Here is a 72,089-nt window from a genome sequence, read left to right on the forward strand (position 1 = left end):
TTGATTGCTTTTTTGTGCAACTGGGGTGGAAGAAAATTCTGCAAAAAATTCTTTTGAAAAGTCTCCCAAGTAGTAGGACAATCAATACTTTTGCAGACAACAATCCACCATAGGGATGCTTTGTCCAGTAAATGATTAGTAACATACTTAATTTTGTCTTTCTCAACATACTGTTCTTCATGGAAATAATCATCAAATTTACTGATAAAAGCAAGTACAGTCTTTCCATCGCGTGACCCATTGAAAGTACGAAATTTGAAATTTCTTTTACTTATCTTTGTTTCTTTCCGAATAGATTGCGCTTCAAGTGTTGCATCGATTGTACGTCATATAAGATCTTCGGATTGCGGTCCATCTTGATCGGCAGTAGATCATTGCAGATTGGCCAATTGAGCTGCAAAGTTTGACGTGCTCTTCGTTCCTCTTGAAGCTGCATCATAATTAGGTCCAGTTTTTGCTCCATCGTTGGTTCCGATAAATCACCTTCAGCCATAAAATCTTCCATGGTTTGATCGGACATCCTGCAAAATTCCAAAAGACCTCACATACTCGAAATCTTGTTAGCGGGATGAGTCAAAGTCGGGTTTATAAGGCTTATTTCTCTTTTTTTTTAAATGGCTTTTTGTAGTATTTCTTCTTTGTGGATGTTGAATTTGATATCACGGTCTTCTTCCAAGAGGATACTTCGTGTGTGTAGTCTACGTGTAGCAATTTGTTTGCTGGAATTGAACTCTGTCAGACCCCAGGTGTGAACAGGGGCTTGCAGAGAAGTACAAAACTGGTTTGGGAGTGTTGCAATGTGAACAACCTCTATAGTAAGTTTGGAATTGAATTTTTGAGCCTGTGTAAAGCTTAAAATCTTTAGGCTTTAAGTAATAAAACTTTTAACTTAAATCATTGATTTTTGAGGACATCGGCAGCTTCTGAACGGCGACGACGGCAATCAGTACATGCTGTCGCCGCCGATGGTGGAATTTTATGGCTAAAGCTTTTTAAAGCTTTCTCTTTAAGCTTTCACACTTAATCTTTATAAAATTACTTGTCTATTTCTCTGAGAAGTAGAAGAGTTAACAAAGGAACTTCCCGGGTGGTCCTCTGCCTGTAGAGGCTGGTCCTTCGCAATCCAAGTGCGTAGTAGGGGGTTCTTCACTGCCAAGAACACGCTGGTATTGACAGATTGCCACGAGACCGACTATAGAGCTCGATCGTTCTAGGAGCTCCACCTTTGGGCGAGATGGTAAGCGATTGGAAGCCCTCGATCTCAGCTTTGCTCTGATACCACTGGTGCACATATCGGATGTTGTATGCGTACGTAGCGAGTGCCGAAAGGTCCCCAAGAACAAAAGAACTCTACTTTTGCACAAAAAACAAGAGAGAAGAATTGCACGATATGAAGCAAAAGTCTAATTGGGTACAATCTTCCCCCATGCCTTGTGTGAGCACTCCACAAAGCATGTATTTGATATATTATTCATCTCCAAGCTCAAAAAATAGCCCAATTTACAATTAGCAAGCTTTGGCTTTTGTGTTGCCTTTTGTCCAACTAAAGAATAAAGCGGTTGGGCGTTGTCGAAGGGTTTGTGAAAGGAAAGTCGCGTCTTCAGAAGACCTTGATATATGTCAAGATGGAAGATCAATCAAATGAATAATCCAATGTTAGAGATGGTTCTAGCATTCAACTCTGAGTCATATATTTTTAATAGCCATACAATAATTCCAGAATTCAATCAATAAATTCTGTGGTTGTTTCTTTTGACATGTAAAGAAATGTCCCATCATCGATCTCAATGGTGGCGAGGACAATTCATTCTTTGTTGTCTGTTGTTTGCTTTTGAGTGGTAGGCATTGTGATCTATGAAAGTCTGAGGTATATTTAATAGCAGATGACTTTTTGTTTTAACAGTCTATATTTAATATCAATGGACTGATGTACTTTTAATGTACCCATCATGGCAAAGGCCTTTCACAGTACAGTTTTCCATCCATATGTATATTAGCAAGACCACTGTAACATCTCATTCAAACTGGTAAGGTTCGTTCAGGATTTCCTGTTCAGATGATGGATGGGAAAGGAGTTTGGTGGTTGTCAGTTCGTATAATATCCAAGCTGTAAGGTGGTTTCAGCAGCTGTTATGCTCGAATCATTCTGCTGCATAGATCCAGCAGTTGCTAGCCTTGTAGATGAAGCCTCAGCTGCTACAAGCTTTGAAGATTTCACACTTGATGTGTCCTGAATGTCCTGGGTTCTAATTACACTGTATGCTTGTATCACGGACAACTCAGAAAGCTGAGATTTCACTAATTCGTTCTCCTGAAGGAGATTCCCAAGCCAACACCAATACTTTGTCATAGAACACAGACGATAGCTCTGAATGTGCCAGGCTGAGTGCCCAAAGACGAAGGTTGGGTGCTGTTTCTAATTCGAATTTCTCATGATCAGAGTCTCCATGGTTAAGATCAACAGAATCAGAGTCGGATCCTCCAAGTATACCATATGTCCGCCCTTGTACTGCTCAGAGATCATAGGCTTCTCGCCAGGGCCAGCAAAGACCTTGAAAGGCCACAATTTGATGTCGCTCTAGACGGAAGCATCAGTGGTTATAATGATTGCTGCTCTTCTTGCTTTAAGCACGGGCCTCTGGTAATCCAGACTGAGGATATGCCGCGCGTCGTCTTCTTCTATGGTTGGCTTTGCCTCTGCGAAGATTCATTGTGAGTGGGACGGGGTGCTCCGACGATAGAGGAGCAGAATTCCAGGAAAAATGACCATGATGGCGCCCTTATCTTCTTCAACACTTTCTTCAGCGAGATCGGCGCTGGGAAACAGGGGCCCAGGGCTGTGTTCCTTGATCTGGAACCGACTGTTATCGATGAGGTTCGCACAGGCACATACCGTCAGCTCTTTCACCCTGAGCAGCTCATCAGTGGAAAGGAAGATGCAGCGAACAACTTCGCCCGTGGCCACTATACGATTGGAAAAGAGATAGTGGACCTGTGCCTGGACCGCATCAGGAAGCTTGCAGACAACTGCACTGGCTTGCAAGGCTTCCTCGTTTTGATGGCCAAATGCCGAGTGATAAGACCGAAGGAGAGGGTATTCACCTCTGTGGTATATACGCAGCAGGACCATAGACCATATTCAAAAGATGCTGCTTTTCGTTGTGGGTGTGGCTCCGAGACTTGAATTGGACTCGGATTGTATCATGCTCGAAATTTGAGTGCAAAGAAACAAACATCAGGAGGAACGGTGTAGACACAGGAAGGAAACAGGCACATTTGTGCGATCATGTCACAATAAGCTTATTTAGGAAACAGAGCACATTGGTGTGCCATTATAAGGCCTCCCGAGTAGTCTGGACTCTGTACCGAAGATAATCAGGCTGAGACAGAGATATGAGACATCTCCCTCCCAGAATTCTGCTCTCCCCCCCCCCAAGCTCCTTGAGAGTCCTCTCCCTTCGTCGTAAAAACCGTCTCCGTTGCTTTTTCCCTTTCTTTTTATCTTCCTCCTTTTCTTGGCTTAATGCCCCTTTGATTAGCTTTCTCATCTTCGTTTTTGAAGCTTGCCTCCCTTTTCGGATTTTCCTCCTTTTTATTTAACCGGTAGCATTTATTATTTTATGTACATCATGGTACTTGGATCCATACAGTAGCACAGTACTCCCACCTTTGCTGTGCCCAATTATAACTTTCACAATACGCCCCCGCTGCATCCAATAAGCTACCACAGAACGAAGGTCCTCCACTTCTTTAGAATAGTTGCCAAATTGAAATTCACCCTCACTTTCTCCGTTGCCTGGGAAGTCGAATCATGCTACCACTATGCGTATCCATCTTGGTGAAGTGGGCAAAACAAACACCAACAACAACAATATGCACCAAAAAGAACCCACCTCACACACACAATCTCACCAACTGTATGTACTGATGATGCCTTCCATTTGATTTCAATGGCAAATACTCCAAAAAGAGCACCTGAATTGTCGTCTCACTCGCATACCACAAAGGCCATTGACACCATACTCCCATGTAACATTAGAGCTTTGCAAAATAGTAGCTGCCCAAGTCCACTGTGATACAATGACACTCACAATCAAGCCTGACTTGATGCTCCTACTAGTTGTATTGCACCATTCTGAGGTGTGCTAAACATCAAGCATGCTCTCACATTTGGCAAACATATCTACCAATATACTTCGACTTGCATCTCTTGGAATTATTTTAGTACTTCCTCACAAAGCCCATATTCGGCATATCTTGAAATAAGTGTAGCCCATGAGATTGCATCTCGAGTTTCCAATCCATCAAAAACCTTATTCTTCTCCATCTTCGGCATAGAATGAAAGAGCAAACATAACATCTAAATATGTACAAAATATCAAATCACACACACAACTTTTGGGTGGTTTTCACACCTCGAATGCGCAGCAATACGACATCCACCCCCTCTAATCCTGCGCATCCTCCGGATGGGCCAACTTACCCATGATCATTATCATCAAGATCCACAAACAAATCAATCTCTTCGTTTTGCATTTCCGGTAGATCAACAAGATTTTCAGCCATATCATCTGTCCCTTCCATTGGAGTTTCTTGACGTTGCTCTTCTCTCGAAAATTCTTCCAATGCATAATCCTCATCATCTCTTTTCTTGAAAATCTTGATTCTTTTTCCAGCAATAGGCACTCTAAGCATTGTTCCATCCAATTCTGTCAGCTCATATGTTGCATTATCAAAGACATGTCTGACTATGTATGGCCCAAACCATCTTTTCACCATCTTCCGAAGTGCAGTATGCTGATTTTCAAGGCTGCTATCAAAGACCAATACCCAATCTCCCTCTTCTATTGCTCTAGGCCGCAAGCGATGCCTGCTATCAAACCTGTCCTTGTTCCTTAGTCTAGCAACTTTCAACCTGTCAATAGCTAGCTGAGTATCCTCAGGTCTCCTCTCCAACTGTCGAATCCGAAGAGCTAAGAGCTCCTCTCTCGTCAAATCCTCCTGCCAAGGTAAAACTGACCAAGTCAAAGCACAAGTCTCAATCGGCATAACAGGTTTCTGACCATACATCAACTCTGCAGGCATATATCCTGTGGTAACACTATGAGTCGTACGATCAGCCCATAAAGCAAATGGTAGAAGTCTCGGCCATTCTCCAATCCGTCCTCTGCATGCTTTGGCTAATGCTTTCACTATCGGCGGATGCCCTCTTTCACTCTTCCCATTTCCCTCTGGATTGTATGCTGTGGTTAGAGCCAATTTGATTCCTAGCTGAGAGAAAAACTCCCTAGCTTCATCTGCATCCAATTCACCACGATCCGCAGTGATCTTACCCACACAACCATACCTGCAGAAAATTTCCTCCAATAAGAACTTACACACTGCACTAGTGGTCTTCGTTCTCAAAGATCTGCCCTCAACATGATTGGTAAGATCCTCTCTAGCCAAAACAATGTACCTCATCTGCCATAGACCCATAGGCATGGTAACCAAATCAACTACCCACTTATAATGAATGCATAGCGGATAGGTCGGATGAAGCTCATCTCTATGACGCACTACTGAATGCATCTGGCAGTCTCTGCAAGTCTCAACAAAGTGAGAAACATCTCTGTACATGCCTTTCCACCAATATTTTTCCCTGATCTTCTCATAAGTAGCCCATACTTCTCTATGACCAGCCCAAGGACTCTCATGAAACTCTCTCATCACCTGTAACTGTGTTTCTCTATCGCAGACAACCCGCAAAGGTAATCCGCCTCTTTTCTTCGGATGCTTCCAAAGAAATCCGTCCTTGAGAAAATAACCATAAGCTTTCCTTCTGATCTTCTTGAACTCTTCATCTGTCCATTCATCTCTTTTGCTTAGTGTACTAAGGTACCTGCCAATCTGCAACCAATCTCCAACATAAAGTTCTTCTGTAAAAGCCACAATATCATAAACATGACAAACATGATCAACCATAGTGGCTGAAATTTCTGCATCATCCTCTTCTGCAAGTAGAGTCTCCTCATCATCATATCTGGCTCTAGACAACATATCTGCCACTGGATTATCCTTCCCTGCTATGTGTTTAAATTCCGGATTTAATGACTTGATGTATGCAATCCATCTCAACATAGCTATATCCGGAGTAGAACAACTCGTGATCATACCAATCAATGGCAAACAATCTGTCTCTACCACAACTGAAGCTCCAATAAAGTACTCCTTGTCACATTTGAGAGCCGTGACAATCCCCAATAACTCCCTCTTGATTTGTGGATATCTCCTCTGTCTCTCGTTTAGGACTTTCGCCCCAAACCGAATAGCATACCTATTTCCATCTGCATCATCTTGACCCACAGCCCAACCTATGCCAATTGGACTAGTATCAACTGTCAATACAATAGGCCTATCACAATTATAATCCGCTTTCCTGAGAGTAGGAGCATTCTGCAATAACTTCTTCAATTTCCGCATGGCTTTAGTGTGGCTCTCATCCCAATAGAATTTCTGCCCCTTTCGAAGCAGCTGATACAAACAATCTGCTATGTGTGCAAAATGAGGTATCCAAATCATATAAAACACACAAGCACCAATGAATCTCCGTACCTCTGAAGTGGTAGAACAATACTCTGCAATCTTGCCTATAGCATTCACCTTATCAGGTGAAGGTTTCCTGCCATAATATCCACACATATGCCCAACAATAACAACCTCATTCACTCCAAAAACAGATTTTTGCCCTGAAAGTGTCAAGTTCACTTCTTCTAACCTAGCCAAAATCTTCTCACATGCTGAAATATGATCAGCCACAAAGTACCTGCATCCCTGCTCATTTAGGCTCTCATTCTTCTCTTCTTCTGCACATCCCTTAATGGGCACATCATCCAAGAAAGGCATAGTAAGCTGAGGTATGTAATCACGAAGGACCTTATGCATGGCATTCATCATATGCGCAACAGAATTAGTGGCACCTTGAGGCAAGGTACACATCCTGACAAGCCCAATAGGAGTTCTCATGGTGGTTATGTCCCTGCTTTCCAAAGCCAGCTGAAACTGATCATAACCTGAATACAAATCACCCAAAGAATAGATGGCACGTCCAGCAAATGCCTCTGCAAACTCATCCACAACTGGACCAATACCAACATTCCTGATAGTAACTCTGTTCACTGGCTGCATATCCTGAATAAATCGAAGAGTACCATTCTTCTTTGGAACTGTAAACCACCTGTTTGAGTATGGTGCAGATGAAGGCTCAAGGATTCCCATCCTGATTTTCTCATTCAATAAATCAATCAGCTTTGGCAAGTGTGCTTTAGGCACTGGAATAGGTCGGAGATTCCATGGAATATGAGGAATAGTAAAGATGACCATAGGAGCAACAATATCAGGATTCACACATCCAATCTCATGTGGGACAAAAGCAAATCCCCTTCCATGACGCTCAAGCATCTCCTGAAAGCATTGCTTCTCCATGGGTAACAAGAAATCACCATTTCCAATTTTCAATTCAGCAAGTGTCTCTGCTGAAAATTTATGACCAATATGCTCCGGATTCCTCAAAATTTGCTGTTTAGCAGCCCTCTCTATTTGCTGATCACTGTCAGGTGGAAGCGGTACAGCAACCGGCTTCACCTTCTTATCCACAGTTTTGTACTTCGTGTCAACCCTGGCTTCATTATGCTCTTCTGCATTACATAAACCTTGCTGTAAATCAGCAATTCTGCACTCCAATGGTTGAATATTCTCAGCCCTCTGCTCTATGGACTGCATAGAAACAGCCCCAAACTCTGAATGCTGAAATATTTCAGCAGTAAACTCTGTTGGCTGAAAATTTTCAGCCCTCTGTCTCTCTGAAAGCTGATCATAACCAGCTGGAAACTCTGTTTGCTGAATTTCTTCAGCACTCAACACTCTTTGCTGAGTTACCTCAGCCTCTGACTCAATTTGTGACATAAAATCTGCAATTTCATGAAACATGTCCAGGGACTGCACTAATACATTACCATGACAATTCAGCATATCAGTTTTCAGCATATCTCCCATCTCTGACATCGTATCTGCACAAATCACATTGTCATACATACCATCTATGTGCTCATCATCCTCCAAAATTCCTGCATTTTTCAAATTTTTCTCCTTCCTGCATATATACTGCCTGGCAGCTCTAGACAATCTAGAAGTCCTCTGATAGCTCATTGAACTGTTTGCTGAAATCCCAACATAACCGGAGGAGAAAACACTGCTGCTGCCAGGAGGCGAGAACTCCAATCTCCTCTCCTCTGTACCACCGTCGTCTCGCGAAACGGCGGTACCTAGTGAAAACCCGAATCCCTCACAGTGGGTAAGGGTGCATCTCTGAGAGTATCTCTGTTTCTAACATGATTCACACATACAGTCATAAACTGAACTGCTCTCATTCCATCTTTACTACGAATCCGTGCATAAGCAGATCCATCATCCATGACCTTTGTCTCCATGCGCATCTCTGTAATGAATGGCTGTCCAAGAATTATGGGATAAGAGCATGAATCCTGCACAAAAAAATGAAAATCCTCCTCTACATCACCAATAGAAACCCTGACACTAGGGCAAGCAGCATATAAATCACCTGCAGTGTTATTGGCGGCTCTCATACGCCACCCATGCTCTACATCCATAGGCCATCTGTTACTCTCATAAACTCTACGAACAATGAGATTAATCTCTGAACCATGATCAACCAATGCAACATAAGGCACCTGTTTTTCTCCAACCTTTACCATCGTCTCTGTAGTTGCCCTAGCCCAATGGCTCCGCGAAAAGTGACTACGCGGTATCAAAACAGGCTCATCAATTTCAGCATAATGCATAGGTTGAACCCTCTTCTCTACCTGCGGCAAAATAGAAGCATTATCAACCATAACCTCATCATCATCCTCATCCAACTCTCCAATGAAAACTCCCTGTGTATCAGTGGTAGCCAATGCATGTCTTTTCCTCTTCAGGACCTCCTGAAACTGATCCTGAAACTCTCTTTTTGAGATGCCCAAAATCTCGGAAATAGTGAAAGTCACCTCACTGCCAAGTATCTTATCATTAAAGATTTTCTTCATGTCTGTAGATGTCTCAATGTCGGACATCAATCTGAATCCTGGCTGCTTTCTCTCTCTAGGCTCTTGCCTCTTTTCCCTCTTTTGAGCATCCTCCATCTGTCGATCTGGCCCTGATCGTGAAGACGGTCCTGCAGTAGGTGGAGTAACAAACTCACCCCCTCTAGTCTTCTTAGCTGCACTTGGATTTTCTTCATCCCTCTTACGCTTCTCCTCAACAAATACATCTGCACCATGAGATTTAGCCAAATAAGCATAAATAGAATACCTGTCAACAGGCGAGTCCCATCCTGTCTCTGATCTGATGCTAGAGCCTGCGCTAGTCAAAACAGTTTGCTGAATTTTCCCCTTGTTTGCAGTCTCCATAGCATAAGTCCATAGTGCGGACTGAGTCTCCGATCCCTTCTCAATCTGTACTCCATATGCTGAAGCATCACCTCTAGCCGTCACATAAGAAGTACGCGCAGCCATGTCCTCCACTAACTTCTTCATTCCACCTTTACCAAAGTTGGTAGCAAGTGGAGCTCCTGTCTCAGTCAACCAAATCTTACCATCTTGCCCCCAATATACCAAATTCTGCCTCCTTGCATCCTGGAAAGAGTCACAATCCCTGCAATGCTGATGCTCCGTACTATCACACCAAATACATCTCCGATCTCTCCTAGGAGCACTAGGAGCACTCCTAGGTGCAATAGGAGCACTAGAAGAAGTAGCAGGCGCAGTGGAAGCAAACTGCTCCTTCAACTTACCCACCAACTCCGCTTTGACTGACTCAAGTGTCAAATCTGTGATTCCTTTGATTATGTCATCAAGAGAAGTAGGCACCGATGGAGCGGATGGTTTTGGAGCAGAAGGTGTAGGCATCGGTCGTGGAACAGGAGGAATAGGTGGAGTAGAAACAGTAGGCACTGGCATAGGCCAAGAAACTGGCTGAGGAGGAGAAGAAATAACAGGAATAGAAGTAGGCATAGGAGCAGATGATGGTGTAAGTGTCATGGAACCATTCTGTAGGCGAGTCTTCCATATCCTTCTCTTGGTCAATGTCGAAACTGCATCCTGAGCATCCTGCCAATCAGTTTTAAGACCCATAGGCTTCGTGCGATCTTCAAGAAGCTCACCCAATTCTTCTTGAAGAGCAGGATCTGCAGCTTGCAAGAAAAGTTCAACTTTTTCAACATCCAATGCTCTTTGTTCAATAGCATCAAGCTGACTATACCTTTCCTCAAATTCTCGAATCAACTCCGAAGCAGCAAGACCTTTGTTTGGCATGTAGACCCACTCTCGGAATGACCGCCGAGTAGCCATACCAAAGTCCTCAAGGAAGTATTCTTCTTTTAGAGCCTTCTTAAAATCTTGCCAATGTGTATTTTGAATAAATAAATCAGTCACCTTTGTCCTCAAAGCAGGTGTGACAAGACGAAGGAAGTACTTACTCATAAGTCCAGTAGGAACTCCAAAGAACCCCATCTTGATCTCATATGTCTTCAAATATGCTGAAACATTACGCCCGTCAAATAGCTTCTTCTCACTCTCAACTGCTTCAATAGCCTTAGTCGCGCTGTTTGCATTCTCCTGATCCGAATAGAGTTGCCTTTGCTGAGACAACTGTTGTTGATGCAATTGTTGTTGTTGCTGCATATACATTTGTGTTTGCTGATTTTGGAGCTGCATATACATAGACATATTCTGCAAAATCTGTTTTAGATCCTCCGTTGAAGTACTTGACGCAGCAATCATAGATGGAGCTGAAGTAGACGCAGCTGGAGTTGAAGAAGAAGCTGAAATAGAGGCTGAAGTGTCTCCCATCCTGAAATTTCTGCGACGCTTTCACGTCGGGTTCACCAAAGATGTCGAAGGGTTTGTGAAAGGAAAGTCGCGTCTTCAGAAGACCTTGATATATGTCAAGATGGAAGATCAATCAAATGAATAATCCAATGTTAGAGATGGTTCTAGCATTCAACTCTGAGTCATATATTTTTAATAGCCATACAATAATTCCAGAATTCAATCAATAAATTCTGTGGTTGTTTCTTTTGACATGTAAAGAAATGTCCCATCATCGATCTCAATGGTGGCGAGGACAATTCATTCTTTGTTGTCTGCTGTTTGCTTTTGAGTGGTAGGCATTGTGATCTATGAAAGTCTGAGGTATATTTAATAGCAGATGACTTTTTGTTTTAACAGTCTATATTTAATATCAATGGACTGATGTACTTTTAATGTACCCATCATGGCAAAGGCCTTTCACAGTACAGTTTTCCATCCATATGTATATTAGCAAGACCACTGTAACATCTCATTCAAACTGGTAAGGTTCGTTCAGGATTTCCTGTTCAGATGATGGATGGGAAAGGAGTTTGGTGGTTGTCAGTTCGTATAATATCCAAGCTGTAAGGTGGTGTCAGCAGCTGTTATGCTCGAATCATTCTGCTGCATAGATCCAGCAGTTGCTAGCCTTGTAGATGAAGCCTCAGCTGCTACAAGCTTTGAAGATTTCACACTTGATGTGTCCTGAATGTCCTGGGTTCTAATTACACTGTATGCTTGTATCACGGACAACTCAGAAAGCTGAGATTTCACTAATTCGTTCTCCTGAAGGAGATTCCCAAGCCAACACCAATACTTTGTCATAGAACACAGACGATAGCTCTGAATGTGCCAGGCTGAGTGCCCAAAGACGAAGGTTGGGTGCTGTTTCTAATTCGAATTTCTCATGATCAGAGTCTCCATGGTTAAGATCAACAGAATCAGAGTCGGATCCTCCAAGTATACCATATGTCCGCCCTTGTACTGCTCAGAGATCATAGGCTTCTCGCCAGGGCCAGCAAAGACCTTGAAAGGCCACAATTTGATGTCGCTCTAGACGGAAGCATCAGTGGTTATAATGATTGCTGCTCTTCTTGCTTTAAGCACGGGCCTCTGGTAATCCAGACTGAGGATATGCCGCGCGTCGTCTTCTTCTATGGTTGGCTTTGCCTCTGCGAAGATTCATTGTGAGTGGGACGGGGTGCTCCGACGATAGAGGAGCAGAATTCCAGGAAAAATGACCATGATGGCGCCCTTATCTTCTTCAACACTTTCTTCAGCGAGATCGGCGCTGGGAAACAGGGGCCCAGGGCTGTGTTCCTTGATCTGGAACCGACTGTTATCGATGAGGTTCGCACAGGCACATACCGTCAGCTCTTTCACCCTGAGCAGCTCATCAGTGGAAAGGAAGATGCAGCGAACAACTTCGCCCGTGGCCACTATACGATTGGAAAAGAGATAGTGGACCTGTGCCTGGACCGCATCAGGAAGCTTGCAGACAACTGCACTGGCTTGCAAGGCTTCCTCGTTTTGATGGCCAAATGCCGAGTGATAAGACCGAAGGAGAGGGTATTCACCTCTGTGGTATATACGCAGCAGGACCATAGACCATATTCAAAAGATGCTGCTTTTCGTTGTGGGTGTGGCTCCGAGACTTGAATTGGACTCGGATTGTATCATGCTCGAAATTTGAGTACAAAGAAACAAACATCAGGAGGAACGGTGTAGACACAGGAAGGAAACAGGCACATTTGTGCGATCATGTCACAATAAGCTTATTTAGGAAACAGAGCACATTGGTGTGCCATTATAAGGCCTCCCGAGTAGTCTGGACTCTGTACCGAAGATAATCAGGCTGAGACAGAGATATGAGACATCTCCCTCCCAGAATTCTGCTCTCCCCCCCCCCAAGCTCCTTGAGAGTCCTCTCCCTTCGTCGTAAAAACCGTCTCCGTTGCTTTTTCCCTTTCTTTTTATCTTCCTCCTTTTCTTGGCTTAATGCCCCTTTGATTAGCTTTCTCATCTTCGTTTTTGAAGCTTGCCTCCCTTTTCGGATTTTCCTCCTTTTTATTTAACCGGTAGCATTTATTATTTTATGTACATCATGGTACTTGGATCCATACAGTAGCACAGTACTCCCACCTTTGCTGTGCCCAATTATAACTTTCACAATACGCCCCCGCTGCATCCAATAAGCTACCACAGAACGAAGGTCCTCCACTTCTTTAGAATAGTTGCCAAATTGAAATTCACCCTCACTTTCTCCGTTGCCTGGGAAGTCGAATCATGCTACCACTATGCGTATCCATCTTGGTGAAGTGGGCAAAACAAACACCAACAACAACAATATGCACCAAAAAGAACCCACCTCACACACACAATCTCACCAATTGTATGTACTGATGATGCCTTCCATTTGATTTCAATGGCAAATACTCCAAAAAGGAGCACCTGAATTGTCGTCTCACTCGCATACCACAAAGGCCATTGACACCATACTCCCATGTAACATTAGAGCTTTGCAAAATAGTAGCTGCCCAAGTCCACTGTGATACAATGACACTCACAATCAAGCCTGACTTGATGCTCCTACTAGTTGTATTGCACCATTCTGAGGTGTGCTAAACATCAAGCATGCTCTCACATTTGGCAAACATATCTACCAATATACTTCGACTTGCATCTCTTGGAATTATTTTAGTACTTCCTCACAAAGCCCATATTCGGCATATCTTGAAATAAGTGTAGCCCATGAGATTGCATCTCGAGTTTCCAATCCATCAAAAACCTTATTCTTCTCCATCTTCGGCATAGAATGAAAGAGCAAACATAACATCTAAATATGTACAAAATATCAAATCACACACACAACTTTTGGGTGGTTTTCACACCTCGAATGCGCAGCAATACGACATCCACCCCCTCTAATCCTGCGCATCCTCCGGATGGGCCAACTTACCCATGATCATTATCATCAAGATCCACAAACAAATCAATCTCTTCGTTTTGCATTTCCGGTAGATCAACAAGATTTTCAGCCATATCATCTGTCCCTTCCATTGGAGTTTCTTGATGTTGCTCTTCTCTCGAAAATTCTTCCAATGCATAATCCTCATCATCTCTTTTCTTGAAAATCTTGATTCTTTTTCCAGCAATAGGCACTCTAAGCATTGTTCCATCCAATTCTGTCAGCTCATATGTTGCATTATCAAAGACATGTCTGACTATGTATGGCCCAAACCATCTTTTCACCATCTTCCGAAGTGCAGTATGCTGATTTTCAAGGCTGCTATCAAAGACCAATACCCAATCTCCCTCTTCTATTGCTCTAGGCCGCAAGCGATGCCTGCTATCAAACCTGTCCTTGTTCCTTAGTCTAGCAACTTTCAACCTGTCAATAGCTAGCTGAATATCCTCAGGTCTCCTCTCCAACTGTCGAATCCGAAGAGCTAAGAGCTCCTCTCTCGTCAAATCCTCCTGCCAAGGTAAAACTGACCAAGTCAAAGCACAAGTCTCAATCGGCATAACAGGTTTCTGACCATACATCAACTCTGCAGGCATATATCCTGTGGTAACACTATGAGTCGTACGATCAGCCCATAAAGCAAATGGTAGAAGTCTCGGCCATTCTCCAATCCGTCCTCTGCATGCTTTGGCTAATGCTTTCACTATCGGCGGATGCCCTCTTTCACTCTTCCCATTTCCCTCTGGATTGTATGCTGTGGTTAGAGCCAATTTGATTCCTAGCTGAGAGAAAAACTCCCTAGCTTCATCTGCATCCAATTCACCACGATCCGCAGTGATCTTACCCACACAACCATACCTGCAGAAAATTTCCTCCAATAAGAACTTACACACTGCACTAGTGGTCTTCGTTCTCAAAGATCTGCCCTCAACATGATTGATAAGATCCTCTCTAGCCAAAACAATGTACCTCATCTGCCATAGACCCATAGGCATGGTAACCAAATCAACTACCCACTTATAATGAATGCATAGCGGATAGGTCGGATGAAGCTCATCTCTATGACGCACTACTGAATGCATCTGGCAGTCTCTGCAAGTCTCAACAAAGTGAGAAACATCTCTGTACATGCCTTTCCACCAATATTTTTCCCTGATCTTCTCATAAGTAGCCCATACTTCTCTATGACCAGCCCAAGGACTCTCATGAAACTCTCTCATCACCTGTAACTGTGTTTCTCTATCGCAGACAACCCGCAAAGGTAATCCGCCTCTTTTCTTCGGATGCTTCCAAAGAAATCCGTCCTTGAGAAAATAACCATAAGCTTTCCTTCTGATCTTCTTGAACTCTTCATCTGTCCATTCATCTCTTTTGCTTAGTGTACTAAGGTACCTGCCAATCTGCAACCAATCTCCAACATAAAGTTCTTCTGTAAAAGCCACAATATCATAAACATGACAAACATGATCAACCATAGTGGCTGAAATTTCTGCATCATCCTCTTCTGCAAGTAGAGTCTCCTCATCATCATATCTGGCTCTAGACAACATATCTGCCACTGGATTATCCTTCCCTGCTATGTGTTTAAATTCCGGATTTAATGACTTGATGTATGCAATCCATCTCAACATAGCTATATCCGGAGTAGAACAACTCGTGATCATACCAATCAATGGCAAACAATCTGTCTCTACCACAACTGAAGCTCCAATAAAGTACTCCTTGTCACATTTGAGAGCCGTGACAATCCCCAATAACTCCCTCTTGATTTGTGGATATCTCCTCTGTCTCTCGTTTAGGACTTTCGCCCCAAACCGAATAGCATACCTATTTCCATCTGCATCATCTTGACCCACAGCCCAACCTATGCCAATTGGACTAGTATCAACTGTCAATACAATAGGCCTATCACAATTATAATCCGCTTTCCTGAGAGTAGGAGCATTCTGCAATAACTTCTTCAATTTCCGCATGGCTTTAGTGTGGCTCTCATCCCAATAGAATTTCTGCCCCTTTCGAAGCAGCTGATACAAACAATCTGCTATGTGTGCAAAATGAGGTATCCAAATCATATAAAACACACAAGCACCAATGAATCTCCGTACCTCTGAAGTGGTAGAACAATACTCTGCAATCTTGCCTATAGCATTCACCTTATCAGGTGAAGGTTTCCTGCCATAATATCCACACATATGCCCAACAATAACAACCTCATTCACTCCAAAAACAGATTTTTGCCCTGAAAGTGTCAAGTTCACTTCTTCTAACCTAGCCAAAATCTTCTCACATGCTGAAATATGATCAGCCACAAAGTACCTGCATCCCTGCTCATTTAGGCTCTCATTCTTCTCTTCTTCTGCACATCCCTTAATGGGCACATCATCCAAGAAAGGCATAGTAAGCTGAGGTATGTAATCACGAAGGACCTTATGCATGGCATTCATCATATGCGCAACAGAATTAGTGGCACCTTGAGGCAAGGTACACATCCTGACAAGCCCAATAGGAGTTCTCATGGTGGTTATGTCCCTGCTTTCCAAAGCCAGCTGAAACTGATCATAACCTGAATACAAATCACCCAAAGAATAGATGGCACGTCCAGCAAATGCCTCTGCAAACTCATCCACAACTGGACCAATACCAACATTCCTGATAGTAACTCTGTTCACTGGCTGCATATCCTGAATAAATCGAAGAGTACCATTCTTCTTTGGAACTGTAAACCACCTGTTTGAGTATGGTGCAGATGAAGGCTCAAGGATTCCCATCCTGATTTTCTCATTCAATAAATCAATCAGCTTTGGCAAGTGTGCTTTAGGCACTGGAATAGGTCGGAGATTCCATGGAATATGAGGAATAGTAAAGATGACCATAGGAGCAACAATATCAGGATTCACACATCCAATCTCATGTGGGACAAAAGCAAATCCCCTTCCATGACGCTCAAGCATCTCCTGAAAGCATTGCTTCTCCATGGGTAACAAGAAATCACCATTTCCAATTTTCAATTCAGCAAGTGTCTCTGCTGAAAATTTATGACCAATATGCTCCGGATTCCTCAAAATTTGCTGTTTAGCAGCCCTCTCTATTTGCTGATCACTGTCAGGTGGAAGCGGTACAGCAACCGGCTTCACCTTCTTATCCACAGTTTTGTACTTCGTGTCAACCCTGGCTTCATTATGCTCTTCTGCATTACATAAACCTTGCTGTAAATCAGCAATTCTGCACTCCAATGGTTGAATATTCTCAGCCCTCTGCTCTATGGACTGCATAGAAACAGCCCCAAACTCTGAATGCTGAAATATTTCAGCAGTAAACTCTGTTGGCTGAAAATTTTCAGCCCTCTGTCTCTCTGAAAGCTGATCATAACCAGCTGGAAACTCTGTTTGCTGAATTTCTTCAGCACTCAACACTCTTTGCTGAGTTACCTCAGCCTCTGACTCAATTTGTGACATAAAATCTGCAATTTCATGAAACATGTCCAGGGACTGCACTAATACATTACCATGACAATTCAGCATATCAGTTTTCAGCATATCTCCCATCTCTGACATCGTATCTGCACAAATCACATTGTCATACATACCATCTATGTGCTCATCATCCTCCAAAATTCCTGCATTTTTCAAATTTTTCTCCTTCCTGCATATATACTGCCTGGCAGCTCTAGACAATCTAGAAGTCCTCTGATAGCTCATTGAACTGTTTGCTGAAATCCCAACATAACCGGAGGAGAAAACACTGCTGCTGCCAGGAGGCGAGAACTCCAATCTCCTCTCCTCTGTACCACCGTCGTCTCGCGAAACGGCGGTACCTAGTGAAAACCCGAATCCCTCACAGTGGGTAAGGGTGCATCTCTGAGAGTATCTCTGTTTCTAACATGATTCACACATACAGTCATAAACTGAACTGCTCTCATTCCATCTTTACTACGAATCCGTGCATAAGCAGATCCATCATCCATGACCTTTGTCTCCATGCGCATCTCTGTAATGAATGGCTGTCCAAGAATTATGGGATAAGAGCATGAATCCTGCACAAAAAAATGAAAATCCTCCTCTACATCACCAATAGAAACCCTGACACTAGGGCAAGCAGCATATAAATCACCTGCAGTGTTATTGGCGGCTCTCATACGCCACCCATGCTCTACATCCATAGGCCATCTGTTACTCTCATAAACTCTACGAACAATGAGATTAATCTCTGAACCATGATCAACCAATGCAACATAAGGCACCTGTTTTTCTCCAACCTTTACCATCGTCTCTGTAGTTGCCCTAGCCCAATGGCTCCGCGAAAAGTGACTACGCGGTATCAAAACAGGCTCATCAATTTCAGCATAATGCATAGGTTGAACCCTCTTCTCTACCTGCGGCAAAATAGAAGCATTATCAACCATAACCTCATCATCATCCTCATCCAACTCTCCAATGAAAACTCCCTGTGTATCAGTGGTAGCCAATGCATGTCTTTTCCTCTTCAGGACCTCCTGAAACTGATCCTGAAACTCTCTTTTTGAGATGCCCAAAATCTCGGAAATAGTGAAAGTCACCTCACTGCCAAGTATCTTATCATTAAAGATTTTCTTCATGTCTGTAGATGTCTCAATGTCGGACATCAATCTGAATCCTGGCTGCTTTCTCTCTCTAGGCTCTTGCCTCTTTTCCCTCTTTTGAGCATCCTCCATCTGTCGATCTGGCCCTGATCGTGAAGACGGTCCTGCAGTAGGTGGAGTAACAAACTCACCCCCTCTAGTCTTCTTAGCTGCACTTGGATTTTCTTCATCCCTCTTACGCTTCTCCTCAACAAATACATCTGCACCATGAGATTTAGCCAAATAAGCATAAATAGAATACCTGTCAACAGGCGAGTCCCATCCTGTCTCTGATCTGATGCTAGAGCCTGCGCTAGTCAAAACAGTTTGCTGAATTTTCCCCTTGTTTGCAGTCTCCATAGCATAAGTCCATAGTGCGGACTGAGTCTCCGATCCCTTCTCAATCTGTACTCCATATGCTGAAGCATCACCTCTAGCCGTCACATAAGAAGTACGCGCAGCCATGTCCTCCACTAACTTCTTCATTCCACCTTTACCAAAGTTGGTAGCAAGTGGAGCTCCTGTCTCAGTCAACCAAATCTTACCATCTTGCCCCCAATATACCAAATTCTGCCTCCTTGCATCCTGGAAAGAGTCACAATCCCTGCAATGCTGATGCTCCGTACTATCACACCAAATACATCTCCGATCTCTCCTAGGAGCACTAGGAGCACTCCTAGGTGCAATAGGAGCACTAGAAGAAGTAGCAGGCGCAGTGGAAGCAAACTGCTCCTTCAACTTACCCACCAACTCCGCTTTGACTGACTCAAGTGTCAAATCTGTGATTCCTTTGATTATGTCATCAAGAGAAGTAGGCACCGATGGAGCGGATGGTTTTGGAGCAGAAGGTGTAGGCATCGGTCGTGGAACAGGAGGAATAGGTGGAGTAGAAACAGTAGGCACTGGCATAGGCCAAGAAACTGGCTGAGGAGGAGAAGAAATAACAGGAATAGAAGTAGGCATAGGAGCAGATGATGGTGTAAGTGTCATGGAACCATTCTGTAGGCGAGTCTTCCATATCCTTCTCTTGGTCAATGTCGAAACTGCATCCTGAGCATCCTGCCAATCAGTTTTAAGACCCATAGGCTTCGTGCGATCTTCAAGAAGCTCACCCAATTCTTCTTGAAGAGCAGGATCTGCAGCTTGCAAGAAAAGTTCAACTTTTTCAACATCCAATGCTCTTTGTTCAATAGCATCAAGCTGACTATACCTTTCCTCAAATTCTCGAATCAACTCCGAAGCAGCAAGACCTTTGTTTGGCATGTAGACCCACTCTCGGAATGACCGCCGAGTAGCCATACCAAAGTCCTCAAGGAAGTATTCTTCTTTTAGAGCCTTCTTAAAATCTTGCCAATGTGTATTTTGAATAAATAAATCAGTCACCTTTGTCCTCAAAGCAGGTGTGACAAGACGAAGGAAGTACTTACTCATAAGTCCAGTAGGAACTCCAAAGAACCCCATCTTGATCTCATATGTCTTCAAATATGCTGAAACATTACGCCCGTCAAATAGCTTCTTCTCACTCTCAACTGCTTCAATAGCCTTAGTCGCGCTGTTTGCATTCTCCTGATCCGAATAGAGTTGCCTTTGCTGAGACAACTGTTGTTGATGCAATTGTTGTTGTTGCTGCATATACATTTGTGTTTGCTGATTTTGGAGCTGCATATACATAGACATATTCTGCAAAATCTGTTTTAGATCCTCCGTTGAAGTACTTGACGCAGCAATCATAGATGGAGCTGAAGTAGACGCAGCTGGAGTTGAAGAAGAAGCTGAAATAGAGGCTGAAGTGTCTCCCATCCTGAAATTTCTGCGACGCTTTCACGTCGGGTTCACCAAAGATGTCGAAGGGTTTGTGAAAGGAAAGTCGCGTCTTCAGAAGACCTTGATATATGTCAAGATGGAAGATCAATCAAATGAATAATCCAATGTTAGAGATGGTTCTAGCATTCAACTCTGAGTCATATATTTTTAATAGCCATACAATAATTCCAGAATTCAATCAATAAATTCTGTGGTTGTTTCTTTTGACATGTAAAGAAATGTCCCATCATCGATCTCAATGGTGGCGAGGACAATTCATTCTTTGTTGTCTGCTGTTTGCTTTTGAGTGGTAGGCATTGTGATCTATGAAAGTCTGAGGTATATTTAATAGCAGATGACTTTTTGTTTTAACAGTCTATATTTAATATCAATGGACTGATGTACTTTTAATGTACCCATCATGGCAAAGGCCTTTCACAGTACAGTTTTCCATCCATATGTATATTAGCAAGACCACTGTAACATCTCATTCAAACTGGTAAGGTTCGTTCAGGATTTCCTGTTCAGATGATGGATGGGAAAGGAGTTTGGTGGTTGTCAGTTCGTATAATATCCAAGCTGTAAGGTGGTGTCAGCAGCTGTTATGCTCGAATCATTCTGCTGCATAGATCCAGCAGTTGCTAGCCTTGTAGATGAAGCCTCAGCTGCTACAAGCTTTGAAGATTTCACACTTGATGTGTCCTGAATGTCCTGGGTTCTAATTACACTGTATGCTTGTATCACGGACAACTCAGAAAGCTGAGATTTCACTAATTCGTTCTCCTGAAGGAGATTCCCAAGCCAACACCAATACTTTGTCATAGAACACAGACGATAGCTCTGAATGTGCCAGGCTGAGTGCCCAAAGACGAAGGTTGGGTGCTGTTTCTAATTCGAATTTCTCATGATCAGAGTCTCCATGGTTAAGATCAACAGAATCAGAGTCGGATCCTCCAAGTATACCATATGTCCGCCCTTGTACTGCTCAGAGATCATAGGCTTCTCGCCAGGGCCAGCAAAGACCTTGAAAGGCCACAATTTGATGTCGCTCTAGACGGAAGCATCAGTGGTTATAATGATTGCTGCTCTTCTTGCTTTAAGCACGGGCCTCTGGTAATCCAGACTGAGGATATGCCGCGCGTCGTCTTCTTCTATGGTTGGCTTTGCCTCTGCGAAGATTCATTGTGAGTGGGACGGGGTGCTCCGACGATAGAGGAGCAGAATTCCAGGAAAAATGACCATGATGGCGCCCTTATCTTCTTCAACACTTTCTTCAGCGAGATCGGCGCTGGGAAACAGGGGCCCAGGGCTGTGTTCCTTGATCTGGAACCGACTGTTATCGATGAGGTTCGCACAGGCACATACCGTCAGCTCTTTCACCCTGAGCAGCTCATCAGTGGAAAGGAAGATGCAGCGAACAACTTCGCCCGTGGCCACTATACGATTGGAAAAGAGATAGTGGACCTGTGCCTGGACCGCATCAGGAAGCTTGCAGACAACTGCACTGGCTTGCAAGGCTTCCTCGTTTTGATGGCCAAATGCCGAGTGATAAGACCGAAGGAGAGGGTATTCACCTCTGTGGTATATACGCAGCAGGACCATAGACCATATTCAAAAGATGCTGCTTTTCGTTGTGGGTGTGGCTCCGAGACTTGAATTGGACTCGGATTGTATCATGCTCGAAATTTGAGTACAAAGAAACAAACATCAGGAGGAATGGTGTAGACACAGGAAGGAAACAGGCACATTTGTGCGATCATGTCACAATAAGCTTATTTAGGAAACAGAGCACATTGGTGTGCCATTATAAGGCCTCCCGAGTAGTCTGGACTCTGTACCGAAGATAATCAGGCTGAGACAGAGATATGAGACATCTCCCTCCCAGAATTCTGCTCTCCCCCCCCCCCCCAAGCTCCTTGAGAGTCCTCTCCCTTCGTCGTAAAAACCGTCTCCGTTGCTTTTTCCCTTTCTTTTTATCTTCCTCCTTTTCTTGGCTTAATGCCCCTTTGATTAGCTTTCTCATCTTCGTTTTTGAAGCTTGCCTCCCTTTTCGGATTTTCCTCCTTTTTATTTAACCGGTAGCATTTATTATTTTATGTACATCATGGTACTTGGATCCATACAGTAGCACAGTACTCCCACCTTTGCTGTGCCCAATTATAACTTTCACAATACGCCCCCGCTGCATCCAATAAGCTACCACAGAACGAAGGTCCTCCACTTCTTTAGAATAGTTGCCAAATTGAAATTCACCCTCACTTTCTCCGTTGCCTGGGAAGTCGAATCATGCTACCACTATGCGTATCCATCTTGGTGAAGTGGGCAAAACAAACACCAACAACAACAATATGCACCAAAAAGAACCCACCTCACACACACAATCTCACCAATTGTATGTACTGATGATGCCTTCCATTTGATTTCAATGGCAAATACTCCAAAAAGGAGCACCTGAATTGTCGTCTCACTCGCATACCACAAAGGCCATTGACACCATACTCCCATGTAACATTAGAGCTTTGCAAAATAGTAGCTGCCCAAGTCCACTGTGATACAATGACACTCACAATCAAGCCTGACTTGATGCTCCTACTAGTTGTATTGCACCATTCTGAGGTGTGCTAAACATCAAGCATGCTCTCACATTTGGCAAACATATCTACCAATATACTTCGACTTGCATCTCTTGGAATTATTTTAGTACTTCCTCACAAAGCCCATATTCGGCATATCTTGAAATAAGTGTAGCCCATGAGATTGCATCTCGAGTTTCCAATCCATCAAAAACCTTATTCTTCTCCATCTTCGGCGTAGAATGAAAGAGCAAACATAACATCTAAATATGTACAAAATATCAAATCACACACACAACTTTTGGGTGGTTTTCACACCTCGAATGCGCAGCAATACGACAGCGTCCAAAGAGTCGGGTTATGCCCAAATACAATGTCCAATAACAAATATTTAAATCGTGCGTCCATGCACATACAAAATAATAAATAAATGTCAAGTGTTTCAATAAATAAGTGCGTCAAAATAAATATTGGCGCCATGCCTAAGATGTGCGCCCATCAAAAATGATAATTTCTTCTAAATAACTTGAATACACGCTATCGCCCAGTGCTTCTCAACGACACCATTGCTTGCTCTACACATCAACTGAAGCATTCACAATTGATAGAAAATAATAAAATTAAAATGACAAAAGTAAATACCTAGGAGTCTTCAGCTACAAAATAAATCAATTGGTTAGAACTCAATCCTAACCTTAATTTATTATGAGTGCGCACTCTAAACTCATAAACGTCCATTAATTTAAATATGTATTTTGCGGAATCACCCACTTGCACATTAAATTAACGAGACGCTCGAAAAGGACAAGCATCCCCATCGACTTTTCACACAAGGAATCCACCTTGTGTATGAGCCCCGGCAACGAATATAATTTTACAGAATCCACTGCAAAACCTCACGAAATCCACCGTGGAATATGCCTCCTGGCATTACTCTCTCTCTCTCTCTCTCTCTCTCTCTCTCTCTCTCTCTCTCTCTCCAAGCCCTGCTAATGGATGTTCGTTTGTCTACATCCGTACACCGGTCTTGCCAAAGGCTCGAATGTGTTGAAGATCCAAAGGTGTTTGAGGCTCAAAGGTGAACGAATACCAAGGTGAAATATGAAAAAAAAAACTATTAAAATGGGTTCAAAAAAGTTTTATAATTTGAAAGAGATAGATGTTTTTCAAACTGGAGATTTTCATCAATTGAATCAAATACAACAAACTCATTTAAAAAGTCTTGCAAAGGTTATGTATATCAAGTAAAGTATGGATTCAAGGATGTGCTTATGCGGCAACTCATCCAAGTAAACATTGCCAAAAACCTATCTAGATAAACTTTGAAAGAAGCAAGTTGCACATCAAGGGCAATGTTCTCATGTGTAAGGGGATGACCCTAGACAGCGATTCATCTGGGTCAACATTGTCGAAAACCTATTCAGACAAACTTTCAAAGAAGTAAGCTACACATCAAGGGAAACATTCTCCAGTGTGACCAAGCTCTCTTTCTTGTGAGCAATTAACTCACATATGCCATCCTTTATACGACGTGCACTGTCAATAAGATCTTTCATCTTCTCGTCATGATCATCCAAGGATCCATTAAGTGGCTAATATTTTCAGACATGGTCATATATCTCCCCTATGCAACCCTTGATTTCTTCTAACTCATCATGTATCCTCACCCCATCACAAAGGTTCCCTTCATATTTCTCCTCCAAAATTCTCTCAATCCTCTGTAGACGGCTACCAATGCTCCTACCAAGAGAAATCAAAGCCCTTTGACATCAAAATAGTGCCTTCACTTGCTTCTCAAGCCCATCCAAATGATAAATGACTCTCATGAAACCAACAGAACTTTCACATCCTCCAGCATGCCTGAGTGCACGATGAACTGCCTTCTTCCTTGTAATCTCTTTCCCTTTGAGCATATTCATTTGCACACTAGGAGTGCATTGGACAATATTCGTTGCTGCAGACACATTTTTGTTTGGTACAAAAGCCTCTACGCTGTGCAAAACACATGCGTCAACATTGAGGTCCATATCAACTATTCTTATCTTATCTTAAAATTTAGAAGTATTGAAAAATCCTAGATGGCATTAAATTAACTTCCAATGCATTAAATTTAAAACACACGTGTATTAGACCATATGATTGATTACAATAGGACTTGCTATAGCAAGTAGCATCTGGAGTGAGGTTTCAATTTGTTTATCCCACACATAGGACTCAAGTGGGTCTTCAAGGTGCATTTGGATTATTTCAAGTAAATTCCCATGGCTCCCTAGGTGAGAGATTAGAGTTTTTGTCACAATGTATGTATCCATTTCAACATCCCTATGAATACATCCATCATGATGCAAAACCCCCCTCTCAGTCTTAAGTTAAGTAACTTGTCTTTGTTCACATCTCGTGAACAAATTCAAAGATCCTTATAGTTATACCCACTCATGAATTGCAATGAGCAAAGTTGAGGATGGATCTTTTGGTGAACCCAATGTCACAATGACCAGTGAGTTGGCTTTTTAATTCGTGTACCTAAGGTTGTATGGTACACATCATACAATATCCTTTCTTAGAAAATCGTGCCTTAGGACAATGCAACTCTCCCCACTCCTGCCAATAAAACTATAGCTCACACACTAAAAAACTTCCTAAGTTTAAAAACGTCAATAATAGGTTTCTAATAATGCCCCACGAATTGCAATGAGCGAGGCAAAGGATAGTTCTATCCCTCAATAATGAAAGCCATGAATAAATCAATAGTATTATAATTTAGCTCCACTCTGGTACCTTTAGGGGTTGGTAATATAATACATATCTTAAAGTTACTACAGAATCGTTCACTCTATGTTTTAAGATCAAGGTAAAAGATATCTTCCACTCCATGTCTTAAAACACATATCCTAAAATGTTTATTCCAATCCAATGTAGATCCTTATATTTTAAAGTGTGTGGGTGGGTATTCTCTATACAAATCCAACATTAATCAAAAACCCCACAATTTCAAAAGTCGAGAGAGAGAGAGAGAGAGAGAGAGAGAGAGAGAGAGAGAGAGAGAGAGAGAGAGAGAGAGAGAGAGAGAGAGAGAGAGAGAGAGAGAGAGAGAGAGAGAGACATACATACATACATAGAGTTTGCCTATAAAACCAAATTTAAACCCTAAACTCAAATCAAATACTCAGACTTCATGCCTACATGAGAGAGAGAGAGAGAGAGAGAGAGAGAGAGAGAGAGAGAGAGAGAGAGAGAGCAATTAGAGAGCAATTAGAGAGCACATCTGTCTCTCTTGCTCTCTAATCTCTCTCTCTCTCTCTCTCTCTCTCTCTCTCTCTCTCTCTCTCTCTCTCTCTCTCTCTCTCTCTCTCTCTCTCTCCAACTAACCAACCTACTAACAAAACTAACCCACTTCATAACTTATCAGCAACATAAACAAAACTAACCTACCACCCTACCAATAACTAATCTACCAAATTATAAGATAGATAGAGAAAGAGAGAGCATATGTGCCTCCATGATTAATCAATCAATCAACTTTTCTCTCACTCCCTCCCCTTCTTTCCCATATTTGATTGATTAATAATCTTCACCCATGTTGCCGTCAAAACCAATTACATCAACATCAACATTATATTAATTATTACTATTATATCAACACTAATTAATTAATATCTACCCCCACACCTATGTCAAAAGAAAGAGAGTCCACAACCAAGAAACAATCAACAAAACTAATAATTGATTAAATAATAATAAATTCAATTAATAATTAATAATTTATCATTATCTCTTTCTCTACGCAACGAAGCAACCCAATAACAAAACCAATTGACATCAACCAACCTATTAGCTCTCTCTCTCTCTCTTTTTTCGTAAATGCTCTCTCTCTCTCTCTCTCTCTCTCTCTCTCTCTCTCTCTCTCTCTCTCTCTCTCTCTCTCTCTCTCTCTCTCTCTCTCTCTCTCTCTCTCTCTCTCTCTCTCTCTCTCTCTCTCAATAACACAAACTAACTTTGAAGGAGAGAGACCACCAACTTTAGCACCAGCCACCACACAAAAAAGTCACCCCCAAAAGACACACAACCACAAAAAATACTCGCATGCTCATAAATATGTAACCAAAACACCAACATCAACTAAAGTCTTGATCAAAAGCACAAATATAACTAATTATAACTATATATACATATAAATTCAAAAAACAATTAAGAGTGGAGAAATTAAATTTTAAAAAATACAAATTAGTTAATAAATCAATTGATTTATTTAATTTAATAATATAATTATTTAATTATTTACCTAGTTATATTATATTGATAAAAATATAATCATAAAAATAAAAAATTAATTATTATATTATATATATTATATTGATTATTAATATTAATATAATTCATTTGTTTAGTTTAAGAAAGTAATAAAATATAAGATAAGATAAGAACATTTATTATTATACGTTCATTATTAATTAATTAGTGATTAAATTAATGTAATCACTAATATCTATGGTGTTTAATAACTAATATTAATCAATATTAATATTTATTATTAATTAATCAATTATCAATTAATAACTAATCATCAATTAACATCATCAACTTCAACTATCAACTATTAATTAATTAATTAAACAGCTAAATAATTATTAAATAAAATCATTAACTAATTACTAACTTTCAACATCATCATCATCAATAATCAAATCGACATGAGCATCGACATCGACAATGAACAGATAATAACTATCGTCTAAGTAGCTATCAATCAACTATCAAATAACTATTAATTAATTAAACAACTAATTGTAATTAATAAAACTAATAACTAACTATTAACTATCAATAAAATAATAATATAATACAACAATAAGAATAAAATATAATAACAAATCATTGATAAACAATTATTAACTAATTATTATAATATTAACTATTAAATAACAATAATAAGAACAACCAAAAATAAATATATATCTATCTATAATCTATAATAATTTATAAAAATAAATAAAAACACAAAAAATAAATAATAACAATAATAAAGTAATAATAACTAATAACTTATAACTAACTATAATAACTATGATAACTATAAATAATTATAACTATAACCATATAACTATTAATTACTTAGTTACATTGCTATTAATTATTAATATATTTATAAATATTATTCATTCATTTATTAATTATTAATTAATTGATTATTAATGTAATTAATACTATAAATAATATATATAATTATAACCATATAATTTAACTATCAACTATCAAATAACTAATTACTTTATTATTAACATATTAATACAATTATATTAAAACTATAACTATAATTATATTATATCAATAATAAGAACTAACTAATATAAATATAATTAACATTAACATAAATATAATATAATATGATATAACCATATACAACTCTATATATATATATATATATATATATATATATATATATATATATATATATATATATATATATATAAAACTAATTATTAATGTTAACAATATTATAATAATAAGCTATATCTAATCTAAATAAAATCAATCTATCTATATTTAATCTAGATCTAAATAAAATAATATGAATAATACCATAATAGAATAACAACAACAACAACAACAATAATAATAATATTATTAAGTTAATAATACATAAAAACATAATAACAAATCATCAACAATCAACAAATCAATAAACAACTATTAACCAATTATTATAATATTAACTACTAAATAATAATAATAATAACTAAATAACAACTAATTAAATATCTATTTATAATCTATAACAAAATAAATAATAACAAAAATAATAAATAACAACAAAACAAAACAAAACAATAACAATGACAAAGTTGTTAATCTATCTATATCTATATCTTCTAAATAAACTGAGTTGAATGAGCAACAACAACAATAATAAAATAACTATTCAATTAATATATATAATAACTATATCTATATCTATGTCTGTATTTAAATAAACTAAGTTGAATAATATCATAATAAAATAAAATAATAATACATACAACTAATAATAATAAATGAATATAATAATAATATTATTATTATTATCATTATTCAATTAATTAAAATAACAACTAACTAATTATTAATGTTAATAACAACAAATTAATAATCATATAACAACTAGTTAATTAACTTTTAACTAATCTTACTACTAATTAGTTAACTTAAAATTAACTAAATAATATATCTATCTCTCTCTCCTGACTAGGACGCCACGTAGTCGGGGGTAGAGAGACATTGGGGCTGCAGCCGCGAAGGAGGACTTGAGTCTTGGACGACGACAACGACGACGACCAAGGCGATGACGGTGAAGATGATGGTGAGACGACATCGGGGTGACGGCTGCCGTGGAGGAGGAGGACGACCGGTGCACAAAGAGAGAGAGAGAGAGAGAGAGAGAGAGAGAGAGAGAGAGAGAGAGAGAGAGAGAGAGAGAGAGAGAGAGAGAGAGAGAGAGAGAGAGAGAGAGAGAGAGAGAGAGAGCTGAAGTTGTTCCTTGGACCACCCACCTGCTTGCGAATGTCAAGCTTGCTCCTTGGACCCAAGAGAAAATAGGAAAGAAAGAGGCAAAGAGAGAAAAGACATTGTGCATGCATGCATTAATGACCTCAACGCCTCAACCATAGATGTTTGCAAATTCAAATTCAAATCTAGGCTTGGGGAGAGAATAGGTTCAGGGCCCAAAATGGAGGTTTGGGAATTCCCTGGGCCTACAACTAAAATAAAGTAGTATAAATAGCATCACGAGTTAACTATGGTGAAGGCAAGTTAACTCAAGTAAGAGATGAGTATCACACATGAGGGGCTCGTGGACTACTTTTCTTAAATTAGATCTTGAAGATTATAAAAGGGTTAATTTGACATTGGCATATGGTTTCGAGCCTTCTCTTCTCCTCGACTATGGATGTTGTTGCTATGCTTCTCAATCTGTCATCTACTATTGATTTTCTACTCTATGTATCTGAGACTTAGTTCTTGAGATCTTGAAGATTACAAAAGGGTTGATTTGACATCAACGTATGGTTTTGAGCCTTCTCTTCTCCTCGACTATGGATGTTGCTGCTATGCTTCTCAATCTGTCATCTACTATTGACCTTCTACTCTATGTATCTCTGATTTAGTTCTTGTATTGGAGTGGATGGAGCAAACCGAAGAAAGTAAGAAGGAGGTCTACCAAAAAGAGCACTCTGCTAGTCTTATTCTTCACCTTGATTCCTTTACGGCCACTAAAAGGGTACACACGTATAGCGACGCTAAGTAGCGACGTTTTTTTTTTGGCATCGCTATTTACGTCGCTAATCCTCGAAATATTTTAAGTCAAAAAATGTGTCGGTATTAGCGTCGCTATCTGCGTCGCTAAAAACATCGCTATTAGTGTCGCTATTTAGCGACACAAATAGCGACGTAAATAGCGACGACTTACTCTGGTAACATTTCGCGAAAACGCGAATGTTTCTTTCAAACGTGCGCACGAACTGCAGAAGCAAGGTGAAGGCGGAGAGAAAGAGAAAGGGAGGTGAGCAAGAGAGGGAGGTGAGCAAGGAAGCAAGCCGCGAGCCGCACGCGAGGAGAGGAGCGTCGCCCGCACGAAGAGGTCGTGGAAGAAGAAGAGAGCACGACGGTATGCCCTGTTTTGGTTTCTTTACACTTTGTTTTGCTTTGCAATGTAGGTTAGAAAGTATTGGTTTCTCTTCGATCTCTGTGTTGCTTTGTGTTACTTTGCAATGTAGGTTAGGAAGTGTTGAAAGAGAGAGAAATGGAAGCGAGTATTTTCAAATTTTTTCTTGTGTTGGTTTTTATTCTTTGCAATGTAGGTTAGAAAGTGTTGGTTTATCTTCAATCTTTGTGTTGTTTTAATTTGCAATGTAGGTTAGGAAGTGTTGAAAGAGAGAAATGGAAGAGAGTGTTTTTATATTTTTTCTTGTGTTGGTTCTCTTCAATCTTTGCAATGTATATAGGGTAGGAAGTGTTGAAATAAAGAGAAATGGAAAGGAGTGTGAAGGGGGATGCTTGTTTTGCTTGATTATAATTTTAGAGAGAGAGTGAGAGAGATAGAGATGTAGAGAAAGAGAAATGAGATGCTTGTTTTGTTTGGATTGTATCTTTTGCAAGATCTTTCTAAACTACATATTCATCCACAATGATATTTCTAGATGTAGAAATACTTCTTTTTCTAGGATCATAAAAGTAAAATGCTTTGGTGATGTTACTATTACTCATGAGAATACGTTTGAGAGATTTAGAGTCTAATTTCTTTCTATGAGCATAAGTAATGCTTCCAAAAACTTTCAAACAACTCACTACTAGCGTTTGACCAATAAAGGATTCAAAAGGAGTTGTGCCTTTCAAGGCATAGTGGAAGATCTATTAACTGTTATAAAAATGTATGTGTGTGAGCATAGTTTAGAGCCGACCTCAAAGATAGATAAGTTTAGAGACGAACTCAAAGAGATAGGTACGAAAATTAAAAAAAAAAGACCTGAAATATATATAGTGGAGTGGTCCCAATATACAATATAGAATCGTTATTAAATTATCATTCCATTACATCGCAGTCAAGATGTCTAGCACTCACGACCAACATGGTGGGGATCGTGAGGCTTGGCTCAATCAACGTGTCTCCTGTCCATGCACGCAATGCAAATTGGCCATTCTTTGGAAACGTCATTTGTCCATAGAGCATGTGCAATGGTATGGAGAGTTTCGAGTTGAGATAATCGACCAAGCAGTCTTGAATTACGAGATTGCGGTAAGTTCTCTCTCATTACTATATGACATGTAATTGATTTAAGTATAACAGTTTGGGGTTATCTTAGAAGTTAGCTCCTTAACGTCCTTTACAGGGTCAGGGCCATGTCGATACATTGCAGTCCACAGATCTCTTGCGTCCAGTAAGACGGGTTCGTCCAGGCTCTATAAAAATGCCGTCTGAGATAACTAACTATCTCATAGAAGGTGATAACTCTCAACCCCCTTCTATGGGTGAGAATGCTGGAGACATGGACGATCCTCCTGCTTTTTTGGAGCCCGAGTTAGAGGACATGATCGAATCATTGCTTCTGACGGACTCAGAATCCCAAGATCCTTTAATTGCGAAGGCTGCCATTCCATTGTATGATGCGAGTCGGGTATCCCGTTTAAAGACACTTCTTGCATTGTTGAGCATACAAACAAAGTATGGATGGAGCGATGCGAGTGTGACAGAGCTATTCAGGTGTATTATGATGTGTATGATTCTTTATTGAAAGCCATTAAAATGTGCTATGTAGTACTCTAATAAGTGCTTCATTGCAATTTGTAGAACATTGAAATCTTACATTTTGCCTACCCAAAACATGATGCCTGAGTCTCGTGATGATGCAAGACAAGTGCTACGAAAGCTAGGCATGGATTATAATTGCATTCATGCTTGCCCCAATGATTGTGTTCTCTTCCGGGGAGAGTTTGAATTGTTGGCCACATGTCCCAAGTGCGGTGCGGACAGGTATCAAAATGACTTGCAAGGACAGACTGTTCCACAGAAGGTTTTGAGGCACTTTTCGCTGATACCACGTGTTCGTCACATTTTTCGGACCAAGAGTTTTGCAAAGTTGACTACATGGCATTGCGGAAAATCGATCCACTGATGGTGTACAGTGTACACCAGCTGACTCAGAAGCATGGCATCACATTGACGAGACTTTCCCTGACTTTGCAAAGGAGGCGAGGAATCTACGATTCGGTCTTGCCATGGATGGGGTAAATCGTTTTGGTTTACGTTCCACCTCCTAAGGTGTATGGCCCGTGGTCCTTGTTAACTACAATATACCGCCATGGCTTTCCACCAAGAAAGGACACCTTTTGCTCAGCTTGCTTGTGCCTCGACGATACAAAGTCAAGAATATGGATGTCTACCTCTCTCCACTAATTGATGAGCTAAAGGAGTTGTGGGAGGGAATTGTAGTGGAGGACATGAGCAAACATATTGGTAGGTGATCCGCAACTATAAGGGCAATTCTTATGTGGACCATGCATGACTTTCCAGGTTATGGAGAATGCTCTGGTAAAGCGTGTTTTCTTATTTTGCTAGTTTTCTTTGAGCGATGTTGGTGTTATGACATGCCTCATTGTACATGTGTGTTCTGCAAGGCTAGTCACGTCAGGTTACCATGCATGTCCTCTGTGTGGACCAAGGTTGGATTCTCGTATGTCAAAATCTATGAAGAAGATGGTATTTGAGGGACATCGGGCTTTTTTGCCAGAGGGTCATGTCATGAGAGAAGGATTTCTTGGTCACCCTCCTGCGAGAATGAATGCACTGAGCTGGTTTGATCGCAGGATGGTGGACCAAGACTCGCTTCCCAGTGGAATGCGACACTTCTCAATTTTCTATGAGTTGACTTATTGGAAAAAACTGAAAATTAACCACTTTTTAGATCCCATGTACATTTTTAAGAATGTGGGTAGCTTGCTATGGGACTACCTCACTGGGCAGCGAGACACACTAGGAGCGAGGATGGATTTGAAAGCAGTGGGAAAGATGGAACCATGTTGGCCTGTAAGTGGCGTCGACGGTCGAGTGCAATTGCCGCACGCTCCTTGGGTTTTGTCTGGCAATGAAGTGCGACGAGTAAAGGAAAACATCAAGTCCTTTCGCACGCTAACTGGCCTAATGAGTTCTCTCAAGACAGCATTCACAAAGGATGACCAACTGACAGGACTCAAATCCCATGATTGGCATAAGATGTGTCAGGTATGTACGGTATGAGGCTGCGTATGGCATGATTCTGCATATTAGATTTCAGAATCTCTATTTGTTTATACACAATATTAATTACATGGTTTTCACAGTTCCTATTGCCGATCGCAATCGCAGGGTCTCTGACATCAGAGGTACGGACAACCATTTACAAATTGTCTGAGTTGGTTCAGTTTGTCTCCCAAAAAGAGATTCACACATCATCGATTGAATCCGCGAAATGCATGGCAGTAGAGACTGCTTGTCTTTTGGAGAAGTATCTTCCCACTAGCATGCTCACGATACAAACCCATCTTCTAGTGCATATTGTAGATGAATTGCAGGTTGCAGGTCCAGTCCATAGTCGATGGATGTTTTTCCTTGAACGGTTCATGAAGACCTTAAAGGGATTTGTGCAACAACGGGCTCGTCCTGAGGGTAGCATGGCTGAAGGTTGGTTAGTGTCGAAGGCCTTGGTGTACATTTCTGAGTGGTTGTCCACTGTGGACCGGGACAAAGGCTTGATATGGTCACTTAAGGAGGATGATCATCTGAATGGAGATGTCCTAGTGGAAAACGGAATAGAGAAGAAGATGGACACATCCATGGAGTCCAAGGTGAACCGATTTTGTATGCTGCATAGTGCTACGATGGAGAAGTGGCTGCAACGGTATGAGGATGCTCGAGCTGAGCGAGAGTCTGCAAGATCTGACTTTCGATGGAGTACGCAGCAACGGCCCATTCGATATCCGAAGGGCTTAGAGGAGATGCCTCTACTCATGTCCACTAGATGGCTACATGAGGCCCTAACCAAAGCATCTCAAGATGGAGAAACAGTTACTGAAGAAGAGTGGGACTTCTCACGTGGATGCAATCCCAAGGTATGGATGCAATCCCAAGGTATGCAATCCCAAGAAATTACAATCTATACTGCAAATCACAACTAATATACTTGTTCTTCTCCCAGTGAAGGTCCATAGTGCAGCATGGTCATGTGGACGACATTTCAGAGTAGAGCACATCGACAAGTTAAACTTGACAATGGACTGTGGAGTGATGGCAATGTTTGAGCAGGAAAGCCGATAATGTGCCATAGATCCAAACCGTGTAGTTGCAGAGATGGAGTATTTCGGATGTTTACAGAGTATCCTTGCAGTGGACTATCGAAGTTTCTTTGTGACCATATTTGATGTGCAATGGTTCAAGGTTACTCTCGAAGGAGCAGGTGCAACTGTTTGGCGAGGGCCAAGTGGCTTTGTTGAGATTGACTCAACGAAGAAGTGGACCGATTTGAGTGATACATTTGTTTTGCCAAATCACTGTGAGCAGGTAAGAGCCCCTAATACTTGACGCGCTTTAGCAATCTCAAAGTGGACTTTTATACTAATCGTAATATGGATCAGGTCGTCTTTTTTCCTAATCCGCAACAACCTCAATGGTGGTATGTCATTCCCATGATATCTAGGAGTATCCCCATGTTTGCCAGAACCCCCGTACCGATCGTAGAAGAGACACCTTTAATAGCGACAATGACAGAAGGCATACAAGAAACTAGGATGAACCGCCTGGAGGACTAAGACATCTCACCTATGGAGATAGAGGAGATAGAGGATGGGTTTTTTGAAAATGAACCAGAGTCCTCATTTTGTGGAGAATTTTGTATAGATCTCCCGGTGTATATTGAGCTATGCCAAGATGAGATTGTGGAACCCTAAACAAAAGTGACTCGATCAAAACGTTCCTCCCACTAGAGCAATGCCACTTTTTGCAAATCAATTAGGACAGTTTGTATGTTTTTGGAGTATGGTGTTTTTTATTATCTAATTTTTATTATTATTTTAAAATGAAGTCTTGCAAATTAAGTCTTAGTTTTATTATGTCTTGCAATTCATTATCTATTATTATTATTATTTTTCCTTGTATGTTCAGGTTTAGGATTTGGGCACGGACGGCAGGATGAGTCGCGATTTTACAGATGACGACATTGATGCGATGCTAGCGCATTTCTCACCGGAGCAGCTAGCACGGGTCAGAGATAGAGCTGATGCATAACTTTCCCTTTCCATCTCAGCACGATCGGCAGACTCTGGATGGTCCGATGCTTCGGTCTCCAATAGACACAGTCGCATGTCTCGCTTTGCTTCAGAGTCACGTAGTCGAGGAGGAGGCAGCTCCTGTTGTGGGGATACAGATGCAGTCTCTCCCACTCGCACTGCCACCAGGGAGTCGACACCGCCTTTCACTGGTGGTGGCGGGCAGACGTCTACTGCTCCCACTCCTTCACGCACCCCACCGATCACTCCTAGGGCCGACAAGAAGTACACGAAACCCACTCCTCTAGGTATGTATTTTCGCATCCTTTTTCGCAGTAGCACTTATTAATTCAAGTTATGTTTGACACATTTGTATTAATGTCATGAAAGTACCCGTTTGCAAAATCTTGCAGGTTACTCGTATCTCATAGATAAGGCCACTGGCCATTTATACATGAATGATGAGGGAAAAGCTGTCATCTCTAGGATGCATGAGTTGTGCCAACAAGTATTTCGGCACAACATTACAGATAAGTGGAAGCAGATCCCAGATGCCAGCAAGGAGTACATAATCGATACATTGTATCAAGAGTTCCCTCATCCCTCTAGCAATGATAGATTTTCGAGAGGATGGATGATGACGTGTGTGCATGACTATCAGTTGCATAGGTGGTCTGATGCACGCGAAGCAGTCAAGCAGGGCAAATCGAAGCCGGAGTGGCTGGATAGAGAGGACTGGAGTAATCTCCAGGATGAGGCGACATCCACTCCAGACAAGTGGAAGCAGCAGAAGGATGCAGCAAAGGCGCGCTTGGATGCAGGATTGGTGCATCACCTTGGTAGCGGCGGCTACGCAACATTCTTGGCAGATTTCGTAAGTATTAATAGGGTAGAGTACTCTAATTTAATGACATCCATGTTGATGTATGTATTTCGAACATGAATCTCAAGTACTTTGTTTTTCAATGTTTGTGTGCCACAGCAAGGTTTTACAAATCGCGACCCAGCTGCACTAGAGGTGACATACAGGCAGAAGCATGGCTAGAGTGCCCTGATCGAGAAGCTCTATGCTCGGGGAGGACCGGTAAGTAGTAATAAATATCATTCCTAATTTGAGAAATCTGTCATTATATGTCAGTTTGTATTTGGTACTCACAATTATATATGTATTTGCTATTGCAGGCTCCCTTCGATATGCCACTACAGCGAGAGGAGTTGCCTGATGCGGATGAGTCGTAGAGAGCAGATTAGGCTACATAGGATTACTCCCCATCTTGTATTATGTAAGGCCTTATGGCCTCTATCCTCCATATGTAATAGCTAAGTGTATATGATTCGTACTTCTATGTTGTAGCATGACTCTATATACACATCTCCATGTTATTCACCACATATTGATGTATAGGTGTATACATATTTGCTTTGTCGCAGTAGCACTTCTCAATTTAAGTTATGTTATTTTCTTTATCAATGCAGTGCACATTTGTATTAATTAATGTCATAAAAGTACTTGTTTGCAAAGTCTTGTCATTATTTGGGATCGATTGTCTAACTTCTTTGACAGCAGGAATTGTCTCTTAGCCCCGTGTGGCTCTAACTGTGGTAGGGCTGCATCTGCAGCGCTGCCACAAAAATTTTTTTTTCTGCAACCGTCAGTATTAGCGTTGCAAAATAATTCTGCAATCGTCGATATTAACGTCGAAAATTCCTCTATAACTGTCGTTATTTTCGTCGCTAATTTCGTCGGTATTAGCGTCGCTAAATAGCGACGCTAATTTCGTCGGTATTAGCGTCGCTATTTAGCGACGCTAATACCGACGAAATTAGCGACGAAAATAGCGAGGCAAATAGCGACGGTTTTGTAGCGATGCTAATAGTGACGACGGGGATATTTTTCATATATAAAGAAAACGTCGTTATAAACGTCGTTATAGCATGTATATGTTGTAGTGGGCGCTTCCATCCTTTGTTGTCTTCTAGAGAGTGTATCACTGATCTGCAAGGGCTGCTATGGAGGAGTATACACTAGTAAACTCTTGAACTTGGTTTGAAGCCTAATCACGAATTGAAAATGGACAAGGTCACGCTTGCTATCTTTTAATTTGGGTTGAATCTTCACCTTGAGCTTGTATCCTCACTGTTCTCTTATGATGTCTCTCCCTTAAAATCGGGGCATTCAGCCTTCCTCCTCCTCCATTTCTCCTACACCCTTCTCTCTTTGTACTCCTTCCTCCTTTCACTCCAAGATCATGGGGTCTTCTTGATCCAACCCTGCTCTCTCCTTTTCTTGACATGTGACAACCTTTCCATTTCTTGCCACGTGATCTGGTACCCATAATATCTCCCCCCAGGAGGGAAAGAAAATATGTATTCTAACGAGATTGGAGCTAGTGTTGTTATTTTTTATTGATGTATGTTTGCAAGGTGTCTTTGTTGAGGATGATGATTGTTTGGTTGGCATTCTTCCTATTAACTCAGGTATTGTTTTTCTTATGTGCTTATTTGGCATGATCTGTAATATGGTTTTATGTGATTTGGGTGTGCTGTTGTTATGCACTTTTGGTATGCTTTGTTAACTATCTCTTTTGACCTTATATGTGTCTGCAGATACCCTTTACGAGATTGTAAATGGTCTAAGCCATGTGTGCATTAATGATTCTATGAGTTCTTTATTCACTACAACAGAAATGAGGCATAGACGTGCATATTAGACGCGCAAAGTTGGGTGCGTCTATCACAGCGTCTATAGGCTCGTCTAAACGTGCGTGTAAATAGACACGACTTTTGCGTCTATATATCCGCGCAAATAGATACGCTTATACACGCAAAAATAGACGCACACGTCAAAATTCAAATCATACTTAAATCATTTCTTTTCAAACTACGCCTTTCCTTTCCTACGTTTTTTGCGGTTCTGAAGCTTGAGTTTAGCCGACATGTAGTCTCTTCATGCCTCACCTAGTCTTTTCATGCCTCACCTCCTCGTGACTCACCTCTTCTTTTATTTCAAACACACAAGAAGGGAAAAAGGAAAGCCAAGGAGAGGAAGAAAGAGAGAACAAGAGAGAGGAGAAGAAGAAGAAGCAGCAAGCAAGGAAGCAAGCATCAAGGGAGGGTAACTTACCAAGGAGAGGAAGAAGGAGAAGGAAGAAGCGCCACCACCCGCCACACCAAACACCCAAGGTGAGCCTCTCTCTCTCTCTCTCTCTCTCTCTTTCTTTCTATCTTCCTCTCTCTGCTCTGTCTGTGTATTTAGGATTTGTGATTCCATTATGTATTGCATTTTGTAAATCAATAATGGTGGTCGTCTGCTAAAATCATCCGACCAAGCACGTCTGATAGCGCGTCTACATCTCAGTGTAGACGCAGAGATAGACGCGGAAAACGTTTCTCTGGGGGTGCGTCTTTGAGCGCGTGTGCAGGTGCGTGTGCTCTGCAGTGTACACGCGAGGATACATGCGCTAACAGATGCCCACAGAGACACAGGTATAGACGTGCATAGAGACGCAGGTATAGACGCTGTATGTAATATGTTTTATCTACATAGGGTAATATGATTTTTCTTGTGTAGATATGGAATCCTGGATCCTCCAGCACCCCGTTCAACAAGGAGCAATTCATGGGGGAGATGAACAATTATCTTGGTCGCCCTCCCACTGCAGATGAGGTTTTTAGTGTGATGTCTGGGACACCTATCACATCTTTGCCTACATAGGGATCAGCTGAGGTACATGGATCGGCCGAAGTACGTACATCTACAGAGGCATGTGTATCGAGTGAGGTAGAGGGTAATGCACATCGAGGGAGGAGGGAGAGTGGTGCAGGAGGACGAGGAGGTCGAGGGCTTTGTGGGGGTTGCCTAGGTGGTGGCTCTCGATCACCCTCACCAGAAAATGAGAGAGGTGAGCCTCCACAAATGTACTACTCTATCACTGATGTTGGTGGTATCTTGCATGACTTCGAGGGGAGGGAAGTGATAGCCTACTTGAGGAGTGTCGTGCATGCCACATACAAAGATTGCATGATTCCCTTCAAGCACCAAAAAAATGGTTTGTGGCAAGAGGTGCTGCGTGCAGTACATAAAAGGTACCCTAATCCCGAGAATTCACGATTCTCAAATGATTGGGGACGGTCAAAGGTGAGAGATGCGCTTCATAACAAGAGGTCTCACCTTATGACGCGTGCCAAGGAGTCATTGCGGAGACAAGAGCAGGGGCGCCCTGGATATGGCCAACCACCCAATTGCCACCGCAAGGAGTGGAAAGAGGCCAAGAAGAGAGCAACGGAGAAAATGATAAGTCGCCAGCATGCAGAGGCGCGACGTATTCAGATGGCAACCATGGGATCGTCGCATTATGGATCGGGTGGCAGGGAATCATGGGAGGCTGAGTTTGTAAGTATTATTTGATTTCTTTTTTTAAATTAAATTTTGTAATTTGTTTCACTTCATTATGTAGTGTGTTTTAATACGTTGTATGTTCAAATTGTTTTGTAGTTCCATATCGTTGGTAGGATGCCTACTCCTAGAGAGGTAGGCTACCATCGAGGTCATAACCAGACGTCCACTTGGCAGCATTTCTACGAGGAGGGACTCATCACGGAGGAGCAATATAATTGTGCCATGAGGATTCCACCACCAGAAGAGGTATGTGTTATTTTTTACATGAAAAGTATAGATCAATATGATTTATTGTTTGTAATGGTATTTATATACTTTAATCCTTTGTGTAGGCGAACCCTGATGCAGTTGAGGATAGCGAAGGGGGGACTAGCAGTAGCGGTGGCGGCAACGGCAGCGGTGGTGGTAGCGATGATGATGCCTCTTCTAAGGAGATATAAAGGAGCCCCATGCATGCATGCCTCCCCTTGGCTTGTAATTTTCATTTTTGATATGTATTACTTTCAGCTAGTGCTTGCGATCATGACGTCACAAGCACTAGAACTCATAATGTAAAAACGTTTCATCTATATATATGAAATTTCGTGTGCTACATACATTGTTTTGTTTTCAGTATCCAATCTTCGAAATAATCTTTCCTTGTTTTCCCTAAGTATACAATTTGATGTTGATGGGGGGGAAAAAAACCAGAGAGCATGTGGCCTGCAAAGCCATATGCTCTCTGGTTTTTTTTTCATACCTCTGTTTTGCGCGTCTACCAGCGCGTCTAAATTGCAAGATAAATGCGCGTCTATTCTCGTCAAAAACTTTCAGAGTAAACGCGGTTTTAGATGCGTAGATACACGCGTGTATAGACGCACAATATGAATATATCCACTTTTTTATAAATATGATGATATATTCAGTAGCGCGTTTATACGCGCGTCTATAGGCGCGTCTAAGTGTGCATCTACTTCTGACTATAAGCGCGCTTTTAGACACGATTTTGTAGACGCGAAAATAGATGCGTTAATAAACGCGCCCGACTTTTTTTTCACAATTCAAATATTGCGTCTACAAGCGCATCTATGGAGCCTTTTTGTTGTAGTGATTCTTGATTGTGAAATATATATTGACTTTTTGGCCTTTCTTATATTGGATGTTTTCACATCCCAAATCATAATGCCTTTTCTATTTTTGTTGTGCTACTTTAAAGTTTCTTATTGTTGCAAGCTTGATCATTGTTGGAAAATTATGTTCCATATGTTGTAACCGTTGTAATTGAGAGATGGATTTTAAGGTGCACTTTGCAAGATTTTAGAGCATTTTTTACGGATCTTTAAGGCATTTTTGGTGAAAAATAAATATTTAAAGCTTCAAAGTGGCCGTTCATGCAATTTTCAATGAAAAATAATATTTAAAGCTTCAAAGTGGCAGTTTGTGCAAAGCATTTGAGGCACATGATGTCATGACGCTACGTGTCCACCATTGCAAACTGAGGGCATAGTTTTTAGCCAAGAATTTGAACACATTAGTCAGCGTCATTAGGAATTTATTTTCCATTGTGCATGATGCACGAGCACATATAGTTAGGCTAGGTACATTTTCTTTAGTGCATTCATAATTTTTGTGCGGAGCATTGTTTGATTGATTGCATTGCATAGAATTTAATTTGCATTTTTCAAATCACATGAATGATTGGACACGAAGTTTTGTTTCATAGCATATTCTTGCTAGGGCACATTACATGATAAAAAGATTCATATGAAGAGGTCTTGGGGGATTCAAAGATGGGAGGTCTTGGGGAATTTCATTTGAATAAGAGATGGACTTTGGCCAATGCCTAGAATATCAAAGGAACCTAAAAGAAGCACGGTAAAAGCATTTCCAATATTCCATAAGATATCTTAAAAGATATATGGAAGTCAAAAGGGCTGCAGGCGTCGATGTCCATTCCCTCTCTTTACATGGAGCCTATCGACCTTATCATTATGAATAAATAAGGAGATATTGCCATTGTTGTGGACGAAAGGTTATGAGATAGAGGACCTATGGAAGTAAAAATAACTCAGGGGGGTCACTCATGAATATATGTATATATAACGTGAGTTCAAAATTAAGGGTTTTTAAAACACCATTTTTAACATACAAAAGGGTGCTATATAAAGGGGTTACCTATAGATTGAATAGAAAAGGGTTGTGTTTTATTCAAGAAAAAATTATAGATTAGGATATTTATAAATAGATCATGAACGCACGTTATATAGAGAATATATATATAGTGAATCCTCCGAGAAAAATAGAAGCAAAAGGGTTCAATAATGCTAATTATCCAAGTGAAGGAGAATTTAAAGTTACTCAACTACAACGGAGTCTTGATTCAAAGTGCACCATTGGCTTATGGATTGGATGAACAGATTGTGCCGGTCACTTGAGTTTGACTTGGACGTGAATTTTAGTAGTGCTGGTGCTCGTCGAGAAGCTTGTTCCAAGCTTCTAGTTCCTCATTAGGAATCGTCTCTGCTTATCCCTCATGGCCACTGTGGTGGACAAAGGAAAGAGATTTGGCATGTCAAGTGCAAATACTACCTTGTGGTCTTTAGAAAATTCAAGGTAATCCCAATTCTTGGTTTATAGCTTGTTATAGAAGGTAAAGAGAGGCTTTGCTAAGTGGGTTTATCCCAAGATTAAGCTTAAATGCTATTGCAAAGTGAGGAGATATACGTCAGATATGGACGAAAGGTGGAAGGTCGTAGCACACTCAAAGAAGCAAATTAAGCTGGACAATGTGAAGGGAGGCAAGAAGAAGATTGCATTTAAGCCGAAACCCACTGCGCATGTGTCTTCTGCTGTCTCTTCCTCTTTCGATCGACCCATTTCATGTGTAATTCATGTCTTTGGCTTCCGTGAGACCAAGAAGAACGTAGTGGCGCAAGTGAAGAAAGACATGGAGCTGTTCCTTTTCGACGTCGACCATAAGTTTCTCCATGGAGTCTTCAAGGCTTCCTCAGCTGGTGGAATGAACCTTGCTCCGGATGCTTTTAAGGACTCCACGCGGAAATTTTCAGCTCATCACAAGCTCATGCAGTTGCTTCATCCTCTGGATAGGTGACGAAGTTTGTCCAAGTCTAAGCCTGGAAAAGTTCTGAGGCAGGAGAAAGGATCAAAGGAGTAGAAACCCACTGTACCTCACCAGCATATCAGTTCTAGGGGTCTTTCGTATTTCATATGCTAAGCAACCTGCTTTCTTGTACCGACAAAGGCTTCAAAGGCAGTTGTAGGAGCCAAGATTCGAGCCATATGTGGATTGCAATCGTGATGACGAAGTTGACGATGCAGACGGCAGGTTGACAGCATTGTGTAAAGTTGACGTCAGAAAAAGCTTTTATAATCCAAAGCTTCTTGGAAGCTTGAGACGACTTGATGGACGTTGTTTTCTGATAGTGCTCAATACAGATTGCAGCAAGACGCAATCATTGACGTCAAAGAACGATACTTTTCTCTGTAAACCTACGTGATAATTTGAGGTGGCGATGGTCATAAAAGCAACGAGGAGGGCTGATACAGCAACAGATGGTTATGAACAAGAAGACGACGAAGATGGAGAAGCAGACTGGTCTTCTATGCAATACTCTTCGCGACGACCGCTCCTGTGCTAATGCTTCCATCCAGTGGCCTCTCCACGCTCCAAGAAGGAGATCCTGCCTGTGCTCGTAGAGACTCGCACAAGAAAGCTTGCTAGGGTTCTCCTATCTTCAGTTCCAGTAGCTTCATCAGGCTTTACCCTTCTTGACGATTCTAGTCTCTTGAAATGCTTACCATTTTATGGCAGATTGATAGCCGGAGAAAGCAGAAGGGGATTTTCTACGCCTTGCCGTTTCGGAGATTTAAAAAAAGGCTATGGCACGCAGAAGAAAAACATGCTTATTGCAAGTAAACTTTGGTGCAAGAAGCAACTGCAAGAAAGGATTCTTGCAATGCAACATTATCTACACTCACAAGGAACTTTCAATCGATCCCCATATAGGAAAAAAAGAGAATTCCCCATGGAATTCCCTAGTTGAAAATACATATAAGTGGGGAAAGTAAAAACTAGGGAAAATGGGACATTTCCTAGTGAGAATAAGTAGGGAATCACATAAGACCTTTCCTATGTACCTATATAGGAAAATACAAAATTTTCTATGTAGGGAATAATTCCTATATAGGAAAAATTTTCTAGAGGTGATTCCCTAGGTACTCTCACTAGGAAATCTCTCATTTTTCCTATTTTTTACATTCCCTACTTATATGTACCTTCAACTAGGGAATTCCGTGGAAATTCTCTTTTTTCCTTTTCACTTTATCTACTTTTCCCTTCCTCTTAGACATGCTAATATCAAACAAGAAATTGCACAATAAATTTTTAACTAGAAAATTATATAGAGAATGTTATCATTTCCAAGTAAGGATCAATAACATTCATCTAATGATCAAAATAGATTAAACAAATTAAGACATCAACATCTACTTCTAGCAACCAAAAGTAAAATGAAAATAATTTTAAAGGAGAATAGAACTAAAAACTAATTAAGCAACATGTGTGTCTTGATTGTTTTATCCCTTAAATCTCCAATATGTTGCAAAGTAATAAATGTTTGTCTACCCTCTTCTCTAAATTTCAACATGGGTGGCCGATAGATATCATCATATGATGGTATCTGTATCACTCCTATTGATAGTCAAGTGATCAAATATCATTAGTTAGTATAACCATTTCAAAAAATGACTCATTATCAACATAAGAAAGCTAGTAATACCTGATTCTTGGCTTGAAGAAGTGTTAAGGCAAGCAATCTCAATGTCTTCCTTTCTTGCATTGTCTCTTGTGTCATCTTTAGTAACTTGTTTACCTATATATACATAGAGTTAACCAAAGCTCACGATAATACAAGGTTATGAAAAATTTCAATAACACAAAAGAAAGTAATTAGATATTTTGTATCAATTTGGGTCACTAAATTTGTACAAGTTTTTGATCCTTAAAGTTGGTACCTGCATCTTGACTTGAAGAAACATTATTGCGAGTAACTTCCTGATCTCCCTTTCTTACATTACCTCTTTTCCCACCTTTTGTTGTTCTTTAATCTATATTTATATATATACACACAATTACTCAAAGTTTAAAAATATGAATAACTATGAACATTTTAAATTAGACAAAGAGACTAATTAAAGCTAGTTAATCTCAAAATGAATCACCTAATAAAGCAAGATGTAAAATATGTATAAATTTTAATTTTCAAAAGACATATACCTGTATCATGATTTGAAGAGACATTAGGGCCAATGACCTCCTTAGCTTTCATTGTTCCATTATCTCTTGTACCATCATTTGTGATTTTGTTACCTTTATGTACACATAATAAACCAAAGTTTAGAAACATAAGAGACATTTGTAAAACATCAAAACACGCATTTGTAAAACATCAAAACATCAAAACACGCATACCTTTTTTGCCATGTTCTTTACACCATCTAATAGTAAATTGAGCAGGTGAAAACAAGGAATTCATTGTTTATACTTTTATGGGCTCACCAACTTCTCCTTCTGGTTTGAAGCATCTTACAAACTTCCTGTTGAACAATGCGCGAGGGAGACGAGGAACGGAGGAAGAGAGAAGAGAAGAGAGACACGAGACACCGGAAGTGGAACCCCAGAAGTGCATCAAGTGAGCACACATTAGCTGCAACATCAGCTCCTTAGCTAGAATAGATAAAACATCAAGTAGAATAAACATAAGCTTAAACAGACGAATCAACTGAAAATAGACAAACAACAACTGGAAACAATGAAACATCAGCTAGAACAACTCAACAGCTAGAATAATAATGAAACATCAGCTGGAACATTTCAACAACTGGAATAAGAATGAAATGAAATATCATCCCATCAGCTCGAAACATTTCTTATAAACAAAGCGTGGAATAATTTCAACGCATTAGCTGTAATATAGATGAAATGATATGAAACGTAGCATGAAGAGCCAAAAATCAGCTGGAAGAAAGAAACATTTAGAATAATCAAATGATGAACAAAATACTGACAATCATCAGCAAGAGCTCATCAGTTTTCTTACTGCTGCTCAGAGCCCAAGCAAACATCTCAGCAATCTGCTTCTTGGACTCTAGGAACATCTTTGTACGGCTAGCCTCCAGATCATCACGAAATCGCTCAGACTCTCTCTGCATCTGCAGTTTCATCTCTTCTAATCTGAGAAAGTGCTCCCCCAAAGTGTGGATCAAGGAGACCAATCTAAGAAAGCGCTCCCCCAAAGTGCTATCAACTGGGGGCTGTTAATGCCGCAAGCTGAACTTTGAAGATGGAATATAGTCAATCACAAGAAGTTTTTTTCTTCATGATCTCTCTATTCCTGCAGCCTATAAATCAAATGTCAAGATGGAATATAGTCAATCACAAGAAGTTTTTTTGACATAATTTTCCCATGTGGAAAAGGGAACTGTTTTCCCTTGGTTTCCCCTAATAGTGTTCAATAACATGAGCTTCTGCTTGGGAGCTCCTCTCTCAACCAACCATCACAACCTGCTGATCCAGGGGCTGCTGCAGCCTATTCATTGCCCTCCACCTACTACTGATGACAGTCTACATGTGGTTCTATCTACTAGTTTTTCTCCTAATTCATCATCCTCACCTCAACTATTACTATTTGAGATCTTTCAAGTCAGCTACAACCAACATGACCTGTCGAGCTGCTGCATTTCCACTCCAAGCCTGTTGACCACTTATTGTGGACTGCCATGTAGCATCTCAATTGCTGCATTTCAGATCTGCCCTGCTTCATCTGCAAATTACATCACTTCATGATCCGTGTTTTGCTGTTTCAGTACTTCATCATCAATCTCCTTCAAGCTTCTTCAAGATTTTCATTATTTCTATATCTAACTCCATGAGTCATCTAAAATACAAAAAACAATATGTCTTTGCTATGGTCTTGGTAGAGTTACACTTCCTCTCATGATTTAAAGAGCATCTGATATTATTGAGATGCTATTTGTAAAGCCTTTAAGCAACAAGTGGCCAATAAGCCTAATTTAAAGTCTTTAAAAGGGATCCATTTCTTGCTAATGTGCAACAAGTGCAGCATTGTACCTTGAACTACAATGGTAAAAAAAACTAGTCAACTCTTTCAGAGATATCTTCTTTCTAGCTTGAGCAGAATCAAGTTTCATTTGCCAACTGTAGAATTCCTTACCGGAGGCGCTCCATCACACCATTCAATAATCCCACGAGCAATCACATTTCCCTACATGCAGAAAAATCAACCTATTAGCAACATCCTAATAGTGATAAGACATGTACAATTTATTGATTTGACCTATGCTTAAAAGCCACAGACCCAGATGGAAATAACATGAAGTATAGCAAGGGCAGCATTGTATGATTCTGCTAACCTACATGGGAGAGGCAAACTATATTGTACCCATCCTGAAGCTCTTGCCCATTTGATTTAACACACCTCAAACAGCTCTATTGATAGGCAATAACCACTTGAGGATTCAGAAATGTTTGGGCTGATCCATTCAACATAAACGTCCCTAATCTCATCAGTTGGTTAGCTAATCTTGGTGATCTCCAAATCAGTTCAGTTGATTAACGAGCGTCATAAGTCACAGTCTTCATTAACACCTTAAATCTCTTTACATTCACATGCAGCATAACATATTAAAGTGAACAAACTGCCTGTACCTTTGAGGTTAACCAGGGCCTTTCTCACACTTCTCTCACAATCGGCACAGTCCATTCGGACCAGAAGCTCCACCATCTGCACGAGCAATAATACCCCACAAGTTAGATAACAAAATACTGCTAAGGCACAGAGTAAAACCACTTCAGGAGCTACACTACATTCTTGCAAAGTTAAGATGTTGAATTGGAAAGGTAAGCAAATGCATCATTAATCTCTGCCCATTCCAAGTACATATTCATTCAAATGACAAGATTAAACTCTGTGTAAAGGAATGAGCTCACTTCCTTGTAAGGATTAGAGCCATCTTCTTTTTGCAGCTGAGGCCAAAGCTAAGCCTAGCACACTGGGCTGCAATAATGCAGCAGCTGAGGCCAAAGCTAAGCCTAGCTTTGCATCTCTTTCATTTGATGTTGAAGCTGCTATTCTAGCTGTAACAATAGTAACAGACAAGGCTGCTTGCAATCGAGCATTTTTTGTTATGAATTTCTGTTTTCTTCGGCCTTTGAACTAGTTTTTGAATGATGCAGTTTTGACCAGATTTCTCAGGCACTCCAAATGCTTCTCCAACCATGATTTTAGATGGAAGCAACTACCCGCTTTCATGAAAACAAATGGTTTTTCTCGTCTCATCCACAGCCAAGTCTTTAGCTCCTCAAGCCTTCTTGGAGTAGAATGACAGCTTCCAGGACTGTACCCAGTATAAGCAAAATATGAGTGATTTCATTTAGGAATCAAAGGAGACAAATCAGATGGAGCATGGCATTTATCCAATGCGAAGCTCGGTGACAGCTGAGAACTATGTGACACTGGAATTTGGTTGATTTGTTTGAGCTCATGGAGTGGAGCACAATCAAGTTTCTGTGAGTTGATCAACTGGGATGAGGATGTGCAGCCCTCAACAGTTGATGTGCTCTATGAACGTGCCAAGAAATCATGCATTCCATTCTGGGATGCAAATCCAGGCATGTTGAAGGGTGATCTTTCATACTCCCAAAAGGAAGAGGGATCATCAGGATCACATAGGCCATCTGGAGCATATGATACATTGAAATTCATGGTACTATCTTTTTTGCGAGAGATTTCACAGCAGGGTACTGAGATCTGTAGTCGCCCTGCTGTAGATGTGCACTGCACAGAGAGCTGCCGCTAGAGGCAGAGAGGCGAGGGTAGGGGCAGGGGCAAAGGAAGAAAAAGACGGCCATGGCCATGCAGATCATCATCTTCATCAAGCCGATCACGTCCCTGCTCCCTTCATACTGCCCCCTCCCTATCGCCCCTATAGTGATGCCTCAATCGTCCTGCACGAGGTCCCTACCATCGACCTCTCGCCCTTGCTGTGCCAACAAATAGAAGGCAAGAACACCCAGTCGGGCCCCTGCTTCTGCCTCAGAACGGCTTCCCTAGGTACCTTATCACCTTCTCTTACAGCTTCAGAAGGGGGAACTCCTGCGGGAATCACCACCATCGGTGCCATTACCATTGTTTCCAGTGCCGCCATCTCCCCAGGATGCAGCAGAGAAGCATCACAGCAGGGCTTACCACGAGGTGGTGCTAGCTAGGAGTGTCTGAGGAACGTCTCTGATTGGACGTTGATGCCGTCTCGCTGGGATGGACGGCAGCTGTCGATCTCCTCTCTGGAGAAATACGTCTCGGTGCTGCTGGATGTGCCGGCGCTAGAGCTACTGCTGCTACCAAGGGGATGATCTGATTGGCACAACACAGCAGGGATCTCGGAAGATGCGACCGCTGGGGAAAGCCATCAGCATCTGTCCTGCTGCTGATGCTGAGGCTGCCACCTGCGGACTCGGAAGCGAGCAAGAAAACACTTAAAAAGCGCCCTTCAGGAAGCTTTCTTGATCCACAACAATGCTTTCAATTCGAGCAGTTGAGGATTACGGCCTCACAGGTATAGTGCGAAGCAGTTGAGGATGGAATATCTTCTGGTTGGCGTAGTCCAAATCAACCACAACATGTCGATTTGCCAGAAACCCAACCTGAGGAGTCCCTGTCCTACTCTGTACTATGGCTCCAAGTGTACCAAATGTCTCCTGACCTGCAACCTGTGAAATTCACCAGAGAGAGAAACGTATCAGAATTTTCAAACTAGTAATGATGCAACAATTATTTACATATATTGCAACTAAAAATCTTCCAATCTTCACCTCTACAGTGTAAAAAACACCATCAATTGTTTAATTGATATATGATGAAGCATGTACACACTCTCAGCATTTCTCAAAGTTTATGGAAAGGAGGGGAAAAATGTGCGAAAAACATCTAATGACACCAAAAACATAGAAACACATGAGATGGTCATTTCTATTTTCTATACACAAATATGGACATCATCATGCTGCAATTGAGTATATCGATAAACAAAATGATGATAGATTCGAGAGTGATGCCCCTCGAATATCAATGTAGACATATCAATCTGCCACTAAACTGTACACTATCATAATGCATCAAATGCCCTCATTTGATATGCTAGTTTATACAACTCAATTAAATAAAAAATACTAAACAGTTTGTTAGACCAATATAAGACATCAATCTTGATTACATAAAAGGGCCTACAGTTGATCCGAAAATTGAACTAAGACCACAAGCATGACATCAAAAGAGTAGACACATCCAGATTATGACCATGCTCTAAGGCTATGCAACTGATCCTTGAGATAAAATTTAGAAAGTTGGTTGTAAGATGCACACCTCCAAAACAAAAGTAAAATTATAGAATGACTAAATTTCAAGACAAGCAGTTTGTATTCAAACTTTGAAGTTATTCACTGGCTTTTTACCTGAGATCCTGGACCGATGGATGGGTCATTGCCCCTTAAACCTTCAGCCAGCTCTGTGTATACCTCTTGCTTAGGGGTTGCGGCTGGAATACCAAAGTAAGAGAACTCTACCACATCAACATCACACCATATGCCTCCAGCTGGTCAACCGTGAGAGTTAAAGAGGACAAACTCTTGCTACAAAAGACATGTAGATGAGAGTTAAAGAGGACAAACTCATAGCAAGTTTGATGCTGTCAATCGTGAAAGTATTTGATGTGGTGAGCCTTGATTTGGTCCTTCATTCATACTAAGAGAGATCAAAATTTTCCTACAAGCTTAAATAGAATTGGCTAAGCAGTTGCATACTGACTCAAGGTTTAAAACTCTTCTTTGGCTAAGATGCATGCTGTAGACAGGTCTTCAGCCTTTTACCAAGAGAAAAATACAAAACACTGATCAATTAGAAAGGACATATAGGAAGACAGAAGGAAATCCCTTGCTACCTTACAGCATGTCCTGCTTCCTGAGAAGCTAGCCAAACAGCGATGTCAGGGGCATACACAACATTCCGACTTGCAGCATGAGCCTCAAGAAGGTCATGATTATTCTCCATAGTTAGTGAGAAATCTGCTTCCCTTGAGATGTCTGGAGGTAGAGCAACTGCTTAGAAACTGCTGATGTCAGAATATATTTCAAGCTTCTAGGGAATGGGGTTCTCATTCAAGCTCTTTTGGGTGTGATTGTGATCTTTTGAATGAGGTTCCCTGGGCTGTATTGAGCATGAGTGTATGTTCTTAAACAGTGAATAAGAATAGAAGTAAATGCCAGAAGATCACTTTGGGTTGTCTTGGCCTTTTGTTACAACCTTATGTGTCTGCTAAGAAGGCCACTGTCTTCCCTCCATTGTTGCAGGAAATTTGAAAAATTTACAAGTAGATGGGGCAAGCTTGTCAGTCTCTTAACTGATGTGCCCTGGCAGTGTTTGCCATATTAGCACCATGTGCAAAGGGCCTGATGGCTATAAGGAATACTAGGTCCATACCTTTGCTGGTAAAACTGTTAACATTTGGGTCCACCAAAGGGAAGGAGAACTCTACTGCAGTCCTCTTGGCTTTGTGAAAGAATGGAGGATGAGAAGTTAAAAGATCTGTCTTGATCCTTCCTACTGCTCTCTCCTCTTTGCAAAGGCTAGCATTGGATGGTTCTCCTAGAGCCCAAAGAAAAGAATCCCTGCTTTTGAAGATTCTTAGAGAATCTGATATTGAGTAATAAAACACGTAACTGGGAGATAGTACCTGCTCAGATAAAATCATACACAAAACCCAAGTCCTAAATGTAGATTAAAGAGTTCTCTGCCATAAGTAGGTTCCAACCTACTTGTGAAGATCAATGTCTCCTTGATACACTCCATCACTGTGAGTATGCATTAATTTTTCTTGCATCTTTCATTCATCCTGAATAATAGGCCATTCCTCTAAGCAAAAAAAAGTCAATCGCAAGCAGACTGCTTTAAATCTCTTTACATTCACATGTAGCATAACATATTAAAGTGAACAAACTGCCTGTACCTTTGAGGTTAACTAGGGCCTTTCTCACACTTCTCTCACAATCGGCACAGTCCATTCGGACTAGAAGCTCCACCATCTGCACCAGCAATCATACCCCACAAGTTAGTCAACAAAATACTGCTAAGGCGCAGAGTAAAACCGCTTCAGGAGCTACACTACATTCTTGCAAAGTTAAGACGTTGAATTGGAAAGGTAAGCAAATGCATCATTAATCTCTGCCCATTCCAAGTACATATTCATTCAAATGACAAGATTAAACTCTGTGTAAAGGAATGAGCTCACTTCCTTGTAAGGATTAGAGCCATCTTCTTTTTGCATCCCTGCCATAAAGATCCAGCCCACAACTGGATAGCTCCTCGCCATTAACATCTGTACTTTTGTCATCATAACGTGTTCTTGAGTCGAAACTCTTTATGAAGTCAATGCAGGAAGGATTGGCATGATTCAAATCATGTCTCAACCCCACTCCACCTCCACCTGCATGCACCTCAGGGTACCCTGGTTCACTTGAGGTGGGGTGGTGATAATTTTGACCTTGTGACTTCACCTTTGAACTTTCAAAGGCATGCTGATTGGGTTCTGCAAATTGCATGGTGCCAAAGAACCGTGAGCTTGATTCTCCTGCACTCGGAATTCCTATTGACAGCAATTCAAAGGGACAGTTATCCTCAAGAGAGGAGATGCATAAACACTAACTTCTAACATTAACAACTCCCTAGCTTCAGCACACCTTTGAAATCCTGAATCACTGAAATTCTCCTTATTTTGTTAAACTGAAAACCATGCACATGTTTCTATTAAATATTCTCGAGGACTTCGAGCTACACCGATTATCAAAAAATGGTGCAGCAATATAGAATACTAGCATGTCAAGAAGTTTTTGACATGTTCCCATGTGGGGAAAGGGGCTGCTCTCTCTTGTTTTTCCATATAGTGCTCAACATCATGAACTACCCTAGGCCACCAGTCCCCCTGCCCTCAACCGCACCTAGCACCTAGCCAGGTATACGGTCCCTCCCTCATAAAGCTCATGATGTCACCGTAATTCCAATGGGAATTATAGTGGGAATTTGTCTAAATCTTCTCAATGTGTAGAGATACAAACAACAAAGCACATTGACAAACTGTGGCCTAAGCTCCTGAAATTACCTTCCAAAGCAGCATCGCTAGTGATTAAATCAAGTTGAAGACAGTTGAGGAGGTGCCCAAGATCCATTGCACTTGTCCAATTCACAAGTGCATCTCCATTCTGAAGTTTCAGGCACACACGATTCATTGTGCCTCCCCATATTATTCCCACAGGGCTAGGCTTTTCCTTGCCTTCCTCAAGCATCAGTACTAGGCTGCCACTATCTCCCTGCATGTCAAATGCCTGCTGGTTCTCGCCCACAATCACGAAATCAGGAAATCGGTGAAAAAGCAACATGTCGATTTGTCTAGTAATCACTCTATCTCAACTCATGCAAGAGCTTGATGGGAATAACATAACTGTAATTGCTGTGGGAAAAACATGACTGCAATTGCTGTGAGCACTTTGAAACACATGGTAGCCCATGATAGCTCATCCATGCACAAGCTTATAATCTGGACTTATGCAGGCTTACTACAAGCTGTGGAACTCAACCAATCTACATGCTCTGTCCCTCTCCTGTCTTCACCTTCACAGGTACATGCATTTTCTTCTGCACCAGCTGAAGTATATACTTGGTCATCAGGTAAGATGGTTTCTTCATAGTCAGCTAATGTGTGTTTGATTCCATCAAGTAATGCGGCTTCTTTGCAATAAGCCACTGGTGATTCTCTTCCATCAGCATGATATTTTCCCTGGCAATAAGGTGGTCTGCAAGCAGCATCTGCAGAACAGGGAGGAGACACAAACAATACTTGGTGGTTCTCTCTATCATCCTCCATCTTTGCTTTGGTTTTTAGGTCCAATGTTTTCAAAGAAAAAACCAGCTCAAAGGCTGCAAGTGTGCAATGGGTTGCCTGTACTGGGGTCAGCAGGTTTTGTAGCTCTTGGAGGGTATGCAGCCTGAGAGAGTTTGATCGCTTTAACAACGAACTCAAAGTTTCAAGCTTTGACTCCATTAATTGTTGTCCTTGCACTATGTTGTGTGACATGATGAAAGAAGAGCTCCCAATCCCTATGGCTTCTTTCATGCTTTGATCTGCAATAAGCATCTGAAAGAACCCAAAGTAGTAGTCAGGCTCAGCAAACCTAGAAAAGCCAGAATATTATGAATCACAAGTAGCTTTAGACACTTTCCCGTGTCACTGGGAAAAGGGGATATTTTCCCTTGTTTTTCCTTATAGTATTCAACATCATGAGCTTCTGTGAGGGAGGGACCACATACCTGGTCGGGGGCAGGGAGCAACCACACTGAGCTAGGTATGTGGTCCCTCCCTTGCAGAAGCTCATGATGTTGTCGTAATTCACAATGTGGGAAGTATAGTGACAATTTGTTGAAAAGTTCTTGTGTGCATCATGCCAGACCATGGCAGACATCTTCAAAATGGCTTGGCAGAAACAGGATAAATTGCAACAGAAAACTCAAGAAGCAAAGGTTCACCTGCATGGTTGCTCCATCTCTGCCTGGTGCATGTAATGCTGCAAAGCATCCATTGAAGCTAACTGTGTCTTTGACAACAGGCATGTCACATCATCATGGCTTATGCAACCATTATGCTTCTGCACATCAATACCCATTTTTGAGTACACGAGTGTTATAGCTGATGTGGGCCTCCAAGCACCTATCCACATAAATGCTGCTTCAAGAGCAGAGGAATGACGCCCTGCAGGAAAAAACTTTAACCAATACTAGAAATCATGCCTCAACACAAAACTCTATTTAGTGGGGGCAAGTAGAAAGAATCAAACACAGTAAAGCCAAAGAATACTTGCATTCTCTTCTTGGCCACCCAAAAGTGGATTGAAATCTCACTCTATCACCTACACACGTATATACAACAGATTCTCTGAAATTTATCATTTTAGCTTGAATGTTTTACTTACTAGACACAATATGTGTAAGCCAGGCTGTTAGTCAAGACAATTTTCCTGATGAGAGTTTTGGAAAGAAGAGATATAATATGTGCTAAGAATAACTTTGAGAAACAAGCTAGAGTGTTTGAATGGTTTGAGCAATCAATAATCCCATCTTGAGGCAATGAAAGTAAGCCATTGAGCGTGTTTAGATTAGTATTCTGTGCATGTTTGGATAGAATGACTACCAACTGTGTACTGAAAGTACTCTGTACATGGCTCCCTAATGCAATGAAGGTAAGTCATGCAGTATCTAATTCAAATAGAATATTATTAGTGCTTTTTTAATACTAGCTTAGAGTACATTTGTGTCAGGCAATTCTCCTGGACAACCATCGCTATATGTTTATTCTGTTCTCTTTCACAGGATGTGTTGCAGAAAATTTCTAAGTTTTCATTTGCTAAAATGCAGGCCATGGGGACAAATGGAATTGTGAAGGAATGCTTCTTGTCGTATGGACTTATGGGAAAAATGGAATAATGAAGGAATTCTTCTTGTTGTATGGGCTTATGGACCTAAGAGTCTCGCAACGGCACAATTCAATACAAGTTAATGCAATCCACAAGCAATGCAACAAATAAAAAGTGTGTGAAGCCTGACCTGAAATAGTTGCTCATGCAGTCCTTCACAAGCTGCCTGACATGGGAATCAGGGCTCTTGGAGACGAGGGCGAACCGGAGGGCCTACACCTTGGACTTCCACTGCAGCCAAACTTGATCTGCAGGGTCTCCACTCTCTTCTCCAGCTCCTCGTTCTTTGCCCTCATCTCCCGCGTCTTGTCCGCGAGGCTCTCCGCGCTCTTCTCTAGCTCCTCCTCCCTGGCCTTTAGCCTCCCCTTGAGGCTCTCCACGCTCTTCTCTAGCTCCTCGTTCCTCGCCCTTAGCTCCCGCCTCTCACCCTCGCCCTCCTCCCTTGCCCTCAGCCTCCCCTCGAGCCTCTCCACATTCTTCTGTAGCTCCTCGTTCCTCGCCCTCAGCGGCTCTATTTCATGCATCAGAAATCGGCGTAACATGATTTCCATTTTCCTGCCTTTCGCGCTGCGTGTGCAAACAAAGACAGACAGTCGGAAAGAGAGATAGGTCCTTAATGATTATTTTTTATATTATTACATATCCGACACCCTTTATATAGATCCCTCTACATCGTGCTGTGTGATTCACTTCGTCCTGACGTTATTATTGAGATACCCCGCGGTAAATTACTCAATTCCTAATCAACCTCATAAGCAAACTTCCCATTTATCAAAGCATTCCTAACAAACCCATCAAGAGTTTATTCTATGCTTGTATTTCTTTCCGATAGTATGATAAGGCTGTTAATAGTAGACTTTTAACTACTCACATGGATGTGAATTGTATGAATTAGGTGTACACTTAAGCAATGCATTGTGTACTATTGTTGTTTGGTTAATCACTCATGTAATAGCGAGCTTGAAAATCTATTGAGCCCAACAAAGTGGCTTCAATGTAGCAAGCACCTCATGCATCAGTGAGTCAAGACATTTATTTGGGGGTTTGCATGACCCTCTCCCAAAAATGACATCATTCTCAAAGCTACTACTTAAGATGGATGCTTATTGAAACCCAAAGCAACTTACTTGTACCCAGCTTCTCAAGAGGATTACCACACAACCTACTTGTACCAAGCTTCTCAAGAGGATAGGTTGAGGAGTGTACTAGATAGCCTGCATGAACCAAGCTCAAAGCACTATGCTAGGGGACTATGTTCAGAGGACAATGTGGTGAACAATGCATTACATGAATTTATGCAATGAGGCTAAGTCTCCTCCTAGTGATCTAGAATTGTACACATGCTTTAGTCATTTACTAGAATTTCTTCAAGCTATTTTGATAGAAAAAGATATAGATAATTGCATGTTAGGCTTTAGATTTGCAAGCATTAATCACTACATAAAGGGCGTCATTAAATTTTTTTAGTTGTTATCTTTAAGATAACACACAAATTTAGGTGTATCCACCTATAGGTGGTCTGGATCAACTCAAGCTGGCATTGACCATCCCTCTCTAATTGTTGGCCATTGCCCTAGTTACAATGTGGGAAACAAGAGTCCTACTTCACTTCTAGTGTCTTATACGATAATCTAGGCTATGGATCTTCAATCTTCATTAATCTCATTGGATTCATGATGCCAAAATTAGGCCTTTCCTGTGCATGTATTTTTGGTCACTATTGCATGTCACTTGGCTCACAGCATACATAATGTAGAAGATAATCAAATGAATTCCTCCATCATATTCTCAGTAATTAAGTCCCCAACCCAAACACATGCATGTTACTTGGCCTATGATAGATATGAACAATCGTAAAGGAGTGTTATAAACTTACTAGCATATAAAGCCCCCAACCCAAACATATGCATGCTCTCTTGATAAAGGGCATGCCTAAGCACAAGTTGTTGACATTGGCACCTTTAAATATCAACAAGTAACCTAACGATCCATTGTTGGTATGTTATTATAAAAGTGTAGTTAACTCATCAATATTCAAGGACTCAAATAATATTCCTAATTATTATCTTGAACATATCTCTTTTAATTTTTTGCATAACATTGATGGCACTCCATCTTTTAATCTTTCTCTATTATTCATTTCAAGCTTTAAGTTTTTCCAACCTCACTTATGATTTGAAAAGTTTTATGAAAGTAATTTGGGTTTTATGAAAAGTTTTATGAAAGTAATTTCTTTGTTTCCATCTTGCTTTAACTTTGACATCTCTAGGATTTGGGTTCCTCCTTTTGAGGGTTGTTTGTTTTCTTGGATTTACCCTTCTCAATCTATGAGCTTTTTTCTTTTTACTTCTTTTGTGACTATGTTGCATGAAGTTCTTCCTTATCTTCACTCTTTTCTCATTGGGCACTTCTTAGCTCCATTCCTTTGCAAAGCACCCATGTTCTTTGCATATAAAGGCTGTAACCAAGAAGAGAGAGAATTCTACATTGACTAGCAACTCAATCACATTAGGATCATTCATGCCAGGAGGCATATTCCACGGTGAAACAAGAGTCCTACTTCACTTCTAGTGTCTTATATGATAATCTAGGCTATGGATCTTCAACCTTCATTAATCTCACTGGATTCATGATGCCAAAATTAGGCCTTTCCTGTGCATGTATTTTTGGTCACACTATTACATGTTACTTGACTCACAACATACATAATGTACAAGATAATCAAATAAATTCCTCCATCATATGCTCAGTAATTAAGGTCTGATGCTAAAAATCTTGAAAACACCCAAATTCTTTAGAATCAAGCAACTACAGCTCCAATTTTACTACTTGGAAGCCTAGATCCCTTAGCAACTTTGCTAACTCATTCAATCTTAGGTAAATGAGCTTGCTTTTGCTCACATTAGTCACAACCCCAGATAGCTCTAGAAAACTTTCATACACTTTCATCAAATACATCTACTAGTTGCCTCTCTACTTGCACAATATTGGTAACTTATTGTTGGCAAAGAATTGGGAGACCACGTGTCTTCTTAATGGTATAGGAAGCCCCTTGCTTACTCCATGTCACTCAGCAAATTGAAACCACCATAAGCAAATTTTGTTGCACTGATTGAAGCTGAATGATCATCTCATGTCTCAATGACATCAAAGTTCCTAAATTCAAAAATCGAGCATGCTCAAAGAAGTACTCTATAAGACAAACTCTTCAATAGCATAAGACAAAAAATATATCTACCTCCAAAACATGAACTTTGAAAGTGAATTAAATGACCACCATGTTGACAAAGGAATGATAGACTATGAATGTACAAGTCACAATAGATGCATAAATCCACAATGTCTAAGACATGCAAAAGCATAACTGATGTTCCAAACTCTGGATGAGGTTGCAAAGCTCAGCAATTTCGAGGCGACAATCTGGAGGCAATCAACATATACAGCAGGAACTGCATCCTTCTTGCTCTGCAGCTTCACACCATCTGGTTGCACATAAGAAGGTGAATGACCTTGGCACTTGGTTCAAAGAGAGTGAGAAGTGGAAGAGAATAAAATCTTGATCCCCTTGCCGATAAGGCATCATCTCACATTAGCCCCCCAAAAATGAAGTTGAGCCTCATATATATCCTACTGAATTTGGAGGATCATGTATTAATAACTCCATCTAATGTTTAGAAAAGCTACCCAAATTATTAGGTCCATCTAGCCATAGATGATTGGTCATTAGGATTGAGGTATTCTCACGTTCCTTGATGGGATTTATTTTACTTATCTAATTAGCAAAGGTACCATACTATTACAACATAAAAAAGTAGCTTCCTTTTATTACCATGTTACATAGGGTCCATTAACACAACATCTAGCACATGACAAACACTTTGAAAAACAACATTCTATTGCACAAAAGATAATATATAAAAACACAATTCCATGAAGTAGTATAAAATCCATCTCCCTACAGAGAAAACAATTGTCTAGCCTAGGATATGAGCTTCCAACCCCATAAGATTGGGTTGTATGTGATTACACTACTTCTGTCAACAACACACAGTAGGGAACTTATTAACTTGGAGCCATGATAAGCTTCCCTCAGCATTAAAGGTATCCTATATAATAGGGTCACTTGGCCTTTTGCCTTCTCAAGCACTCATGTAATCAAAAACACCTATCTCCTAAAAGATCATGGGATCCCAACCCACTAGTGAGTATTTTGGCATCTTATAGGATGCTAAGGCATATTGGGATGGAAATGCCAATGGCTTGAACTACAATGATAAAAATTTTGTCAGATTGTTCCATGAAAAACAATAATTTTAGAGAATAATTTCAAAATATTTGTTATAATTAGACAAAATGATAATTTCATAGAGTAATTTTAAAATATTCGTAATAATGTTTTTTGGGGCCATAAATATAGTCGTTGGGATATGATCTTCACAAGTATATATGAATGGTCTTGCTAAAAATTCATGTGTCTATTATTTCTAAGGGTAGAAAAGGGATATGATAGTGCTCATGAATTTTCTTGAGTTGTTCCAAGATTTTTGGGAGCTTTGAATTACCTTTAAGGCTTTTCTTATAGGAATAAGGGCTAGAGCAAGTTAGGAGGGATTAGAGGGTAGCATAAATAGACTTGTCATGGATGTTACACTTGATGTTTGTTATGACCACAAGATGATACTAGCCAAATAGGTGCCTATAGGAGAAGTTGCTACACAAGATTGCACACATCATAATTTTTGAATTGCCAAATGCATAGCATGATTGAAATCCTCATGGAGAGTACATTAAGATCCTCTAGGGGTTCAGCCTCTCTTGTAGAGATTCAAACCTATGGTTTTTTACCCAACATGGAAGGTTTAAGATGTATAGGAGAGAATAGCCCAACATGCTTTCCTCCCCTCCTTGCTTTTTATAGTGCTCTATTTTAATATTGGCCTTGTTGAGCATGTTCTTAGCACAAAAAGCATGCTTTTCTTTTAGCTCTCTTATTTTTTCTCAAAAGATAAATTCAAAATTTTTCCAGTCTTAATTTGTTCTTCTTTTCCTCTTGTGTTTTCCTTTTATTATGATGCACTTTCAATGTTCCATTGAGAATTTGCAAGAGTTTCTACATTGTTTGAATTATTTCACCTACCTTTGAGATTGGTGAGAATTTGATATGCTCCCATCGATACTTTTCTATGGAATTTCTCAACTTCAAACCCTAATAAAATGAGAATATCCAATGAGGATTTCTTTGTTTTGGAGCACTAGTTCTTTGTAAAGGTAATATACTTCCACCCTTGTAAGGCTATTTAGGTGTAGCCTTCTTGTTATTCAAGTCACCTCATAGTGAACCTTAAAGTAGCTTCCCATCTATCATGTTGCAAGCTTCCACATAGAGCTAGCTACAATAGTTGGCAATCACTAGAATCCTTGGTACTTATATTTTTGTGTTAAGACATGAAGTTTATAAGTTTAGTGCTAGTTTGAAAGGTGATAATATTTCATCATACAACTAGCAATGTAGTTTGCTTCATTTTCTATAGCCACATGTTTTGGGCAATGCAATTTAGCTTTTTCTCAATATGGCTACGCGCTTTGCCTTGGTGGTTATTTTTTTCCATGTGCACTTCCATGACCAATATGGTCATGCACTTGGTAATGTGCTTTCCTTTTTAATATGGCTATCTAATTTTCATGATGGGGTATATATGATTGTGTGGTTTTCTTGCCATGCACTTTGAATGTTTGCTCTTGTTGCTTATTTGGAAAGTACGGAATATGATGTTAGTGTGTGGAGTTTCTATTTAATCCATTGGTGCAATATGCTTTTTTCTCACTAATATAATCATGAGCTTTGCAATAAGATGGATGTCATAGCCATGATATATGCTTGATCAATGTGGCCATGTACTTTGCTCAACATTGTAAGTGTTATTGTTGCTAAATGCAATGACTCTATTGTTGGGGCCACACAGTTTGTGTTATTCATGTGTACTAAACATCTTTCTTTTAATTTTCTTTTTTGTTATTGTGATTACCTTTCAACAATTGTGGTCTTGCTTTTGTGTCAATGTGAAAAGCTTAGCTGTGAGTAAGTATTATACAAATGTAAATGCCTAATCAATGAATATTTATTTACTAATTATACCTAGAAAAATCATGAGTTCCAAGTTAACTTGATAGAATATCTATAATTCCCTAGTTAGAGGATAGTACTTGCTAGTTATGACTAGTAAAAAGTAAAATTTTCTAATTAGGTTGATATTATTACTAGTTATACAATAACTTGCTAGATAATGTTGCTAGATAGGGCTTCAATTTTCTAGATACTATCTAGGAAAAGGATGTTACTAGTTAGAAGAGACTAGTGATGGCAAAATTATCTAGTTATAACTAGAAAATTCTACATTCTTCCTAGTTTGGTTAGTAATCTTCCTAGTTATAATGTGAACTTTCTATATAGTAAGTGGTTTAGAGTTTCTTGTGATCTTTGTCCTTACCTTCTCGAAACCATCTTTATTAACTTGAATTGAGAAATAGAAAATTGTGATAAACATCATCTTTATCTTATCCTCATTTTACCTTTAATTCCCTATTACATAAAAGTAGGGAATCACATCCTTATAATTCCTTATGTAGGGATTTTCAAAGGAATGTGGGGAATGCTCTATATTCCCTATTATAAGATGTAGGGAACGTAGGGACTTTCAAAGAAATGTAGGGAATGCTCTATATTCCCTATTATAAGATGTAGGGAATGCAATTTCCTAGTTATAGATGGGGAATACATACTTGTCTACATAGGAAATATTGGAGAATTTCCTATATTTCACCAAATTGCCTATGTGGGGAACGATTGAAAGTTCCTTGTGACTGCATAGTAGGGAAAGGACCTTCGTCCCGCCCTTGATGAGAGCTATTGTGATGCTGCTCTGGACTGCTGCCTGAAAAGAAGTGCGACATCTAGCTTATGCTCACCGCTGATTACTGTTGGCGTCAACCGATCGTTAGAGTTTCCAGGCTATCTCTTTGCCATCAACTTCTGAATCTAGTCGCAGCAACTTGATTCGCTAGCTGACTGCGGTTATGCAAAAAGAGTTGAAATTATCGAGCGAAGATCTTCGTATTACCATAAAAGTATATAAGTCATCACCATATGCTGAAGGGAGTGTATTTCAATCAATCTAAATGTACCTCTTACCTATTGCGAGAAATTTTATCTCATGTGATTGGTCTTGTTCAATGACATAGTAAGTTTTCACTGAAACTATATATATATGTTTTGATATTTTCATACTCCTTATATTCAAGCCAAAGCATGAGAAGCCTTAGAAGGATCCAATGCTTATAAAGCAATTACGTGTGCTTTCAATGGAATTTTATGCATCCTCTTTCAGATTTCATTGAGTACTCTTCATTATCTTTATTCCTATCTTGCTTAGTGTCCCTAGGATGAGCGACTTTCGCGAACCCCCTGCTCGTATTCTGTGCGACAACGATGTGAGTCATTTTAAAGCTAGAGGCAAAGCAAAGCACAAAGTTGAGTTTACAAATAAGGAATAAGTGCCCAATCATCATTTTGGATTTTAATTATGCACATTTGAGGCAGAATTTTATGCTGAGAGACCTTACTTTATGGAGGAACGCAATGTGAATAGCCAAGGAGGCCGGAAAAGGACTAAGATTTAAAGAGATTAATCAAATTTGAGGATGCATGGGCCAAAGAGGAAGAACACATTGATATATGAAACTTTTTGGGGAGAGAGAGAGAGAGAGAGAGAGAGAGAGAGAGAGAGAGAAAGGTAAGAAAAGTGGGCACCATATTTCCTAGCTTCTATCGATTAGTGTGTGCGGGATGTGCATTATTTGTTGCAAAAATTATGATAAACAAATCCCCCTCTCCATCCTCTATGCACTCATGTAAATTTTATGGCATGATATGAAAGATTAAGAATGTTGATTTTTTAGTCATTCTCTCTTCTTTGCATTTTGGTTTTTCTCTCTTCTCCCTTTCTATGGACATGATGGCAATTCCTATGAGAGAAAGGGGTTGGGTGCAAGAGAAGGAGATATTATTGGACCGTGGTAAATATTGATCATGAAGCATCACTGGAGTACGTGAGGAGGCTTTCAAGTGCATTAGTGGCTTTGGATAGTGCCAAGAGCCTTGGCCTTCACACAACGCGACACATGAGTCACAATGCTATAAGTGGTCTAAGTATAAGTACTCTAATTTTTATAGCCAAAAAAATCCAAATAAAAAACCATTTTAGTGTGGATAAAGGAAGGCTTGAACTTAATTTTTAGCATGTTACATTTGTTGTTTGCTTTTGTTTATTTATTTTATGAAAAATAGTAAAATTAGAAGAAACATAAAAAAATAACCAAAATTTAGAAATTTATCAATAATTAGTAGCATGTTAAGAATGATTTAAAAAACCAAAAAATACAAAAGTATCTCACATTCATTTTTAAAATATTAAAAATCAAGGTTTTTATATACAAAATAAGCATTTCAATATCATAAGGGTGGCCCCAATACCATTTATTGTCAACCAAATGAAGCAATGTGTCACAAAACTGAAATATCTTATTGAAATGTTCTGAAATATGATGCATTTAGGACGATCATGTGTTATTTGTTTACTTGAGGGTAGCATTAGTTGAGATACTTAGTACTTGAGAATTTGTGTAACAACACTACATATCATTAGAGCATATTCATGAGAAAATATCGAAAGATTGTTTCACTACAAGGATATAGGAGAATAGCGACGGCCGTTTCTGACGCAAATTAGCAGCGTTGCTAAATGCGATGCAAATAACGACGGTACTCAGACGAAAAAATGCAGGCTGATACCAGAGCGCGGCATTTTGTGTGAAATAGCGAAAGAGAGAGCGAACTGCATCGTGCATTTGAGAGGGAGAGGGAGAGAAAGAGAGAGAATGAGAGCTTCTCACCACCACCGCTACCGTTTGCGAAGAAGAGGAAAAAGTGCATGAAGGGGGAAGAGGAGCCGTCGTCGTGAAGGGGAGCCGCTGAATCCATCCTCCACTATATAGGAGTATAGCAACGGCCATTTTCAACGCAAATTAGCGGCGTCACTATTTGCATCGCATTTGCACGGTACTCAGGCAAAAAAAAAATGACGCGTCATTTTGCGCGAACAAATAAAAGAGGGAGCAAAAGGAAGAGGAAATTGCATCTTGCATTTGAGAGAGAGAGAGGGAGAGAAAGAGAGAAAGAGGGAGAATGAGAACTATCTCACATTCATTTTTAAAATATTAAAAATCAAGGTTTTTATATACAAAATAAGCATTTCAATATCATAAGGGTGGCCCCAATACCATTTATTGTCAACTAAATGAAGCAATGTGTCACAAAACTGAAATATCTTATTGAAATGTTCTGAAATATGATGCATTTAGGACGATCATGTGTTATTTGTTTACTTGAGGGTAGCATTAGTTGAGATACTTAGTACTTGAGAATTTGTGTAACAACATTACATATCATTAAAGCATATTCATGAGAAAATATTGAAAGATTGTTTCACTACAAGGATATAGGAGAATAGCGAAAGAGAGAGCGAACTGCATCATGCATTTGAGAGGGAGAGGGAGAGAAAGAGAGAGAAGGAGAGCTTCTCACCACCGCCGCTACCATTTGCAAAGAAGAGGAAAAAGTGTACGAAGTGAGCCGCCGTCGTGAAGAGGAGCCACTGAATCCATCCTCCACTATATAGGAGTATAGCGACGGCCATTTTCAACGCAAATTAGCGGCGTCACTATTTGCATTGCATTTGCACGATACTCAGGCGAAAAAAAATGACACGTCATTTTGCGCGAACGAATGAAAGAGGGAGCAAAATGGAGAGGAAATTGCATCTTGTATTTGAGAGAGAGAGGGAGAGAAAGAGAGAAAGAGGGAGAATGAGAGCTTCTCACCACCGCCGCCATCGTTTGCGAAGAAGAGGAAGTGTACGGAGGGCGAAGAGGAGCCGCTGAATCCATCCTCGGGCCTTTGCGGTGAGTGCATTGTTCCCTCTTGCTTTGTTTTTGTTTTTTCTCCTTTTCTTTTGCTTGTTTTTGTTAAAAATCGTGTGTATTGAGAGAGAAAGAGAGGAAATGAGAGAGGGAGAGGAAGAGAGAAAAAGAAAGAAGGAATAAGAGAGAGAGAGAGGGAAAAAACATAAAACATAATAGAGAAAGAGAGAAAGAGAGAGAGAGGGAGGAAAAGAGGAGAATGAATGAATAAAAAACAAATAGAGGGTAAGATCATGTTCTTTAATTTCTTCTTTTCTTGTTTGTAGAAGTAGTTCTTTAATTTCTTCTTTTCTTGTTTGTATAAGTGGTAGTAGTAGTAGTAGTGGTAGTGGTAGTAGTTCTTTAATTTCTTATTTTCTTGTTTATTGTAGTAGTGGTGGTAGTAGTAGTAGTTTTTTAATTTATTCTTTTCTTGTTTTTTGTAGTAGTAGTATTAGTTCTTTAATTTATTCTTTTCTTGTTAGTAGTAATAGTAGTAGTAGTGGTGGTGGTGGTGGTGGTGGTGGTAGTAGTAGTTCTTTAATTTTTTATTTTCTTGTTTGTAGTAGTAGTGGTAGTAGTAGTAGTTCTTTAATTTATTCTTTTCTTGTTTTTTTTTGTAGTAGTAGTAATAGTAGTTCTTCTTTAATTTATTCTTTACTTAGCAGCAGCAGCAGCAGTAGTAGTACAGCAGTAGTAGTAGTAGTAGTAGTAGTAGTAGTAGTAGTAGTAGTAGTAGTAGTAGTAGTAGTAGTAGTAGTAGTAGTAGTAGTAGTAGTAGTAGTAGTAGTAGTAGTAGTAGTAGTAGTAGTAGTAGTAGTAGTAGTAGTAGTAGTAGTAGTAGTAGTAGTAGTAGTAGTAGTAGTAGTAGTAGTTGTTGTTGTTGTTGTTGTTGTTGTTGTTGTTGTTGTTGTTGTTGTTGTTGTTGTTCTACTACTACTACTACTACTACTACTACTACTACTACTACTACTACTACTAGTAGAGTAGTAGTAGTAGTTGTTGTTGTTGTTGTTTTATTTATTCTTTTCTCGTTTGTTGTTGTTGTGGTAGTCGTAGTAGTAGTAGTAGTGGTGGTGGTGGTGGTGGTGGTTGTTGTTGTTTAATTTCTTCTTTTCTTGTTTGTTATTGTTGTGGTAGTCGTAGTCGTGCTCTTGTTTATTGTTATTGTAGTAGTAGTAGTAGTAGTAGTAGTAGTAGTAGTAGTAGTAGTAGTAGTAGTAGTAGTAGTAGTAGTAGTAGTAGTAGTAGTAGTAGTAGTAGTAGTAGTAGTAGTAGTAGTAGTAGTAGTAGTAGTAGTAGTAGTAGTAGTAGTAGTAGTAGTAGTAGTAGTAGTAGTAGTAGTAGTAGTAGTAGTAGTAGTAGTAGTAGTAGTAGTAGTAGTAGTAGTAGTAGTAGTAGTAGTAGTAGTAGTTGTTGTTGTTGTTGTTGTTGTTGTTGTTGTAGTTGTTGTTGTTTTTTCTTCTTTTCTTGTTTATTATAGTAGTAGTAGTAGTAGTAGTAGTAGTAGTAGTAGTAGTAGTAGTAGTAGTAGTAGTAGTAGTAGTAGTAGTAGTAGTAGTAGTAGTAGTAGTAGTAGTAGTAGTAGTAGTAGTAGTAGTAGTAGTAGTAGTAGTAGTAGTAGTAGTAGTAGTAGTAGTAGTAGTAGTAGTAGTAGTAGTAGTAGGGAGAGATAGAGAGAGAGACGTTTTGTTAAAGAAAATGAGAGAGGAAAAGGAAGAGAAAAAGAAATAAGGAACGAGAAAGAGGGAATAAACATACAACATAATAAACAAAGAGAGAAAGAGAGAGAGATGGAGGGAGAGAAGAAAATGAATGGATAAAAAACAAAGAGAGGGTAATATCTTGTTCTTTAACTTCTTTTTTTCTTGTTTGTAGTAGTAGTAGTAGTGGTGATGGTGATGGTGGTGGCGAGGTCCGATAAGGTCTGGTGCAATACCATAAGACGGGAAACACTCTCACATACGTTAATTTGTGGGTGGGTGGAGACTTTACATATGTTAATTTTGTTGAGTTACAAAAGAAGAAAATCCCTTCCCAAACAATGTAAGAAAGAAAAAAAGAATGATAACAAAAACAATTTTTTTGTCGTAACGTAAATCAAATGGAAAACGATGAAGGTCATGATGTTCAAGAGATCGCGAGGCGTATCTTAATCAGTGTGTCCCATGTCCTTGCTCTCAATGTAAGCTGGCAATTAGACAAAAATATCGATCGTCTATAGAATACATACAACAGTTTGACAAGTTTCAATCAGAGATCATTGATCAGGCGATCTCAGATTTTGAGCAAACGGTAAGAAAAGTGTACATTGTATTCACAAACTAATTGAATATCATATACAAAAACATTGGGTGTGGTTGGAAAATTTTCTACCTAGGGAGGTGACGTCTCGTCCCAAGGAGGAGTACACCCTTTGTGGCAAGTTAAAAAACTTCATGGGCGTGCGATGGATGGAGTGCCTGAGCCAATCCACCACTTGGAAGGTACTACCCAATCTATACTGTCAATACCAGAGGAGACAGACAGCCTTCCAGACTTTTCTTTAATCTTGGAGCCTGAGATAGGGGCAATGATCGATGCATTGATGCCCATGGATGTCGAGACATCTGATCCGCTTAGAGAGGAAGCATCCATACCATTATATGATGGGTATCGAGTATCTCGCCTGAAGACATTGCTTGCACTCCTAAGTGTGCAAGCAAAATACAGGTGGAGCGATGCGAGTGTGATCAAGTTGTTTAGGTACCTTGCACATACGCTTCGTTGATTTCTTTTCGGCACTATCATAAAAAACATTTGTGCTTTTTCAAGGTGTTTTATGATTTTTTTAAGGTTACTGAAGTATCATATATTACCACTTGCAAATACCATGCCCCTGAGTCTCGTGATGATGCGCGATATGTTTTACGAAAGCTTGGCATGGACTACAACAACATCCATGCATATATCAACGATTGCATATGGAGACATGTCCAAAGTGTGATGCTCATAGGTATCAATAGGACTTGCAAGGGAAAACCATCCCTCAAAAAGTTCTTAGACGCTTTCCGTTTATCCCCTGCGTAAACTACATATTTCATATGTCCAGCGTGGCGAGCTTGACAATGTGGCATGCGCAGAATAGATCCACAAATGGAGTTCAACGAATATCAGCGGATTCACCCGCATGGAGCCACATTTACTCTACATTTTTAGGCTTTCCCAAGAGCCAAGGAATCTTCGGCTCGGTCTTGCTATGGATGGCGTGAATCCATTCAGTCTATGCTTAACTTCTTACAGTGTGTGGCTTCTAGTCCTTGTCAACTACAACATCTCTCCATGGCTTTCTCTGAAGAAATGATATCTCATCCTTAGCTTACTCGTTCCCAATCTCTACAAAGTCAAAAATATGGATGTGTATCTTTGTCCATTAGTCGATGAGCTTAAGATTTTGTGGGAGGAGGGGGTCACTGTGGAAGATATGAGCAAGCACAATGTTCGATGGTCCACCGATATTCAAGCCATTCTCATGCGGACCATGCATGACTTTCTGGGATTCGGAAAGTGCTCAGGCAAGTAGGCTTCCGTTCTCGTTGGTAATATCTATCACAGCTCGTTCAAGTTTATATTCACTGGATAGAGGTGTTGGGACAGGTCTGGTTACCTTAGGTTATTATGCATGTCCATTGTGTGGGCCACAGTTAGACTCTCGAAGGTCATGAACCATGAAGAAGATGGTATATCAAGGACATGCCGCTTTCTTGCCAGAGGGTCATGAACTGAAGGAAGGTTTTCTTGGACGACCTCTAGCACGTATGAATGCCCAAAGCTGGTATGAGCTGAAAATGGTCCACACGGAGTCACATCCAAATGGAATGCGATGGTTCTCAGTTTTCTACGAGTTACCGTATTGGACCCACTTATAGGTCAACCACTTGTTGGATCCCATGCATATTTTCAAGAATGTGGGCAACTTACTATGGGACCACATCACAGGAAAGGGAGACATTGTATGAGCACGAATGGATTTGAAGGAGATAGGCAAGATGGAGGCACTTTGGCCACAGCCGAGTCCTGATGGTCGCTTGCAACTACCTCCCACTCCTTGGGTTTTGTCCACTCTAAAGAAGAGCGCATTGTGAAGCAAATAGTCAAGTCTATCCGCACTCCGACGGGTATGATGCATTCTCTCAGGTCCGCATTTTCTAAAGACGACCAATTATCAGGGCTAAAATCCAATGATTGGCATAAGATATGTCAGGTTTGTACTACAAATGGATTATAAGTTGCCTACGTATTTTGCTATTTGGAGTGTAGTCATTGTTCATAATACAAGTTGTCAACTTTAGTGCAATGGATCTCACAAAAGGAGATTAAGACGTCCTCTATTGAATCCACAAGGCGGGGAGTAGTGGAGACGGTATGTCTCTTTGAGAAATACCTTCCTATCAGTATGCTCACGATACAAATCCACCTTCTTGTGCATCTTATACATGAAATGGAGATTGCTTGACATGTCCATATGCGATGGATGTTCTTCTTGGAGCGCTTGATGAAAACCCTAAAAGGCTTTGTGTGACAACCAGCTTGGCCAAAAGGTAGCATGGCTTAAGGTTGGTTGGTGTCTAAGGCATTAGTGCATATTTCACAGTGGCTACCAACGATGGATTTAGACAATAGTATGCTATGGTCTCGCTGAAGGACGATGATAGACTGACTAGAGATGTGGTGGTTGGAAATGGGGTAGAAAAAATAATGGATGCTGCAATGGAGGAGAAAGTGAATTGCTTTTGTATGTTGCACCATGCCTCTATGGAGACGTGGCTCGTTAGGTACGAGCAAGCTAGGAAAGATCAGAAAGAAGTGCGATTTGAATTTCGATGTAGTATGCGCCATCGACCGATTTGATATCCCAAGGGCATGGAGGAGATGCCACGATTTATATCAATGCAATGGTTGCATGGAGCTTTGACCGCAGCGTCTTGAGAAGGGGTAGAGGTCTCAACTGAGGAGTGGGAATTCTCGAGGGGATGTAGTCCAAACATGACGATGTGTTTAGGGTTTATCATATCTATATTTCATATGCGATAACTAATTGAGTATTTCAATGTATAGTACAAAATATATAGTGCAACATAGTCGCACAAACGGCATTTCTACGTGGAGCGTATCGACAAAATGCACTCCACAATAGATTGTGGTATCATGAAAAAGTTCGAGCAAGAGAGGCGATGACAAGCAACTGATGCAAACAGGGTTATAGATGAGATAAGTATTTTGGGAACTTGCAAAGTATTATCACGGTGGATTACCATAGCTTCTCCATGATCCTATTCGATGTGCAATGGTTCAAAGTGGTACTTGAAGGAGCTGGAGCAATAGTTCAACGAGGTCTATCTAGATTTCTTGAAATAGATTCCAAAAAAAGATGGACAGATTTGTGCGACACGTTTGTATTATCGGCCCATTATGAACAGGTGCATGAACTCATGTTTTTTTAAATTTTATTACAACATGGTACATGTCACAAAAGTTAAATCTCTCTTGTACGTGATTTTGAACATGTAATTTTCTATTCAAACCCTCGACAACCTCGATGGTGGTATGTTATACCTTCAGCTCCTCGAAGTGCAAGAGTATATGATCAAAGCGATGTTCCGAGCGTAGATGAGGACAATATGCAAATAGAGGGGTCGATATTGCAAGGGGTGGAGGCCATTGAAAGCTTGGAGCATGTAGAGGAGCCAAAATCGAGTAACAATGATGGAAATACAGAAGTCCAATAATTCTTTTGAGAATGAGGTGGACTCATCCTTTTGTGGTGACATGTCTATTGAGCTTCCAGTGTATGCAAAGTTGTATCAAGAGATTGGCATGGGACCATAGGGTACTTTATACTTGGAGCATCCACCTACTCAATTCGTTGATGAATCGCTTATAAGGATACATAAGATATGCATTTTAAGTAAGATCATTGTTTGAAGATTTATATTACCGTGCTTTGCTTGATTTATATTGATTATGCTAACATCAATTTTTTTCTGTACAGGTGACCTTTGTGGATATTTAGATCTGCACGATGAGTCGAGGGATGAGCAACGAGGAGCTACAAGAGATCTTCACCCGTATGTCTCCAGATCAGATGGCTCGATTTAGAGATATGGTAGACCATGAGCTGTCTCGAATACCATCAAACACAATATTAGTGAGTTTGGAAAACTCCCGATTCCCATTTTTTGAATACTAAAAAGGTGGCACCCATAAGTTTCTCAAAACCATATGATGTGACCTATCATTGGAAATCACTTGAAAAATGAAATCTATTGAGCTATAGAGTGCTTGATTTAGAGTTATATTGTTCAAGTTATGACAAATCCAACGATTTGACCATGTGTCCCAAACTTATGGGAAATTCCCATATTCCCCAATATGGTGTTATCAGGCCGTTCTGTTAGATCTACTTCGGTGCACTCTGATGCTTCAGTTTCCAGTAGATGAGGTCGACGCTCC

The 72,089-nt window shown here is 40.3% G+C and overlaps 2 protein-coding genes and 2 pseudogenes across 2 annotated transcripts; 2 read left to right on the plus strand and 2 right to left on the minus strand.

The window, feature by feature from the left end:
- The first annotated feature begins 2,494 nt into the window (after positions 1 to 2,494).
- On the plus strand, positions 2,495 to 3,184 carry LOC148019875 (tubulin alpha-1 chain pseudogene; annotated as a pseudogene).
- Positions 3,185 to 11,855: 8,671 nt separating this feature from the next.
- Positions 11,856 to 12,545, plus strand: LOC148019876 (tubulin alpha-1 chain pseudogene; annotated as a pseudogene).
- A 32,168-nt stretch (positions 12,546 to 44,713) lies between these two features.
- On the minus strand, positions 44,714 to 55,772 carry LOC148019877 (uncharacterized). The gene is made up of 4 exons (XM_087699631.1): positions 55,714 to 55,772; positions 45,462 to 45,696; positions 45,267 to 45,359; positions 44,714 to 44,862 (listed from the first exon to the last, which is right to left on the minus strand). Exons 2-4 carry the CDS (start codon positions 45,523 to 45,525, stop codon positions 44,714 to 44,716), a joined length of 306 nt encoding a protein of 101 aa, XP_087555757.1. The 5' UTR covers positions 45,526 to 45,696; positions 55,714 to 55,772.
- LOC148019878 (uncharacterized) lies at positions 53,660 to 56,134 on the minus strand. The gene is made up of 3 exons (XM_087699632.1): positions 55,750 to 56,134; positions 54,640 to 54,862; positions 53,660 to 54,287 (listed from the first exon to the last, which is right to left on the minus strand). Exons 1-3 carry the CDS (start codon positions 56,132 to 56,134, stop codon positions 53,660 to 53,662), a joined length of 1,236 nt encoding a protein of 411 aa, XP_087555758.1.
- Between the last annotated feature and the right edge of the window lie 15,955 nt (positions 56,135 to 72,089).

This window comes from Lygodium microphyllum, chromosome 19, assembly GCF_053477565.2.
Source record: "Lygodium microphyllum isolate KBCC chromosome 19, Lygodium_microphyllum_v1.1.10, whole genome shotgun sequence".
Classification (NCBI taxonomy): Eukaryota; Viridiplantae; Streptophyta; class Polypodiopsida; order Schizaeales; family Lygodiaceae; genus Lygodium; species Lygodium microphyllum.

Excerpts from the sequence above, each read along its gene's own strand:
- LOC148019877 (XM_087699631.1), bottom strand. The coding sequence starts at position 45,525 with ATGAATTCCTTGTTTTCACCTGCTCAATTTACTATTAGATGGTGTAAA. Across the intron at positions 45,360-45,461 it reads TAAAGAACATGGCAAAAAAG|GTAACAAAATCACAAATGAT; the intron begins GTATGCGTGTTT and ends GTGTACATAAAG. Across the intron at positions 44,863-45,266 it reads CTCTTCAAATCATGATACAG|GTAAACAAGTTACTAAAGAT; the intron begins GTATATGTCTTT and ends ATGTATATATAG.
- LOC148019878 (XM_087699632.1), bottom strand. The coding sequence starts at position 56,134 with ATGGAAATCATGTTACGCCGATTTCTGATGCATGAAATAGAGCCGCTG. Across the intron at positions 54,863-55,749 it reads AGCCCTGATTCCCATGTCAG|GGCGTCATTCCTCTGCTCTT; the intron begins GCAGCTTGTGAA and ends TTTTTCCTGCAG. Across the intron at positions 54,288-54,639 it reads GAGATGGAGCAACCATGCAG|GTTTGCTGAGCCTGACTACT; the intron begins GTGAACCTTTGC and ends TGGCTTTTCTAG.